Source organism: Nicotiana tabacum, chromosome 4 (assembly GCF_000715075.1).
Source record: "Nicotiana tabacum cultivar K326 chromosome 4, ASM71507v2, whole genome shotgun sequence".
NCBI classification, from domain to species: Eukaryota; Viridiplantae; Streptophyta; class Magnoliopsida; order Solanales; family Solanaceae; genus Nicotiana; species Nicotiana tabacum.
The window spans coordinates 32,673,277-32,745,365 of record NC_134083.1 but is presented as its reverse complement, the minus strand read 5'-3'; the positions used below and the strand labels follow the sequence as shown (position 1 = coordinate 32,745,365).

Sequence of the window (72,089 nt, the reverse complement as noted above, 5' to 3'; positions counted from 1 at the left end):
TATCTTAAGAGTGATAACAAAGACTGCAAGCTTATAGCAGTTGCAATCGCTTCTTCTCTGTGCATTATCATGCTTGCTACTGCAAAGGCTTATACTCGAGGAGCAAACAAGTTCAGTAAATACGTCAAGACTGTCCTATTCTATGGTATAGCTGCAAGTATGGCCTCAGGTGTTGGTTATGTAGCAGGCCATTTCGTTAAGAGGCTCATGGATAAATTAGGTTGGTTTGAGAAAATCCAACCTGGTCATTCTATTGACATCTTTTGCAGTGATACCTACCTATTGTAAAATCTTCTTATGTTCGCACCCATGTTTTGTAAGTTTTGAGAACCTATAAGAATGAGTGTGTTTTCTTGTAAATTTCAACTGAGAAATGAGCTTTTTCTGCACCAAAACTCTTTAGTCCCTGCAGTGTGATGTTACGATGATAGTTGTAGCCCTGTTTCTGTGAATCATACATATATTGGCCTAAAGAAACCTCAACTTTTCTTGCTTTTATAAGCGAGGATGAGTCGTTCTTATTGACATTTACGTAGTTTTGTTGTCTGTAAATCCTGTAGGCCTCACCTCACTGAGAGCTTAAAGTGTGCAGCTCCACCAAACCTCTTATGTCCACAACCTAAGATAAGAAAGTACTCACCCTAATACCCAATCCAGATAAATTAATATGGAACCACAATGAATATGTCTTTTCATTCAATGTTTTCAACAGATAAATTACTGTGCAGGTTCTTTTACAGAGAGATTATTGCATGGTTCATAACTACTATCTAAGTTTTCCAAGAATTGATGAGTCATTAACATGGAACCTCTTATTATTGCACAAAAGGAATGGTATCACAAACTTCTGCTATCTCTACCTGTGTTTTTCCTTTCTTTGTTCTCTTTTTTGTCCTTTTTTTTTCTTTCTCCCTCTTTTTGTAGTTCTTCTCTAGACTCTTGAATCATGAAATTGAATCAATAGGATTCTAATCTCAGGAGAGATAGCAATAATTGGCTTTTGAATTAATATATAGGTAGCTCGATCTGCAGGACACTTGCATGAAAAAATGGACTTAACAAGTACTATGCACCAATACATAGAGAGTAAAATAAGGATATTTAGTTAATATTTTGAAGTATTCAATCACAGTTAATATAACTGTCAATCCATGAGTAGGGTTGAGAATCCCAAATTCTAAGAAAACTTGCAAGAGAGCTGTATTATCAGTATAAGGAAACAGAGAAGTTTTAAATAATTCAAACATTCATTTTGAGGGGGGAAAACTTTGTAACATGTCAAAGTACGAAGGTACATTATAAATTTCAATTGAACACAAAAGTGATTTTATGTCGTAATGCTATGTGTTTTCTGATGAAATTACCATAATGAGATTCTTACAAATAAAAAACTACTACTAATTAAACCTCGAAAGCAAAATAGGCTATAATTTAAGATGTTCGCGCTCGCGGTTGATCAGATGCTTAGCTAGCATGATGATTATCTGGTGATGAAGAGAAAATTAAAAGAGATTGCAAAACATGAATTTGCAGCTTTAATTGCATAATGTAATTAGCAGTTTGAAGAAGCAGTTGATGAGAAGGTAGTTGTCTAGCGCCTGGGATTAGCCTTTGCAGCTTCACCACCTTGTCTTGCTGCTGTTGAAGATCATCATTTAAAACACAGCTCATTCTTGATCTTCTCCTCCCCCTAATTTTCATTGTTTTCTTTGTTGATTTCATGAGTACCCTTTCTACGCCTAGCCTTTTTCTGTAACCCATAATTTCTAGCTTGCTTTTGGTTCATACAAACTCAAAGGAACAGCTAGTGTATATATAGACACAAAAGTATTAATACAGAGTTGGCACAACATGTGTTTAATCTATGGCGCATGTAAACTCATGCATGTGAATATGTGATGGCTTTGGTGTGACACACAGGTCGACTCATATGCCTGGCCTACTTTAACAGCAACGTACTTAGCAACATAGTTTCATCTGTGGTTCTGTTTTCTTTTTACATATCTCATTGAGTTTAAGTTTGTATGGCCAACAGTGGGTCAATATAAAAAATTTTAAGTTACAATAACATGTAACTTTCTATAGTAAACATGATATGATAATTCAAAAATTAAAGTAATTAATAATTGATCACATGGGTATCACTGATAGTATTAACATTATCAGTTTATATATAACTTAATCATATCCAGTTTAGCAATGTGAAGGCGAATCTTGGAGCAGTAATACTTGCATTATGATAGGTTGTCTACATCACACCCTTTTGAGTGTGGCCCTTTCTCGAACCCTACATGAGCGTGAGATGTCTTGTGGGTCGAGCTGGCCTTTTCTCATATTCAATTTAGCAATATATTTTGAACTTACGGGCAATTACTTGTCTACTCATGTCCCAGGACCGCAAGCCCAAATGGGCGGTGGGCCTAAACGGTCCTAACCGGATAGGACCGGGATCGTGGGGAGGTGGGCTGGGTAGTGAGCCGGTCCCATAGACGAGGTCCGTGAGATGGGGACCGGTTGAGAAGTGGGCCGGTTCAAGCGGTCCTAAACGGGCCTATCCGGGCCCAACGGCTAATGTTTTTTAAAAACAAAATCTGCCACATTATAGCCGTTATGGCATTTAAAATATGGCCGTTTTACCTGCCAAAATAGTCGTTGGCTATTTATAAAATAGCCTTTTAACCCCCCATCCCCCTCCCCCCAACTTTGTTTTAACCTCAATTTTTTTATAATTACACTTTTCCCTATTTTCAACTATAAATACCCCCTCATTCTTTCATTTTTCTCATAAAATCATCAATGGTTACTGTTATGTGCTTAGCCTATAGTTTTCCTTCTAACCCTCACTTTGTGCATTATATTAGAAAAGTTTATAATCCTACTTATAAAGGTTTTCCTCGCACAACCGTAAAGAGCGATATTTATAAATATAAACATGAATATGAACAATATTTGCGCTATTTATTTACTCATATAAATTGTCGTGTTGCTATTACAACTGATATTGGTAGAAGTGGTAATGACTGTGATTACCTTACTGTTACCAGTCATTGGATTGATGAGGATTGGATAATGCAAAAGCGCATTATTGCTTATAGAATAATTAATTCACGTCACACAGGGCAGTTTATTTCTAGCACGATTACGGATATTTGTAGATATTTTTGCATTAGTGATAAAATAATGTCAGTTTCAATGGATAATGCTACTAGTAACACAAATGTTGTAGCCTTGCTTACCACTACACCAAGTCCTGCATTTAGTAACATTTTTCATGTTAGATGTATTTGTCATATTTACCATTTAATCGTGGGTGATGGTATGCGAATTTTAAATGTTGAAATTGAAAAGGTTAAAATGGTTCTTAATTGACTTTTTTATTCAAACCGCAGAAGTAGACTTAGAGAATATTTTAAAAGATGCAATGAATTTGGCCTAAGAGAAAGAAAGGTTTCTAAACCTTGTCCAACTATATGGAATTACATGTATGAAAGTTTAGTTGTTGCATATGAATATAGAAACCCCATAAACTCAACGTTTAATGCTCATGTAAGTGATGATGATGAGCACCTTACAAATGCGGATTGGGCTAATGTTAAAATGCTTGTAGATTTTTTAGAAAAATTTTATATTGCTACAAATGAATTTTCTGGGCAATATTATCCTACTATTTCTAACTGTTTAGTTTATATTGCAGAACTTGCAAATTTGTTTGATCATTTTTCAGTGGGTGAGGAAATTTATCAACTTGCTATTGATTCTATGAGAAAAAAGTTTAAATTTTTTTTTTTCTATTCTCCCTATTTATGGTGTTGCTGCATTGTTAAATCCTCCTATGAAATTAGGAGGTCCTCAATTTTGGTATGAAACTGTTTATAATGGTTTAGCACTTGAAGATGAGGAGTTGTCTAAACTTCCGGACGCAATAGCCTCAATTAAAATAAACGTTCAAACTATTTATAATGCTTATCAAGTTGTATTAGATCATGCTAGACCAAATGTTCCAACTCCTTCTTCTTCTAGTTCTCAATCATCTAAAAGAACTGCAGGAGTAAGAGCACTTAGTGCTTGGGCGGGGTTCAGGGGTTCTCAAGGTTCTAGTACTAGTGATTTTTCACAACTAAATGAGCTTGAAGTTTATTTGTCACAGGGAATTGAGGAAGTGAATCCCAAAGGCTCCTTTAATATTTTGGAATGGTGGAAGGACAAAGAAAAACACTTTCCGATTCTTTCAAGGATGGCCCGAGACATTTTAACTATTCAAGCTTCAACAGTGGCATCAGAGAGCGCTTTCAGTCAAGCAAGACTTCAACTCGGTGATTATAGAACATCTATGAGGGAGAGCTTGGAAAAATTAGTACTTTTCAGAGATTGGATCCCTTCGGAAAGAAGAAATTTTAGACTTGCTGAATCACAACCAGAGGTAGACGAAGCTTACGAAGAAATGCTAGTTAAACTTGCGGAGGGTGTTGCTTCGCCCAGAAGCGGTGATGACCAAGCTTCTTTTCCGCCACCACCAACAGAAATTCCTCCGAACCTTGAAGGATTTATGAAATTTGTAAGAGATACCATGTAACTTATATGAACAAAAATTAATATGTAACTTGTATTTTGGCACATCTTGATTAGTTTCTTTTTCTTCTCAATGGTGGTATTAGCACATTGTTGTGCTCATTCCATAGGGGTAGGAAGACTAAGAAAGATATTGTCATATTTTTTTAATGCTATAATAAAATTATAACGCATTGCTTTGAATATCTCTTTAAAATATTTTTGTCTTTAAATTTGAATTAAAAAATTTAGGTCACAATTCTATAATATAAATTACAAGGAATTGACTTAGATATTGTTATTACCATTTTTTTTCTTCTAACTTCTATATATAAAAAAATTAAAAAATAAAAAGTATCCATTGGGCTCGCTTAGGCCCATTTGGGTCCACTTAGGCTCGGGACCGACCCACTTAATCCGGGACCGTTAATTCGTAGTCCCGGTCCCGAGCGGTTTCAACAAGAAGCCCGCGAAGTCCGGGACAACTTAGGACCGACCCACTTAGGACCGAGTCCACGAAACCTACTTAGGATCGGGTCCGGCCCACATACCACCCACAATCTACAAGTAAAAGAAGTGGATAATGAATAGTACATCTCCTGGGCTTTTCTCAAAAAGATGAATGTGATGTCATGTGAGAAACAGATAATGTGTGGAAATAAAATTGGAAGCAAAGATATGTGGTTTGTGGAGATCAAGTGCAAGTAGCATATATAGTGCTGTGGGAATTTTGCTGGCGGAGACGAGGCACATGGCTTGACAGCTCTCTCGAACTGAGGAACTCATGGCGACCACTAGATTTTGGTTTATTTTCAGCATCATAAATTACAACAACTAAAATAAATAAATAAAAAATAAATAAGAAAGTATTGACAACTTAAGTTTTGAATTAAACGGTTTACACAATTTTGAATTTAAAGTTGAAAACAATTTAAGTTTTAGTTGAAAAATAATACTTATTATTTGAAGTTAAAGTTGAAAAAAGGTTTCGTGAAAGCTCAATGTGTGTTCTGGAAATTATACTCCTAGCTTTGTTAGAAATTTTTTTGTGAAAAGTTAGACTTGTCTAGTAGAAGCTGAAGATTTGGAAATAAGATGAATTTCTCTTGTTTTCACTGCTTCTCTTTTCATTTTTCTTGAGATGAAAGTCTATACACACTACCATCTTCAGACCATACTTATGAAATTATACTGAATTTGTTTTTGTTATTGTTTTATGAAGTTCTATCGTTTAGACTCGAAAAGAAAAAGCAAAAATTTAGTGGGACGCAAAATGGAAATTTTCTGTGATGCTAATTTCTCTAATCTTTTCTTTATTCTTCCAAGAATTTTATTCTCCGTAAAGGAAAGGAAAATAGTTGCACTTTCATTCCCAAGCACAGGGAAAGGATTTTGATGAGGTCCATGTTGATTCAACACTTGAAGAAAATAAAATGTTGATGCGTGTTCTTAGAAAAACTGTCGAACAGGACGTAATTGAAACTTTTTATGGGTGAAATTCAAAAAAAAATTGTCGGATTTACAAGTGTTAATTGAAAAATAGTTACAGTTTTAAAAGTAATCGAAATTTAGCCATTTTTCATGTAAAGATAAATCTGAACGAAAACACTATTAAAAATCCAGAAAATATTCCAGCATAATATACTGGAGTTCGAATTTTTTACATGTGAACTTCCAGCATATTATACTAGACCAGTATATTATGCTGGAAGTTCGTACACGGGTGCTTCAATCTCCAGTATATTATGTTGGAACTTTCCGTGTGCTAGAGTTCCAGCATAATATATTGGAAATTCATACACAGGTGCATCAATCTCCAGTATATTATGCTGAAATTTTCCGTGTTGCAGCAAAATAATTGTTATTTTTCATTGATTTTGCAAACGCTGGTTATTTTTCAATTATCAGTCTAAAAACTGACTAGCCCGTACTATTTTGACACTTTTTATGGATCAACTGAGCCCAATAATAAGAGGCCAGAACACATGAAGAGAAGCAATAAACCAACACATCAATTTTGGGCTTTGAAATTTGATCCCATACAGATCATTAGGCCAGTAATGATCAAGTATTTGATTGGATGCCATCTAACCACGACCAATACTATGTATGGGCTGATAGTCTGATTTAATTATAGGGAACTTTTAACGCTAGTTATATACACTCCTATTATTTGTAAAATAACATACAAAACATATAATTTATAAAAAAATCACAGAAAAATCAATATCTCATGACACAAAATGAAGAACGAATACAAAAGATCTTTTAGTTTGTGACTGTCAATCTCTTCATTTCACCTAACAATATGATTTACTTTGTCTTCCTTCCGAGTTTCTTCCGAAAAATCGTCAATCATAATTATTTAAAGTCTTGCTTATCTTCATTTAGACACAGGGGCGGACCCACATGGTACCAACAGGTTCAGTTGAACTCGCTTCATTGAAAAATTATACTTTGTATATCAGTAAATTATATTTAAAACATAAAAATTACTACTATAAAAAATGATTTGAATCTACTTGGAACAAACATGTTCCTTGTGGCGGCGGTGGTAGCGGGTTCAAAATGGTTGACAGGTGCTGGGTTTGAATCTGTTTTGGGGCATGTCCCAATTAATATTTTAAGTCGTACTTGGAATAAAGTCCGTGCAACCGAAGGGCCAAGACAATATGTGTTCCAAATTAAACATCATGTCATTCAATTTTATTTTTTTTATTTTTTTCAAATTTATTACTCTCATGCCATTTCCTTTGTCATTTTACTATTTCACTTTACTTTTTTTTGTTCTCTTTTCTCTGCAAATAACAACTATTTTTTAATAACAAAAAAAATTCTAGATTTATTTAAATATCATAGAGTAGATAAATATTTGTTAACTTAGATTATTTGAGCTAAAATTTGTTAAATTAAATAGATAACTTTCTGAAAATATAGATAGATAATATTTTTAGCCTTCTTAAAAATATTTGTTTCTTTGTTAAAATTATAAAGTGCCAACTTTAAAATGACTTCATTTTGAGATTGTATTAAAAAGAAAAAAGGATAATAAAATGATCAAATCCTATTTATCATACCCGACACTACATATACTATTGGGCACGTTCGTTTTTTACTGAACCCGTTTATTCAGAATCATGGGTCCGCCACTGTTTAGGCATGTATCAATTCAATATTTGATAATTAAAAGATATTAAGCAATACGATAAAGTCTATATTTGTAAGCTATCCCCATGGGAATTTCGTCTATACAATGTTGTCACTAATTGGTTTGTTTGTTGATGTAGAAGCATAATAACTAATAAGAGTCACCATTTACGAGTCTCATTTACGGAATGTGGCCTAACTTTTCTTCATTTTAGCTGCCGAAAGAGTCTTATTGCACAAAATTGCAGCTAACCTCACTTTCTCTCCTTTAGGCTTTAGCACTTTTTTGTATTTCCATCAATGAATCCCTAACTTTTATCATTTTGCTTAATCTTTACTTTTGGCACCTCCCACCAACTTAAAACTGCTCAATAATTTTCCTTTGCCTAGACATCACCTTTTTTCTTAACCAAAAAGAGGATCAAACGATAATAATTAGTGCAGTGCTTGATTGGATGGATTAGAAAAAATAATCCCGACATAACTAGTGCAACAACTAGTTGATCGTATAAAATTAATCATTGTATAACTGATGCAATTTTGATTGACTGCATTAAATAATAAATTTATTAAGTTTTGTAAGAATTTAATTATTATTTTGTGTAAAAAAAAGAATGTGAAATAAGAATATTGTAAAGGTAATACGAGATAATGAGAATAAAAGTATGAGTAAAACCCAGTTTACCCCTTAATCTTTATAAGTTGGGAAAGATACCCCTTCACCTTTTGAATGGAAAAGGGTGTTGGGATATACTATTAATCATGTGGTTTAGTTACAGTATTGTATTTTACTCTCTTCGTTCCACTTTATGTGAACCTATTTCCTTTTTGGTCCGTTTCAAAAAGAATGACCCATTTCTAAATTTGGAAATAATTTTACTTAAATTTACAATCTTACCCTTAATGGGAAGCTTTTATAACCACACAAATACTCTGGGTCCATTTTTGACTTGTTTAGGACCACCACAAATTCCAAAAGTCTTCATTTTTTCTTAAACTCCGTGTCCAGTCAAACAGTTTCACATAAATTGAAACGGAGGGAGTATTATTTATGGAACAATTATTTATTTGATTTATTCAATTCAATAAAGTATTATTTTAAATAGATCATTTGTTAAATGTGTGTCCTTTAGTTATGTAGTAGACAATTTAGTGTATGAGTCTTAGCTCATGCACATAAGATTAAATTATCACTTCTCATAATTAATAAACTACGTTCACAACCGAAGATATTGTTGGGCAAAATATCTTGATGATTGTAGCACAAGATTAAAGTATAATTTATCTTAATTTTGGGAATGGTTTTACTCCAACTTCTTGTGCTAGTATACTTAGTGTATATTGAACGGACCAAGTAGAGAAAAGATGTTTTTGTATTGAATATATATAAAATATTTTCTTTAATTCATTAAATGAGCTTATACTCCTAATCTTGATATAGTTATTATGATCAACGAGATTTATTTATTGTTTTGAGTTATCAAAAGGTACAACTCCGAGTTAGTGTATGCCTAATAGATTGGACAATAACAAATAGCAATAATTAGTTGATAGAATCCGTAACTCGATTTTGAGTTTGATGATACTCCTTTATGTAAGCTTATAAGTTTTCATGTGAAAACCGGCCGGTAAATTTTATATCCGTCACATGAAATGATTTAAGCGGGATTGTAAAGGATTTAATTAGTTGATTAAATTAAATTACTAGTGATTTAGTTTAATTAACTGGTATTGGTAATCTTAACATGGGGAGTTAAAAATAAGTATTAATAAATTTCAAAATTTATATTGAGGAGTTCAATTATAATTTTTAGTGGAATAAACTGCAATTAATTATAGTAGAATTTAATTCATCTGAATTTTAAATTAATACCAGTATTTTAAAAGGCGTGGGCGTAAGGCGATGCGTTTTACATATGTCTCAGCGAGGCGTAAGCCACATAGGTATTTAATTTTTAATATTCTCTCACACACACACACACACACACACACACACACACACACACACACACACACACACACACACACACACACACACACACACACACACACACACACACACACACACATATATATATATATATATATATATATATATATATATATATATATATATATATGTGTGTGTGTGTGCGCGCGCGCGCGCATGCTCCATCCTCACAAAAAAACTTAGTCAAAATAATCTATTATACGCTACTTACAAGCACAAGTAACTTGAGTCTAAAAAAATAAAATTTTCTACATGGAGGAACAAAAAGGATGACTAGCCTACAAATTGAAGTTTGACCTTGCTACTATGAAGGAAAATGGAGTTTTTTCTGTATTTGTAAAAAAATAAAATTGAATATTCGTTGCTTTTGGGAGATATTAGCATACTAGCGGACAAGATAAAGAATTGGGAAAGACCATGAATTAGGGCTTCAATCAATAAAAAGGTCTTGGCTTTTAAATTTAATACATTTCAGTTCCTTTTTAAAACTTTTGAGTAATTACCAAGCTGACTTTTGAGAATTTGGGTATTATATGAAGGACTTATTCAACAAATATTATTTTAATTTGAAAAAGTCTCTAGGGCTTACGCCTCACTAAAACAATGCGCCCCAAACGCCCGAGACCCGAATTGTTGGGTGTACGCCTCTTGAGAATTTCGCCTCACACCATCGCCTCGGGCGTTTTTGGTGCATCTCGCCCTAGGGCTCGCCCTGAAAACGCCTTTTAAAACACTGATTAATATTATAATTGATAGCCTCTTATTATTTCTATAGTCCCTGCTATACTTAGTAAAAATCTGGACAGACTTGGGTAAAAAGTAACATGGGAGAAAAGCCGTCCTTTTGAGTTAGAGTAGGATTCTACTTGCACTAGCAGAGTCCTACATGTTTTTGAGCCCCTATTGTGGCTTAATTTCGGGTCTATTAAAGAAAGACTGTTTTCACCCAATAACTCACTCTTTAGAGTTGTATTGTTTTGTTCACTCAAACAATTTCGTCCAAGGTCTTACAAGGAGCTTAGCAGAAGACTACAGCCCTGGATTCTTGCTCTGTGGAGGACTTGTGCAACGTTTATGAGAGCTTAGTATTTCTAATCTCCGTAATTATATCATTGTCCAGTTTACATGTTTGTGATACCTGGTGGTATGCTTGCTTCCGCTATGCATGTTCTAACATAGGGAACCTCCTTATGCATTCGTTTTTCGATTAGGCTTTCTTTTTCTTTTTTTTTTTGAAAAATACTGTTATCCATAAAAGTAAAAAGTCAAAACAATCCTTTTTTGAAGGGAATATATTTGGCACTAAGAAATATTTTTGGTGCTATATTCTGGTAAAAATTTTGGTACACTAATTTATTTTTTAGTGAAATCTTGGATTAGTAGCTTTGGCATCTGGGAAAAACCTAAACTCATCTCAATACCAGAAAAACTTTTCTGGGTGAGTTACTTTCTTTATTATTGAAGTAACAGGCCATGCCAGTGGAATTTTACCAATGTACAAATTTATATATATATATATATATATATATATATATATATATATATATATATATATATATATATATAACATTGTTTGCCAGATTTCATTTTTCAAAAGAAAAAAGTACAAATACTAAATATATTACAATATGAATAGAGTACATCTTCTTATCATTGAGAAACCATAGGTACTACTCAACAACAATGGGGTATTCCAATCTTCTTCAAAATCAACTTCTTGCTCAATATGAAGGATTCATGCACCTATCTCATGGATATTATACATCTTTCACTTTTTTATTTTTACTCTAAGAGTATTTTTATTATGTGTATTGGTTTTCAAGTGAGTAATTTTTCAACTTCCCAATCCTATGTCTTCTTCCTCTTTGTTAATCGTCATGGAGGAATTCATATCTTTTCAATCCAACCTCAAGAACTTTCCAATTCTATATCTTATTATATAGTACAATTTTTTGTTGCTGCATCTTTTGTGAGTGTCACTTTAATTTGTTGGCCTGAAGTTTTGATAAGCATTGGATTATCAGTTGTTGTTTAGGTATCTAATGACATTGTATTCTATGGTCCTTTGACCTACTTTTTCTTTTTTTAGTAAAGAATGGATGGAAATTAGCTTTCATCTAGAAGAAGCAACAACACAAAAGATTGTCCTATAGATTTTAGTCACACTTCAGTATTTAATCAAGGTTAGTTAATGTGTAAAAAAATCAGGAAGAAACAAGGAGTTGTTTTTTCAAAAAAAAAAAAAAAAAAGAAGAAAGCCTAATCGAAAAAAGAATACATAAGGGAGTTCCTTTCTCATTCAAAAGGTGAGGGGTATCCTTTCTCAACATATAAAGGTTAAGGGGGGTAAACTAGGTTTTACTCTAAAAGTATTTATAGACAAAAATATTCTCGAAGGAAGTAATTCTTACATTATATTCATAAACTATTATTTATTGCATAATAATTTCTTAATTATTAATTACCACATTAACAACTATATGTTATAATATATCCCTGCATTATTAGTATGTTAATTAACCAAATACTTCTTTATAGCACCCAAAGCATGATGCGTACAAGAATAAGTGATAGGACCAGCTAGTGGTGTACATGGACCGGGTTAGTTCGTTTTTTATCAAAACCAAACCAAACCAACTATATCAGTTTGGATTGGTTCGGTTTTATCGGGTTTTCGAGTTTTTTGTTACTTAAATATTATTTCAATCTTACTTTGTCAAATTTTTGATAAGTAAATATATGTTTAGTAAAAATATAAAAAATTGGCAAATATATGATTTATTAAAGTATTCTTATGGGAGAATTTTCTTAGTAACACATAATAGTTATTTTTTTAGTCGTCTGACAATAATTTTTTGTTGATGTACACTTTCAAGGTGAACCGAATTTAGTAATTAAACATAAAAATCAATATGATACCTAAATAATAACAATCACTTCACATTCGAAAAAGATATAAGAATTTAATAGATCTTAATGTTGGGACCAAACACACTCACGCAAGTATACGTGGTCATCAAGTAATAGAGTAGTGAATAAAGTATCGTTCCCACGAAGACTTATGATTAACTTTTGACTAATTCAAACTCAAATAGCTTATCGATTCAAGCGATTTCTTATAAAATAGATAATTATCTAATTTACTACCTAAAAACTATCAATTAATAAAATACTAGAAATCAACACAACACTTAAATAGTTTTAAATAACAATCAATGGGAGATAATATTCCAGGGTCACGGGTTATCTAACAATCATGTTGCATTCTTAGCTTAAAATAACTAATTGATTTATCTGGATTGTTGATTGACAGGGTTGATATTACTCTTAAGAATCTTTCGAGTCCTTACTCGCCTATTTAAGCTAACTTAATACCTATATGTCTATGGAATTAAGATTAACAAGAACGCATTTACAATTCCTGTATTACAACCGAGCAAGGCAATTAGGTATATGTCTATCTCAATTGCGAATCCGTTCCCCGATGCCCGGGTTTAAGAACTTGCTCTATTTAATTCTATATGCAATCTAGAGTTCCCACTTTCGAGTTCAACTCTAGATTCGTCGATAGTATTTCACTGTTAGCTACTCAGCAAAATAATTAAAAACAGAATTAAATAAACAACCCAATATGATAAAATCAACTTCGTCAAATTAAACTTCAAACATCAACATTCATGTATACCCATGACCCTAGAACAATAGGGTTCTTACCAATCATGTTCATGCAATCATCAAATAATTCACAAGAGTGCATAATAATCAATAAAAGAAGGAAAAATAAGAACTCAAGATGAATTTCGTGGTTCCCCAGCTTTGTCGTGGCTTTTTTCCCCTTCCCCATATGTTAGATGCCCTAAAAGAGGCGTTTTTGGCTTATATATTGCGTACAAAAGTCGTGGGCTAAAGTTCTCCTATTCCTAATCCGACTCAGCTTCAGGGATTGATGCTGGGGTGGATGCGTCGCATCCACCTCGTCCTCCACTTCTCAGCTTCGCATGCTAGGGTGGATGCTATTGGCCGACTTCACTACTAAGGGTGCACGAAATCTGATTTTTTTCTCTAGATTGGATGCGACGCATCCAACCCCTCTTCCTCTACCTAGAGCACCTTTTCTTCATATTTTTGCACTCCAAATACCCTAATTCATCACACACAACTCAATTAGTTATAAAACCAATAATTAAATCATGTTGGGCATTTTAAAGATCAAATAGCATAAAAAAGCGGTTAAAATATGGGTAAAGTAACATCAACACATATCGAAATATGCCCAACATCACCACCCCACACTTAAACCTGTGTTCGTCCTCGAACAAACCATCACTATAGTAGACGAAACAAAATTAAGCTCTTATCATTCAAAGCATACTACACCTATGACCATGGTCATTTGCAACAATTAGGCTCTAGAATATGCATCATATACACTTCCCTTTACTTGTGTCATTATTTAAAAATATTCAAACAAAGACAACATACTCACAACAATCATAACCTCAAAAACCGACTCAATGTCACAATGCACTTATGGCCTGAACACCCAACATCACAGAAAAGTCTAATAACGTTACCTATCCCTCGTGAAACCATGTGCCCTCACAACAAGAACAAGAGAGCGAGTTCAATCCACACATTCGAATCTCATGATCAAATATATTTTAATGACTCACATATATCAAAGAAAATCGCTCACTCTCACAAAGAAGTCACATGCATGCAATTGGTACCATAGGCTTGCCCTTAATGTAAATCTCTACTAATGTAAGCTCGCTCGATCTAAAATCAATTAGGACTTTTTCATGGTTGTAATGTGGGCTAAGGGAAGGGTAGGATATATTTTAGGAATAGTGACTCAACCTCCTAAGCACTTTAACACATGATCAAATAACTTAAGCGCAAATTCTTCAACACCACTTCAATTTCACAAATAATATCACCCCCAACAATATTTCCTCTTTCTTTAAGCACTACTTTAATTCATACCCACTAGCAAGAACAAGACAACAATTTATTCATCTATATTTTTCTTTCTTTCTTTCTTTCTTTCTTTCTTTCTTTTTTTTCCTGCTAGTAGTGTAGTATTTTATAAAACAAGTGCACCTTTCTTCCTTTCATTGGTTCTACTCAAAAGTCACCCAACACTTAGTCCCTTCTTACTTCTTTTAGCGCTCATCTAACAATTAAAGTGCTTTAAGAGGTAAAAGGATCAAAATAATGTCAATTAAAAATAAAAAGGGTATAGGCTTGTAATGTGGGTTCCAAATAAAAGTCAATAGGCTCAAAATGGTTAACTAGGGATAGATTTTATTTGTGATAAGCAATAAGCTCAAAAAGATCAAAGAAAGCCTAAAATCATTTTTCAAATCGAGCATCACCTCAAATTTCGCTTCAACTCACATACCGGGCAAGTTCTAGACACAAGTACAATACATGGACTACACAAAAACATCACCACACATGGTACATGACTCACTAAGGACGATCACATTCCGACTCTCGAACAATGCAAGTATTCACGGAGCCACGAGATATTAAGCATTAAACGCAAAGTGAACACAAGTCAAGAAAACGAGAAATAGTCATCACAAAACATGCTATCCAAGGCATCAAGATTAATATCAAAATATAGGGGAGATACTACACATGCCAAAGCATAAGTATGTTACTATGAAACAAGTCAAGGGCGCTTAGGTTCATCATTCTTCCTCCTTTTATTTCCTAAATTCCTAATCTATTCTAAAAATAAACAATTACTACTTGGTTCAAAATACATCCCATGAAAAAGAACCGAGGCACAAAGAAAAATCACAGGAGATTATTACTACCTAAAAAAAATTTACTAACTATTCAAGGCTACTACTCTATTTTTTTTTGTGCTTTTCTTTAGTTTTCTGTCAATCTCCTAATACTAACACTAATTTCAAAAATCAAATGAAAATCTTTTTTTTTTAAGGACCTTAATCCCTGAGAGAATTGTCCAGGTAGTCTGTCATCGGGAAAAGTCCTTTATTTTCTACGACTACACACAACAATGAATTGAGAGTTACTCCATATAGATGAATTTACTAACTATTACAGGCCATTAATCCAGTGAATATTACAGCCCTTTAATAGTATCAAAATCAACAAAAATTGTAACAGTTAAGTACATTCATCCACAAGAATAAGGATAACCCCCACCCCACATTTAAAACCGTGCTTTGCCCCCAATGCACACAAATAACGTAAAGTAGGATGAGAAGAAACTCCCCTCAAGTCAAGGTGGAAGGCCCATCCGCAGTCTGTGGAAGAGCATCAGCATCCATGGCATTCATTAAGACCCCCTCCGGCCTGGCGATAGCATCCTCACGAATATGGAAAGGTGTCACAATCCTATCATCACCAACTGGAGCTGAGTCTGTAGTAGGTGGTACATCAGCCTCAGCAGGCATGGTGTGTGGAGCCTCAGGGACTACAGGAGAAGCAGAAGTGGATGGTCCAGCAGTGGACGATGCAAGCAGCTATGAGATGTCTATATCTGCACGTTGAACCAGAGCACGGAGGAGTAATGATACCTCCCTCATCATCGTGGCCTGCTCAGTCTGGACTCGGCTTAGATCCGCATGAGTCTGACTCAACTCATCCCTGGTGGCACTCAACTCTACACGAGTCGCTATCAACTCAACCTTGTTCTCTTGCATATCAGCTTGCATCTGCTCAAACAACTGTTGAATGGTGAGCTTAGAAGACCTTCCCTTGTTCGGCTCTAGTACATGAGTAACATCATATGGTCCTGGAGCTTTAGCCTCAATGTCGTCATTCTCCTTGTCCCATAGTACTCCCATCTCTGTCAAGAAAGCCGATAGGGTATTTGCAAAGAACAACCTCCACTTGTAATTCATCCTAGTGCGCTGCATTTGATCATGCATTATGGCTCCTAAGTTGAGCAGTATCCCCTCTAATAAAGCATACAATACTAGTGCGCGGTGACGAGGGACATCAGTTTTGTGTTGGCATGGCATCAGGCGGTTGCATATGAAATTTAGAGCCACACGTGCTAACGCACTCATGAATTCCTTGGACAGAGAATAGTACTCTATACTCCCATGCTTCCAATTTGCATCCTTCCTGGTAGGGCATAGGACCGACCGAATGTGTGCATAATCCGGTGCTTTGCATATGGAGTCAAACCTATCTGTTAGTGTGTGGCACCCCTAAGAAATTATTCATAGCTTCAGCTGAGACATTAATATCCACCCCTCGTACTCTCACAATGTTGCCCCTGGAATGACGCCAATTGGCGTAAAGCTCTTTGACGGTAGTGAGGTTGGCCTTTCCGTGACCCTTCAAGATAGGTCCCCATTGTTGCACCTCCCCATGGTTGGTACTTTTTCTTAAGTGTTCCGATGTTGATTGGCTTTTCTGGAATGTACTTCTTTGAACCCAGTATCTTATTATAAGCTCGGAATGCCTTTTCATTAACAAAGTTCTTCTCCCAAGCATCTCGGTCTATTGGTTCACCCTCATCTTTGTCACTCATGTCGACATGTAGAAGCTCATTATCCGAATCAGACTCGGACTCAGATTCTGCAGTAATCTTCTGCTTTCCTTTATCATTCGGGTCACTCTGTTTGGAGGCTTTACTCTGGTTCGGCACAGGTTATCTTATCTCTATCCCTTTGCTTGGCGGATTTAATGAGGTTGTTGTAATACCCTTCTTCACTGTCCTCCTTACTAATGGTTCCTCCTCTTCTTGCTCTGATTCATCAATTAACTGCCTAGTCTGCAGTTCCTTCTCTTTGTCAGTCTGTTTCTTTTTTTCTGTGGATTTGGAGCACCTGTTGCCTTTCCGGTAGGCTTTTTGGGCGGTTGCTTGTTATTATCTTTGTCTTGTTGCTTGGATTGTTTGCTCGTTACTGCCATTTCCCAGCCTCAGTACCTACAATGCGAAGAAATCAACAATGAGCGTATTGAACAGTGAAGTTCAGCTATAAAGCAGTTGCAACATCTAGCACTTCCAATCATTTGCATAGTCATGTCATTTATGACTTAATGAAACTATAGCCCATGGCTTTCAGCAGGGATGTGATAACTCTTTTCAAGTTTACAAATAAGCATTTCACTATATAGATATCATTATGCACAATATGAGGTTTATCCGAGCGACGCTCACTAACCATGTTTAATTACACATAGCAGCTCACTCGACCCCACACTTATTCTCACGACATATCATTACGCATAGAGCTCACACAATTCAAATCGAGTAACACTTTACAATTCAAGACGTCTAGCATGTGTCGGATGTTCAATTCCCTTAGACAATCTTTCATAGGCTCAAAACATTCCGACAATCAAGACAAATGACCCTACACTTATTCACTAGCATATACCAGTGTTGCTCGGTTACTCAGACTTCACCGGCGCCTAAATTTACCTCACGGGCAATTCATCGAGCAGGTAATATGCAACAGTTGTGCCTAGTTTCTTATATCAGTGGGGTAATTCGACTACCCTCCCAAAATTAACGAGATGAAGGGAATTATAGTTTATCATCTCGCAACCATTACAACTAACAGGAATGACATCCCCAAACCTCAAACTTTTTGAATCACATGTGTGACATTTAAATTGGTAAAACTTATCCTAGGGGAATTTGGGGCATGGGGTCTGTTGCTACCAGCGAGAGAGAGAAGAGAGGAGAGTGAGGAGAGTAAAGAAAAAGAAAGAATGAGGGCGAAGATATATACCTATCGCGAGAGAAGAGAGAAGATGTGTTTGATCGCAAGTGAGATGAGAGGGGAGGGTTTGGGCAGAGGGAAATTTCGTGTTTCATTGTGTTTGGCATGTTGGGCATATGATGTGTTAAAATATGACACTTACCTGTGCGTGCGAGATTGGACGCGACGCGTCCCCACTGCTTTCTCTGAAATTGTTTGGACGCGGCTGTGGACGCGATAGGCAGACTTCACTGCCTTGAGCAATTGGTCCGTCAAATTTTTTTTTTTATATATACTGAGGGGGATGCGACGCATCCATCCTGTTTTCCTAAAAAAAACTAAAATATAAGAACTAATTCCTAAAAATTGAACTAACTATGAAAACAAAAAAAAACAGGACTTGGGTGGCCTCCCAAGAAGCGCATGATTTAACGTCGCGGCACGACGCAACATGTTCTTCACGCCTCCACCAAATCCATCGAGGTCTTGTGACGTGAAATGTCACCACCCCAATAGTGTTTTACTCTCTGACCATTTACCAAGAATGTCGCATTGGAACTCGTATCACGTAATTCCACCGCCCCATGAGGTTTCACACTAACCACTTCAAACAGACCCGACCATCGAGATTTAAGATTTCCGGAAAAAAGCTTTAGCCTCGAATTAAACAATAGAACTTCTTGACCTAGCTCAAACTCACGATGTTGGATGTGCTTATCATGCCACCTCTTTGTCTTTTCTTTATACAATTTGGCATTTTCATATGCATGCAATCGAAATTCATCAAGCTCGTTGAGTTGTAGCAATCTCTTCTCACCGGCCAAGTCCATCTCCATATTTAGCTTTTTAATCGCCTAATAGGCTTTGTGTTCAAGCTTAACGGGCAAGTGGCACGCTTTTCCATAAACCAACCTGTACGGAGAAGTACCTATGGGGGTCTTGTAGGCAGTGTGATATGCCCATAATGCATCATCCAGCTTTCCGGCCCAGTCCTTTCTATTCCCACTTACTGTTTTCTCCAAAATCTTCTTTACCTCTCTGTTGGAAACTTCTACTTGACCACTCGTTTGGGGATAATAGGCAGTGGAAACTTTATGCTTAACTTCATACTTTGCAAGAATATTATTCAGCAATTTGTTACAAAAGTGAGTTCCCTCATCGCTTATCAACACTCTTGGAGTCCCAAAACGTGTGAAGATGTGCTTCTTTACAAAGCTTACCACTACCTTTGCGTCATTAGTAGGAAGAGCAATGGCCTCCACCCACTTAAAAACATAGTCGACCGCCACCAAGATGTACCTGTGCCCATTAGAATATGGAAACGATCCCATAAAATCAATCCCCCAAACATCAAAAAGCTCTACTGCTAAAATATTTTGCAAGGGCATCTCGTGCTTCCTTGTGATAGTTCCGGTTCTTTGGCATCTGTCACAATTTTTAACAAAGGCATGTGCATCCTTAAATAATTTTGGCCAATAGAAACCTGATTATAGCACTTTTTGGGCGGTTCTATCCCCGCCGTGATGACCTCCATATGGCGACGCATGGCAGTCATGCAGTATAGCATTCATCTCTTCCTCAAGAACACACCTTCGAACCAACTGATCTGCGCACTGCCTATATAAGAATGGCTCATCCCACATGTAGAGTCTCACATCATGTAAGAATCTTCTTCTATTGTCAGGTGTCAATTCTAGTGGCGTCACCCCACTTGCAATAAAATTCACATAATCTGCATACCATGGGGCTTCACCTTAGGTGACAGCTAATAACTGCTCATCAGGAAATGTTTCTTTGATTGACCCTCCTTCAGCTACATGGTTCCGACTTTCTAATCTGGACAAGTGATCAGCCACTTGATTTTCTGTCCCTTTTCGATCTCGAATCTCTAAGTCAAATTCTTGCAAGAGGAGGACCCAATGAATCAGCCTCGGCTTGGCGTCTTTCTTTTCAAACAAGTATCTGATAGCTGAATGACCTGTGTAAATGATGACTTTGGTTCCCACTAGATAGGATCTGAACTTGTCAAACGCCCACACCACTGCAAGCAACTCCTTTTCAGTAACTGTATAATTCATCTGAGCTGGATTCATAGTTTTGCTCGCATAATAAATGGAGTGAAAGATTTTATCCCTCATTTGCCCCAAAACAGCTCCGATTGCTATGTCACTTGCATCGCACATCAACTCAAATGATTGCGCCCAATATGGGCCAATGATAATTGATGTAGTCACCAACCTTCCCTTCAGCTCCTCAAATGCTCTTAGACAGGCATCATCAAACTTGAAGGGCATATCTTTCTCAAGAAGCCTGCACAAAGGAGAAGAAATTTTCAAAAAATCTTTTATGAAACGACGATAAAAACCTGCATGACCCAAGAAACTGCGAATGCCTTTGACGGATGTCGGTGGGGGTAATTTTTCAATCGCCTCCACCTTCGATTTGTCCACCTGCAAACCACTTTTGGACACCTTGTGCCCCAAAACTATACCTTCACGTACCATGAAATGGCACTTTTCCCAGTTTAGCACCAAGTTCGTCTCTTCACACCTAGCAAGCACTTTATCAAGGTTCATTAAACAATTATCAAAAGAATATCCAAACACAGAAAAATCATCCATGAACACTTCTACAAATCTTTCAACCATGTCAGTAAAAATAGCCATCATACACCTTTGAAAAGTCGCAGGTGCATTACAAAGACCAAAGGGCATTCTCTTGAACGTATACGTGCCATAAGGACACGTAAATATAGTTTTATCTTGGTCCTCTGGGGCTATAGCAATCTGATTATACCCCGAATAACCATCCAGGAAACAGTAATATTCCTGGCCAGCTAACCTATCAAGCATTTGGTCAATAAAGGGGAGGGGAAAGTGGTCTTTCCGGGTGGCATTGTTCAATTTTCTATAATCTATGCAAATTCTCCATCCAGTGACAGTTCTTGTAGGAATTAAGTCATTATTTTCATTAACTACTACAGTCATCCCCCCTTTCTTCGGCACACATTGAACGGGGCTTACCCATTTGCTATCAGAGATTGGAAATACAATACCTGCATCAAGCCACTTAATCACTTCTTTTCTTACCACCTCTTTCATGATTGGATTTAGTCGGCATTGTTGCTCTACACTTGGCTTGTGTCCGTCCTCCATGAGGATTTTATGCATGCAGAAAGCTGGACTAATGCCTTTAATGTCAAACATTGTCCACCCAATTGCTCGCTTGTGCTCACGTAGCACCCTCAATAGCTTTTCTTCCTGCAATTTAGACAAGTGAGAAGAAACAATAACAGGTAAAGTGTCAGAACTATCCAAATAAGCATATTGAAGGTGAGGGGGTAGGGGTTTAAGCTCCAATTTTGGAGCTTCTTCAATTAACGGCTTTGGAGGGGGGCCAGTTGACCTATTCATGGGCTCAAACGGGTGTATTCCTTGCATGTAAGCACATGATGCATCTAGGATATGCATCATCTCCTCAACCTCATCATCATTCATCAAGCTATCAAACAACATGATTGCTTTTTCTAGAGAGTCGTCTAGATATACACTCGTGTCAAGAAGTTGCTCATCCACCTCCACAACAGATATCATAAAGAGCTCCTCATAGTGGCGGGGAAGTTGGATTGCTTTGTAGACATTGAAGACTGCTTCCTCATTGTCCACCCTCATAATCATTTTCCCTTCTCTCACTTTAATTATTGCATCACCAGTAGCCAAGAAAGGTCGTCCCAATATGATTGGAACTTGTTCATCAGCCTCAAAATCTAGAATAATGAAGTCAGCTGGGAAGATAAATTTCCCAATTTGCAGCAGCACATCTTCAATCACTCCTTCAGGGTAGGCTATGGACCTATCAGCTAATTGCAACATCACAGTGGTTGGTCTTGGAGCTCCCAGACCCAATTGCTTAAACAAGGACAATGGCATCAGATTTATGCTCGCACCCAAATCACAAAGAGCACGACCCACATCAATATTACCGATTCACACTGGAATGGTGAAGCTGCCAGGATCCTTAAGCTTTTGAGGAAGCTTGTTTTGGACCCTTGAAGTGCACTCCTCAGTAAGTGAAACTATCTCGAACTCAGTCAATTTCCTCTTGTGAGCCACTATATCTTTTATGTACTTAGCATACTTTGGAATTTCACGAAGTACATGCACTAATGGAATATTTAATTGAACCTGACTCAACATAGAGAGAAATTTGTTGAACATGCGATCGTCATTCTTTTTCTGCAATCTCTGGGGGGAAAGGTGGTGGTGGCATTGCAGCCTCCATTCGCTCTGAACTTGCATCATTTTTCTTTGATTCGTGTATTGCCTTAGGGGTCAGCTCCCCCTCAGGTATAGGTTTGTCCTTTCTCTTCTTTGGCACTTCCTCTAGTTCCCTCCCGTTTCTGAGTGTAACTGCATTAACTTAAGGGTTCTTCTCTGTATTACTGGGAAGAGAGCCTGTAGGTCTAGTATTTTGATTTGCTGTCAACTGCCCCATTTGCCTCTCAAGATTTCTGAAATCGGTCCTGAGCTGGTAATAATTTTTTTAGCAAGTCATTCGTACTCTCTTCTGTTTGTTGGGGTGGCTTCTGAGGCTGATTTAAATTTCCTTGAGGCCTATACTGATTCTGATTCTGTTGATTTCCGACCCATGAGAAGTTTGGATGATTCCTCCAATTTGGATTGTAAGTGTTCCCATATTGTGCATGCTGATTCATCAGACCTCTGTTTTGTTGCCCCACATAGTATATAGATTCAGGATTCGTGGGGCACATGTCACTCATATGACTGTCACCACATAGTTCGCAGCAAATAGACATTTGCTGTACATGTTGCATCTGTTGTGTTTGTTGTATTGTCATTCTGTTCATCTGATTTGCCAACTTTGCAATATCTGCTCTCATGGCTGAGAAGTCATCAAGCTCAATCACCCCAGCTGCCTTCTGTTTAATTGCTCTTCTTACGTCCCCATCTCCTTGCCAATTATGGTCATTAGCAGTGAAGTTATTTAGCAAGAGTTGTATTTCACTATACGGCCTTGCCATATAACTACCCCCACAAGTTGAATCAAGATTCATCTTTGATGCCTCGTCTAGCCCATCAACAAAAGTGTGACCCAATACCTCATCAGTCTGACAATGATGTGGGCAGTGTCTGAGTAGCTTCTTGTATCTTTCCCAAGCTTGACGAAGTGTCTCTCCATCCCGTTGTTGGAACCCAACAATTTGGCTCCTCAGCGATTTTGTGTTCTTAGTGGAGAAAAACTTGATTAGGAATTTCCTTGCTAAATCATCCCAAGTGTGGATTGAGCTCGCGGGCTCCTTTTGCAACCATTCCTTAGCTTCCCCCAACAATGAAAAGGAAAATAGTGTCAGCCTGACATAGTCCTTGGAAACGTTCGGATAATTGTAAGTGTCCGTAATTTCCAAGAAGTTCTGAATGTGCCTCTGCGGGTCTTCATGAGATAGACCCACATATTACCCTGTGGACTGAATCAGCTGTACCATGTACTGTTTGAGTTCAAAATGCCCCGTGATATCAGGCTTCACGATAGCCTGAGTCATATTAGCAAGATTGGGCCTTGCGGCTTCTATCACCGGACGCTCCTCATTACCTGCCATCTCTATTAGCTGTGGTTGAACTACGATGTCCAACTCTCTTTCTATTCTCGTTCTAGCTTCGATTTTCTTCCTCACTCTATGAAGTGTTCGTTCAATTTCTGGATCAAAAGGAAGGAGGTTGTTTGCACTTCTACTCCTCCGCATTCAAGAGAAGATCCTGTGTTAACACAAACAAGGCAAACTGAAAATTAAAACTTGAATAAATAAGTAATAAAAGCTTAACTCAGTCAAGTAGCTAATTTCTAAGTCCCCGGCAACGGCGCCAAAAACTTGTTGGGACAAAACACACTCACGCAAATATACGTGGTCGTCAAGTAATAGAGTAGTGAATACAGTATCGTTTCCACGAGGACTTATGATTAACTTTTGACTAATTCAAACTCAAATAGCTTATCGATTCAAGCGATTTCTTATAAAATAGATAATTGTCTAATTTACTACCTAAAAACTATCAATTAATGAAATACTAAAAATCAACACAACACTTAAATAGTTTTAAATAACAATCAATGAGAGATAATATTCCAGGGTCACGGGTTATCTAACAATCATGTTGCATTCTTAGCTTAAAATAACTAATTGATTTATCTGGATTGTTGATTGACAGGGTTGATATTACTCATAAGATTCTTTCGAGTTCTTACTCGCCTATTTAAGCTAACTTAATACCTATATGTCTATGGAATTAAGATTAACAAGAACGCATTTACAATTTCTGTATTGCAACCGAGCAAGGCAATTAGGTATATGTATATCCCAATTGCGAATCCGTTCCTCGATGCCCGGGTTTAAGAACTTGCTCTATTTAATTCTATATACAGTCTAGAGTTCCCACTTTCGAGTTCAACTCTAGATTCGTAGATAGTATTTCACTGTTAGCTACTCAGCAAAATAATTAAAAACAGAATTAAATAAACAACCCAATATGATAAAATCAACTTCGTCAAATTAAACTTCAAACATCAACATTCATGTATACCCATGACCCTAGAATAATAGGGTTCTTAGCCACTCATGTTCATGCAATCATCAAATAATTCACAAGAGTGCATAATAATCAATAAAAGAAGGAAAAATAAGAACTCAAGATGAATTCCGTGGTTCTCCAGCTTTGTCGTGGCTTTTTCCCCCTTCCCCATATGTTAGATGCCCTAAAGGAGGCGTTTTTGGCTTATATATTGCGTACAAAAGTCGTGGGCTAAAGTTCTCTTATTCCGAATCCGACTCAGCTTCAGGGATTGATGCTGGGGTGGATGCGTCGCATCCACCTCGTCCTTCACTTCTCAGCTTCGCATGCTAGGGTGGATGCTATGGGCCGACTTCACTGCTAAGGGTGCACGAAATCTGATTTTTTTCTCTAGATTGGATGCGACGCATCCAACCCCTCTTCCTCTACCTAGAGCACATTTTCTTCATATTTTTGCACTCCAAACACCCTAATTCATCACACACAACTCAATTAGTCATAAAACTAATAATTAAACCATATTGGACATTTTAAAGACCAAATAGCATCAAAAAGCGGTTAAAATATGGGTAAAGTAACATCAACACGTATCGAAATATGCCCAACATCACTTAACATATGATATGAATATGGAAGAACAAAGAGATTGACGCATTTCATTAACACTTGAAGAGAAAGTGATCATACAACCCATTATTTAAGGTTAATAAATATGGAGCACTTCATATACTATTAAATATTATATCCCGCAAGATAATTTCAAATATTTCTAGATATTTTTTTAAAGAAAATTCTATATAAAATCTTAAAAGTATATATAAAAATTATATATTTATATGTCGGTTTGGTTTGGATTTTTTACTCAATACCAAATCGAATCAAACCAAACCTAGTCGGGTTTTTTAATCGGTTTGGTTTGACTTTTCGGTTTGGTGCGATTTTCCGGTTCAATTTGTACACCCCTAGGACCAGCTCACTACTAGAAAATGGCTAATTTCCGACCGTAGAGCTAGCTTCCACTCGTCTCGTCTTAATGCAAACTTACTACTAGTAAACTTGATAAACCATTTTTTCTTATGCAAAATATATTCTTCCTTATTTTCAAATGAATCTTTCTATGATTGTTTGGATACAAAACGGATCATGTATAAGTCAAGTCGATCGGTGACAAAAATATCAAAATTTTGAAACGGGCATTGATGGTGGAAGTGGTCCTAAATAGATGAGCAATTTTCCCGAAACATTCTACAGAGCTTAGAGTTTGAAACTATAAATAATAATCATAGTGGTCCTATATAGACAAAGAATGAGACTACTCATGCACCAGAAACCTGTGACACTTCACCGCAATATGCATGTGCTCTTCTTTGTTTTTGTGTAAATATGTACCAGCCATTTCTTCGTTTTTTGCTTACGGATTTTGCATTCACGTGTTCTTTGTTCCTTGCTCTCTTATATTTCACGAGTCTCTCTCTCTCTTTGTCTCTCCACGTTTCGTCTTTTTTTCCTTTTTGGGTCATGAATGGAAAGATTGTAAAGATTGTCCTTTCTAATTTACACATTTGCCTATACAAGTTGAACAGAAGAATATACTAAAGATTGTCAGAATTATATACTACTGTATATAATATGGTGGTTAGGATAGTGATGAAAGATGAAGGAACCAGAGGAGGGGGACAAGAATAGGGACAGATGAGAAGAAAAATAAAAACAATATATATATGACATTTCTTTTTATTTTTATGTTCTAAAATATAAACGTTTTTCAATCTTTATCCGAGTTCAAGTCAAAGTGGACTGAGTTATTGGGCTAAAATGGACCAAATAAACTCTTAACCTGGTGTGATATTATTCGTTTTGGATCAAGTCCGTACGGTTTTCCCCAAAATGCATCACATCATTAAGATTATTCAACTCCTTATAAGTAGAATCTTTTTCCTTTTTTACTTTCCATGTAGTACTTTGTTCACACACCCAACAATTTTTCCCTTGAACTAAATTCCACATGACCCTCACCATTTATGGGCTAATTCGGAGATTAACTGTGTGCAACCCACATGATCTGAGTATTTATGGCCACCGAAACCCAAAGGTTGTGTATGCGTTTTCAAAGCTACATGTAAAGGTTGTAAACCACGTAGACGGGCAAAGATACTAAGCCCAACCCCCATGCCATACTCCGCCATCTCCATAGTCCTGCCAAATCATTGGCTCTGATACTAGTTATTGGGCTAAAATGGCCCAAATACACTCTTAACATGATGTAATATTGTCCGCTTTGGGCCAAGCCCACACGATTTTTCCCTAAAGGCCTCACCATTAAGATTATACAACTCCTTATGAGTAGAATCTTTTTTCTTTCTACTTTTCATGTGAGACTTTGTTCACACACCCAACACTGATAAATTACAGCCATGTCAGAATGTTAGATCCAATTAAATTAGCTGAAATAGGTACTCAAAGTAAAAACTCCATAAATTCAAGATAGTCTTTAGAGCGGCAGTAAAATTGAAGAGAGCAACTATTTTGCTATAAAGGCACCAACTCTCTTTTATTAATTGATATCAAATAAGATAATGGAATTGTCAGTCTCATTAGTATTCATTTATCTCAACTACTCAAATTATGATTGCTATATTGGCTATGAATTTATGGCAATAAAAAAGCTAGTGGAGTCTAACTACCAAACTCACTTTAAATACCCTTTGAACTCAAAAACATTGTTCTTTTTAGCTTTAGTAGTTGCTTGGAAGCTAACATCATCTTATATGATATATAGAAAAATTAATATCCTTTCTTGGATTCAAAAAATGCGTGAACAAATAGTCCTAAATCATTATTCATTTAGCATTAATGGTTATGTAAAATGTTATGTTTCTGCTTTCCCATTTTTTTGCAATAAATTATATTGTACTCGATAGTATTTTCTTTTATCATGTAAACCCGATATTATAATACTCTAACCAACCATTTTAAGCAAGAGATTTACAATAATAGTGCAAATTTTTTACACTATTTATGTAATTTTACTTATCCCAATATATTGCTTTACTATTTTTGTAGGTTACCGAAACATACTTGCTATCAAAGTTGTTTATTACTATTGTACCAAACGACTCCTAAATGATATAATACAAATTTTTATGTATGTTCGGTGTGTCCAAATTAATACACGATTTTTTTATTTAAAAAAATGACTTCTAGAGAATTGGTTTTCGAATTATTTTTTGAAATATCAAATTGTGCTAATATTTAAGAATAAAAATAAAAATAGTAAAATTATTTCAATCATAAAGCAGCAATATGGTTTTGTCAATGGCTTATCCCGGGCATATAGTTTAATTTGTTCAACAAAACGAAGACCCACATCTCATCTGTCACAACTCACAGGATCCATTTTTTACTTAATCCACTCTGAGGAGGAGACCCTTTTATTGTTGGAAAGCTATTAATTCCAAGCTATCTCCACACCCTCTCCCCAAACAAGAAAATTATTAAATGTAAAACGTACTACTAGACCCCCAGTTACATACATAAACACACATCATCTGCAGAATTTTGGTATGCAATTTTACGTAGTAAGTAATAATACCAAAAATCAAGATCCAGTCTTTTTATATTTTCCAAGAAGATTGAATCAATAAAAAGGTGACAGCTTTGCTACAGAGTACAGAGCCAGTAAATTGAGTAGGAATCATGTGATCTTTACTCACTGTCTCACCTCTCTCCTTTCACTAAGCAATAGGCATAATACCTTTCCAATTTCACCCACTACTCACTGCTGTAGTATTTGCTAGTCTTTTTCTTGGGTAAAAATATTCTTTCTTCTTAATTTTGTTGCTGCAGCTTTCTTGAGGTATTTTTTTTTTTATGTTCAATGGCCTCAAGTGCTTCAAGATTCATCAAATGTGTCACGGTTGGTGATGGTGCCGTTGGAAAGACTTGTATGCTTATTTGCTATACCAGTAACAAGTTCCCCACTGTAAGTGTTTTACTACTTACTTCTTATATCTTTTCCCCAAAAGATCCATGTGGGTTTCTTGGTATGTCCCTCATTTCTTGTGTTTGATGCCTAGATAAGCTGAATGTTGGTTTTTTATATGTGGGTTTTGCAGCTTTTTTCCTTCTTTTTTCTCTTTTGTTTGTTCTGATTTTATTACTTTAGAATATGCTCTTTTTTTGCCTATCTGTTTTTATTTTGTTGCTTTATTTAACTTATTTTTCTTGGTATGCTCCATTCTTGGCCTCAACCAGGTCACAATATTGGTTTTTGGAGGAGGGGGGGGGGGGGGTGAAGAGAAAAATCCCAGTAAGAGAAAATGTAATGGTAACCTAATGAACCAGAAAGAACAGAATGCTATGGCTAACTTGTGTTATTCAGGAGTATTTCTTCAGTTTCTTTCCTGAACTTAAACTTCAATTTTCTGAGTCTTCTTCGTATATTTGTTCGAACCAGGATTATGTTCCCACAGTGTTTGACAACTTCAGTGCCAATGTGGTTGTCGAAGGGACCACAGTAAATTTAGGTCTTTGGGATACTGCAGGTAAAAATATGTCTACTAATTACAACTGAATGGTTCCAAGATGATGTCCTATTCCCCCTCCTCCAAATCAAGTACTAACATCCTGTAATTAGCATTTCCTAATCGCTTAAGGAGGCAAAGGAATTCTGATTTCTCGACCTCTGATCATTTTATAGGCCAAGAAGATTATAACAGATTAAGGCCACTGAGCTACCGAGGAGCAGATGTTTTTGTCCTAGCGTTCTCCTTGGTTAGTCGCGCAAGCTACGAGAACATACTTAAAAAGGTACATTCTGTTTAAAACTGTGAACTTTGTCAGTTTATGTCAAATGTCTTTTTTTTTTCTTTTTCTGAAAGCCCCCTTTTGGTCAGTGGATTCCTGAACTTCAGCATTATGCTCCTGGAATACCGGTGGTATTAGCTGGCACCAAACTTGGTAAGTTTTAGCATATTTCCTGAATTAGCAATTACAACAGATGCTGAATCCTGAATGTAAGTGCTTTTAGGTTTAATGTCACTTTGTTCTATGATGTGCTTGCTGGAATGCTAATACTGTATTTTGTAGCATAAACTTAAGGGGGCTGGAGGATGGAGGTTAGAAAACGTGAATGTTGAGTCAAGACAACAAAGTGGGCTGGAGTTAATAACAGAGGCAGATGAGTGAAATATTGTACAGTTGCAGGCCTAGGAGTGAGTACTTGAAATTGTCATGGAGATGAGATGGATCTATTTAAAAAAAATTGCAAGCAATAAATGTTAATAACCCCTCAAGTACTAAGCATCTATGCTAATCATGAGTCTATTGCTCTAATCCATTTTGTGTGACACTCTTTCCTTTTTAGTTTGTTCTAGAAAAGAATTGACACTATTTTATATTAGAAACTATTTAATTTTAAATATCCTATTTATCATTAATGACATGATTTTATAGCCGCGGAAATATAATGGCATGTTTAAGACCACAAGGTCCAAAAGTCTCTCTTTCTTTCCTGAACATCGTTTCTAGTCAAACACCTTCACATAAGATGAAAAGGAGAGTGTGTTCCTAACTCACCATACAGGCCTTGCTCTGTCCATCAAAGCGGTTATTATAACTTGGTACGACCAAAAAAAATTGCAGCTACATTGACTTTTCTAACTCAAGTGTTCTGAAGTACAGCAGTAAAGTGGCAACTAGATGGAAAGTCACCTAATTAATAATTTTGCTGTTTTAACATTTGTATATAATAAACCTTCTTCAAAATGCATAAGCTACATATTTTCGCAAGATTGTACTTGCTGCTCCAGATGGGGCACCATATGCTTTGCTAAATTTCAATCTCAAACCCAAAAGCAAAAGCCTACGATGAAGATAGAGCATATTTAGTACATTGGGGAATGAGGAGATATAGATTGCCGCCCTGGCGGCAAAATTTAAAGAATGTACATGGCTACCTTAGGAATGTTGCAGTGGAGACTTAGGTTAACTTCCATTTAGTTTTGCAGTATAGCTTGATAAGTAAGATGTCTACTTCTCTTCAGGGGCCAAACATTTAAAAGCGAATTGCTAATGTTGCCCTTATCTTTTTGATAAAATATTAGATGCTGTAATGGATAGTATTACGGAACAATATTTTCTCCTAAACTTGTATTTAATTTTCCTAGGTTTATTCCTTAAAAACTTCTGGTTGCTCTCTGGTATTTTGTTAAGAGTCTCTGTTCCAACTTGATTGTCCTGAGCCATTAACCTTCTCGCCCTCTAGCTGAAACATAATCTTTCTATCAAGGATGATATTTCGGATACCAAGAGTATTTAGTGCTGAATTATTCTTAATGGTTTAGTCCTTGTAACAACTGACTTTGTGTCCCCTTGATGGAGCAGAATTTAAGATTACATAGTAGAATGGATTTAATTTCTTGTGTAACAATCATTGTTTATTTTCATTGAGTATATTTATGGAACCGATAAACATGAAATATACTGAATGCTGTCAGTAATGGTATAGTCACTAGATGACTTTGCTATAGTCACGTGTGTCTTATTCGCTGTCTACTTGTGAAATTGGCAAGCTCTGCTCATGGTGTGCAATGTTACTTGATTCTAAGTTATGCCTTAAATCTTGTTTTGTCTGGATGATGCTACAGATCTTCGTGAGGATAAGCACTTCTTGGCTGATCATCCTGGATTAGTTCCTGTCACCACCGCGCAGGTCTGCCTCCAATCTGTCACTTGTATCTTGCTCCTTTACATGGCTTTGAATAAATGGGAGGCATAATGATCTCTATATATTCAGGGAGAGGAGCTACGGAAACAAATTGGTGCTGCCTATTACATCGAATGTAGCTCTAAAACACAACAGGTTGGTCAAAGTAGTATCTTTTCTATACAAGTGTTATACATGGTGTTTAACGTTTTCCATGAATTAAAGATTGTAGCTCGTTACAAAAAGGCTGAAAAAAGGTTCAAGATATTTTTAATTTTGAAAAAAGAATTTCAGACCAAACTAATAGTGTTTGTTTTGAATTTTTTTCCTCAAAAAACTGAAAATTATAAAAAAAATTAAAATACTTTTTAGAAACAAATACCACCATGCTACAATGTTGGTCTTGTGTTATTTGTCTTTGCTGCTTCATGGCCGGTACTCTTATATCAAATACTATGGATGTGGATCGATTATCTCTATCTTGTTCGTCCTTAGATAAAGTAGGGTAGATACCCCTTTAAAGGATAGTATTTCCTTCTAGTTGTAGTACTTAAGTGCCCTCAACTTCTTTTTTTTGATGAAGTAATTGGTTTCATTGCTGGCATCAAGAAGATGCATAAATTACAAAAGAGTGTAGCAATTGTTAGCTCCTTACAAATGTTTATACTAGTACTAGGAAGCTAACAAAATTCAAAAAAAAGTGTCAGGGGAGTCTATAGGGGATAGATAAGCCCATCTATACAAATACATGAGGCGTCTAGCCTTGAGTTTGTGGGGAGAAGTTGATACTCCTTCAAAACACCTGATGTTTCTCTCATTCCAAATGCTCCAAAAAATAGCTGTAGGTATCATCTTTCATACTTTCCTGATGGTGCTATCAACTTTCCAGTAACTCCAAGACTCAAAAGCATCACTGATATTATGTGGCATGACTCATCTAAGTCTAAAGAATGATATAAACATACTCCATAAATCTGCTGCAACAGACTATTGAAGAAAAAGATGGTTGTGAGTTTCTGCCTCCCTCTGGCACATGTAGCATCTATTTACAATCTGAAAATTCCTCTTGGCTAAGTTGTTGTGTCAGACAAGCCTCATAAAGTGCAGTTCAGTTGAAGCAGATGACGTTGGGTGGCAACTTGATTTTCCATATTAACTTCCAAGGCCAATGGTTAGTTATTACATTGTGAGTTCCTGCTAACTTGTAGCCCCAGTTCTTCGTAATCAACTCCAGATTTCTTGGTAATTCTTCTCTTCGATTAACCACACAGATACGGGCCCCAAAAAAGTGGACTATATGTTTAGTGTCATCGTCAATATCGACGAAGCCACCACACTTGTCTCCGATGAACTTGAAAGTGTCCGCCGTCCATGCGTGGATAGGAATTCCAAAAGCTTTCACCCATCGATGTTCCGATTTTGCAGATTTCATATCTGCTCTGACCACCGGAGACCACCATTTCAAGGTCAATTCTCTTCCATTCCAGAACCAATCACCAGCTTTGACTCTGTTTGCTTCGTATCTGGAAGGGAACTCAAAAAGGAACTGGTTGTGCTCGATGGGAGTGATCTTGAGACCCGCTGTGACTTGCCATCTGCTTGTGAACCATTTCTGAATCACTTCTGCCTTTGGGCTCAAGCTAAATGAGTCATTGAACTGACCTATGAGACATTTCGAAAGGAAGTTTTCATTTCCCAGCTCTTCCTGGAGTGCACCATGCCCAACATTGGCATTAGTTGTAGTTGGCCAATGTGATATATTAGCAGCTTCCTTGTAAGACCTTGATTGATCAACATAGAGATAAAATATTGGGTCTACATATATTCCCAGATAACCTTGTATCATCCCTGCTATGTCGCCCCATCCTTTATTGTAATTGCCTTCCGGGATAATGATTGCAGATCTGTTCGCCCCTATGATAGCTTCAATTCTAACGAACCGACCATAACTGTTAAAATTTTGGACCACCCGAAAAGTGTATGTTTGTACCTTCCTGCCCCATCTTTTGCAGTTGTTGCCGGTCTGAAGAGAAGCTTGGATCAAAACTTCGCACACCCATCAGAGGTTGCTGTCATCTATTTTAATCTTGCTTGAAAATCTTCTGCTACATTCTGTAAAAATATACCATCCCATAGCTTCCTCGTTGATACTAATTAACTCAAAAGTTTTGCCACTAGAATTGAAAGTGAGCCCTCGATCCATAGCTAGGCAAATTTAGGAAAGACATCGTCGGAGTTTAGAGATGAGGGTGGGAGAGAGAAAGTGATTCTGGCACATTCCCCAATAGAGAGCATTTTTGATGCTGTATCACATCTCTTTCTTTATTGGAATAGTTGGAAATTTTCTTTTTTTAACGATTGCAACACTCTTGTCAACTTCTTTAAGTAGGTGAATGACTATAGTAGGCGAATGTATTATGTATATTAATGAAAATATTTGTCAAACCTCTACTATTTGTGGTATCGTTTTTAATCAACTGACTGAAAATGTCAGCATATGCTTTCCCTAGCCAAAGTTCTCAAGTTCCACCCCTATTAACATCGGCCATATGCAACCTAATTTACATTGGTAGGCTGACGATTCAGCGGATTCACTATGAGGTTGCCAAAATAAGTGTTTCTAGTGTCTAGTCTGCTTTGAGTCTTTTGGAGTTTAAAATAGTGGTAGCACAGACATTGCTGTAGTTAGTGGCAATTTAAAAACAATCCTGTACTTTTGTAAGAAACATTTTGCTATCCCTATTTATCAAAATGAAACTTCATTCAGCGACTGAGTTTTTTTCATTTTCTGGAGGTCTCTGGTTTATTCATTTGCGTCAATCTTCAAATATCATCCAGGCTTGTGTTATAACATCCTTTGACTGAATATCAACCTGATTTCCAATTGAAGTGGAGAAAAGAATGATTAGAATAGATTATGAATCTTTAACTTGCAAAGCATGGCCATACATTTTTTGACTTCCTCTTTTCTTCTTCCTTGCTCTGCTGGCTATGTGTGTGTGCGTGGTTGTTTGAGAATTTCTTGACATAGTAAGACAACATCACCAATGAAGCTATTCATGTAAAAAGCAGGCCCGGTTGGCCAACCTTATTTTGAAAATTAGTTCAAGACCTTAAGCTTCCAATTCAAACTTGTACCAATTAGGACCAGTTTAAGTATTGAACATTCCAGATATTGATCTCTCTTTCTAACTTTACTATTCCTAAGAATCCTCCTTCCACCTGGTATGACTCCTGATTTTTTCCTTCCACATTTTCTTTACTGAAGATGCAAAGGCTCTTCTGTTTGTTGCTTGATGGTTGTCTACTTTTGTTTTTGTTGCTAGACTATTTGTTACTGATCTTACATTGCCTATTTAATTTAAAGAATGTGAAAGCTGTCTTTGATGCTGCAATCAAGGTCGTCATCAAGCCACCGCAGAAGCAAAAGGAGAAGAAGAAACAACGTCGAGGATGTCTCATGTTAGTAACTCTCGTAACCTTCTCTGTTAAAATCAGTTTTTGATCTTTGTATTATATGGAAATGTGCTACATGATGTTTACTGAATTAATGGTGCGCGGTTCTCCATTGACATATTAAGTTGACATACAAAAACAATAGTTGTGCTACTTTGTCGAACCTCTATGCTTTGCTGAAGGGTCTCCTAGTGACTAAATAATTCCTTTTTTTATAAGAAAAAGAAACAAGGAATAATTGTTCTTATGTGTGGCCCAACTTTTTGTTTGACTGACAACTCAAAACATTTTCAATATAGGGTAAAGTCCTTAGAACATGCAAGTCTAATGATACTATTGTATATGTAGAGGTACCCTGACTTCATACCACGTACAATGTATGAAGACCAACTGAGAGACTCATCATTTGTTTTATTTATTCATCTCATACAAGAATATGTATTTATTATCCTGCATTGACTTCTAATCTACGAGTTTAAACTATAAATACAAAACAACTCCAATTTTGAATTCTTGCTGTCCTGCCTGGTTAACATCAATTGAACCAGAAGACAAAGTTCTCTGTTCTAGAGATAGCTGTGTCTGCAAAATTAACAGATTGCTTTACCCCAGAATTATGGTTTTATAAACAGTTTGCGCCAATGAAAAATCTGATGAAAATAACAGTAATCTTTTCACGCGAGAACTATTTTATTCAGAGGAGGAATAACTACAAAGCACTCTGTTCTCTTTCCTTTTTTCCTTCCTCTCCACTCTTTAGTGTTTCTTGTGCTTTTCACATGTGGAATTTTTTTAGCGCCTCTAATATTGATTTGAAATAAGAAATTCAGCAGATAAATTCAACAAGTGTTGATTTGCAGCTGCCTAAATGCCGTTGTGAAATGATTTGTATAGATACTTGAGAGAATTCACGTAAAGTCGTGCATGCGAATGCGTACTTTTTTGGGTAAGGGTGTTTGTGTGATATGAATAAAGTTCCAGTGAGGCTGCGGCCTATCATTACAGTTGTTGCGGTTAAAGTGACTGCACTAGCAAGTAGCAACAATTTTTGGTTTATATTCCATTTCTATGTTATCTTTATTAGCTAGCCTACAAAAGTTTGATCTATGCAGTGCTAGCTTAGGGAAGAGTATGGATACAGTCAACTCTTCAGACCAAGGCTTCTTCTAACAAAAGTTTTTAAACAGAGACATAAGGATATGAAAGAGAGTAATAGGGCCCCTCTCGTCTCTAGTATCCAATCTGGCCTTCTGGAAAAAAAAAATCATTTGGATGACCTATTTGACAACAAGTAGACTATAGAAAGTGTGACAAACTTCTAAAGTCGAGACTTATGACCTGTTTTTGAGGGTTATGGCCGGTGTTGGCTTTCACTAAATCGTGAGATATCTAACTGGTCCTTGAAGCTTCTTGAAGATTGGACTCTTCTTGATAGATTTATCACGGTGTTCCTTCATATTGACTTGCCCCCATCGGAAGAGGAAGGGAAGTCTTCAACTAATCCTGAAACCCCAAAATATCCGGTTCCTGGGTCGTCGTCGTTGTTGTTGTATCCGGTTCCTTCTCCATAACTTAATATATTACACAAAGATTACTCTGAAGATCTCAGTTCAACTTAGGAGATTTGTGTCCACAGAACTTTGACCATTGCGTAATATCACTAGTGCCAAATGAACAAAAGATTACAGCCTCAGCTCAACACATCTATCCTCAATTTTATATGACTTCGTTTCAGTATTTGAGCTGATAACCTGGTGGCAATTATCAGCAGCCTCAAGTAGAATGGGGTTTAATAGTCACATGAAAGCTTTTGCCCGAATAAGTAAGGCAAATGAGGTAAACTTAAAGAACGTTTATTGCTACTTCTGGATCTTTGCCTTTTATTTTATTCCTGAGTACTATCTGATCTTGACATACTGATGGCGAGATGAACTGTCATTACCAAATAGCTTAAGTATTATCCTGTGGAAATCCTTGTCCAGTGGCGCTCGCCGATGCTGATTCCTTGCTACTCCCTCCGTTTCAATTTATGTGAACCTATTTTCTTTTTAGTTCGTGCCAAAAAGAACTCATTTCCATAGTTAGAAACAATTTACCTTTATTCCATGATTTATAGCTACACAAAATATATGTGTCTAATTTTACACAAGTTTAAAAGTCTTGTCTTTTTTCTTAAATTTTGTGCTCAGTCAAATAGGTTCACATAAATTGAAACGGAGGGAGTACTATTTAAACATCCTACTTCTAACACTACCCGATGAAAGAATTATAAACATCTGGTTCGAGAACTGTATCTAATTTGCAACAAAATACAAAAGAAGATATTCTGCGTTTAATTTGTGGTTTAATATTCACTAATGATCCCTTGACATAATTGAGACTTTGATTGCTGAGACGTTGTCATTGACTTTTCAGTTTTGTCTGTGTTCTGAAATGGAATTCCTTGCAACATAGCATACTTTTGAGTTTTGCTCCTGCTGTTAAGACATCCAAGTTTTGTGTTTTTGCTAAGGATGTTAGTCTTCGCAATGTTTCCTTGCAAAATAGCATTGTTAGTCTTCGCAATGTTTGTTTACCGCTCTCCTGTAATACTAACTTATCTCACCTGGTACTGCAGGAATGTGATGTGCGGAAGGAAGCTCGTTTGTTTGAAGTGACATTTCAATGTACATATTTCCCATCTGTTCGGCCTCTAACATGATTTATATCCATGGCTTTAGCGTGCTGCCTATAAAACTTACATTTCTATCAGAACTTTTGTGACGAGCATAATGTATTTGTTTTTCCATAACCCAACTTACTGCTGGACGGCCTTGATTTGTCTGTAAAATACGTTACTTGCTAGGTTTATATTTCAAGTACATGTATTAATTCTATTAAACCAATCACTCGCTGTTTACCAGAAGCTACGCAAGGGGCTGCAGTAAGTAGATTAGGGAGTAATGTGTGCTAGCGTTTTTCTTGAATATAGCAAGAGAAAGAATACTGGAGATGTACAAAATAAACTACACTGTCATACCTGTGGAGTCCATCTTTCATGGTAGTAGGTTTCATACCAAGTTCGTGAGCTAATATATGAGTTTCTTGAGCAATGGATACACGGTTATTAACCACAACCCCAATACCTTTGTACGAGAGCTAACAAGACAACAAGATTGCATTTAAAGGAGAGAGTAACACAATAATATTGCATCACAAGCTTGCAATCGGACTTCACATTCTAAATTGTGGAACCATGTGAAAACTCCCAATACAGCCAATCGGAGCAATTGCACAACTCATACTTGGAAAAAAGCAAATGAGAACTCTCTTGGGTTATAGGAGCAATGGAAAAGGGAAGATGAAACAAAAAATGAGCTGCGAATCATCACAGCAGACAGAAATAAACAATGGTCCCACTCCATACTTGTGGTTTCTGTGATTAATTACCTGCACAGAAGCATATCAGGTTACACCCAAACCAGACCGCAATCTCTGCATTGTAGATTACTCTGCATTCACACTTGATGATATGCATACTCAGCTCACTTGATAATTAACATAGCATCAATATGAGGACCGGCCATTTAATTGTAGGTTACAGCTAAACAGTGATTATTGGAACAGCCATAACAACAAGACAACCCTAACCCATGCAAAAGCTCCACCCATTTAATTTCTCCAAATCAGAAAACAGAAGTTGTCTTTTCGTTGCTCACAAGACTGTTGGTTCAGATTAGTAGCTTGAAAGAAAAACAAGCACATCACCCCACCATCATTGAAAATATCATTAACAAGAGTTCTATCATCTGTGAATGAGACTACAAACTAACGTTAGAACGATTTAATTTATGGTACAATGGCAGCCACAACAACTAAAACATGCCTGATGAAAGCATTAGTACCAAAATTTGGTGTCAACCCTGTATACATATGTAATGGGCAAAGGAGGACAGAGAAAAGCCAAGAACACGGGAAGCAATGAAAGATGATTAACAGCAAAGCACAAAGAAAAGCTTTCCGTTTGATTCAGTCTCGAAATTGGACCTCCATTGTCAATAATTTGGACAGGATAACATTGATTTATCCCCAGTCCCTGGGCATCAAAGATTTCAAGCTTTCCAACAGTTAAATATCTACAGAGGGAAAACTCATCTGCATCCACCCAGAGAATATAGCTGACCAAAGTGCAGTGCTTGCAAACCATGGAAATCCCAACTACACTGATAAGCTGAAGAGGTGGTGGTCGGAGACTCTGAACACATCAAATTTGCTCACTTACCGCCCACCCACAGGAGCATGCCAGAAGCTGAGAGTTTGAGGAGTTAGCCAAGTCCATCCTCCAGTAGCTGCGTTAAAAGGAAAAAGAATAATAAAATGGGGTGTAAAAATGTCAGCCACACCAAAAATATAGGAAAAAATCTCCGAAAATAAACACAACTCAAAAAAGGAATGAAGGGGCATCAACAAGAAGGACAAGGAATATAGCTCTGAGATACTGGGGAAGAAAGTTTGATTTTCTTTTTCTCAAGCATTTTCTCTTCTTCGAAGGATGGGGATTTAACGACCTACTGGAAATAGATTTTCAGGAGGGAGAAGAAAGCAACTATAATATGTCTCGATAATAAGACAGAAGACCCAAGCATTTCCAACTTCAAAAATATTTTATTCTTTCAGAATATATCAAACTAGAAAAAGAAGAAAGCATGCTTCAGCAGAAACCTTTAAAATAATTGTGCACAAAGGTGCAAGCGAGCGTTTCATTGGTTGTATATCATAGTTTCTGCGCAGGAGTAACAGCTCAAATATATATGAATGCACAAGCTTACAGTTTGCGTTACGCAATCTTAATGCATGATGTCCTAGCGCTTCCCTACATAGAAGTTCCATTCAAATGCTTAAACAATGTAGGAGGTACAGGTCATACTTTGAAGTGTAAAGGCTAAAAAAGAATCTGCTGAGCTAACAATAAACGTACAAATAACACACGCCTCACCTTATAAAATCACCAGATTGCAGATCTTAGTGCCATGACTGCTTGAATCTGAAGTTCTCACTGTCCCACCCACCCTCAGGCTCCTTCCTCTTCAGAACACCCCCAGGTACAGCATACATTCTACCATGCTCGTCTGCTAATGCTTGTGAACCGGCAACAGAGAGTTGCCTTGCCGACAAAGAAACCGACTCTTCTCTCCCTTCCATGTCCACCACTCCAGGGCCTGCATTAAGATCCAGACCCTGCCTTCCCCATTTTCTATTGTGATCCATGGTACCGTTGCTGCTACTGTCAGGAAGTCCAACCATATAAGGCCTTGGATATTGAGATGACACAGCGCCAACGGGACCCAGCAACTGTGAATTTACAGGGGGCGTATAAAGCCGCCCACCAGAGGAAGAATCTACGAAAGAAGCTGATCCAACTGAAAATGTTGCAGAAGGAAGTGGGAAGCTCGTTCCGAAAGGAAATATAGGATACTGAAAAGGGGAGGATGGGTAAGGCACGGCAGGCGATGATGACAATACTGAACTCCGGTAAACATCCGCGGTGAAAGGAGAACCAGCAGCAGGAGGACCCAATATTCGTTGTGCACCAGGTGTGACCATTGGGAATGGCGGCTGCTCCACACGATCAGGCAAAATTGATGGAAGTGTCACAGTTGAATAAGTATTCCCAGGAGTAAACCAAGAAGAAAGATTCCCCATTTCTGGATTGTTCAGTCTGAGGCTAGAAGCAGGCAGTTGGGAACGCATGCTTCCCTGATGATTATCGTGGAATAAAAACTGTTCTGCGCTGGAATCATCAACACCAGGCCCATTATTTAAATCAAAGTCCCTCCTCACTTCCCCAGTTGGCAAGCCAATGGATGATGATGCTTTGGAAGGTAAAACTGCACCATCCAATCTACTACTGCTACTCACAGAGCACTGCCCTACATCACCAGGTTCATCAACTCTATTTAAATCAAGATCGAGTCCTCCAGAACAGCGAACAGCAGGAGAATCAATTACTTCATTCTTCAGTGCAGCACGATTAGTCATATGGTCCAATGGAGAGATCAACTCTAGAGCAGAATCTCGAGAATTTATTTCATCAAAAGTTCTTTCATCTGGTACATTCAGATCAATATCTAATTGTGGACGACTGTGCTTGCTGGTAGAAGCTTCAGGATGAGAGATATTTGTGGAACTTAATGGCATATCAAGAGATTTCCTGGGCTCAGCTGGGCGAAATGCACTTGTGGCAGCAGATCCTTTCCATCCAAATTCCCCTTTAACCCTCAATAGCTCCTCCGGTGGAACAAACGGACCTTTGGCGGCGGCAGCCACTGTAATGGAGGCAGGAAGACTACAGGAAACTGAGGATACCGCAAAAGGTAACGGGTTCATAATATGGACATTGGATAGAGATCCAGGTCCTGTAAAGTTGATTGTCTCCCCGTATTTTCCTTCATCAGAAATAAGACCTTCATTTAAGTCAAACTTCACCTTTGAAGCTGAATCTGGAACAGCAGCACAGACCGAAGAAGTCTCCAGAGTGGCGGATCCACAGTCCTTTGTTTTATCTTCTTCAACAGCAGAGAAATTTGATTCTCTAGATTCCCCATGTTTCAGCACTTCTGCATTTGAAAAACCAGGTCTCTCTTTCTGATTGAGTAACAAGCCAGAGTTCTGCACAGTGACATCCTTCCTTTCAACGGTAGTTTCACTTTTCTGATTTCTTGTAGTAAAATCAGTATCCACACAGGCTTTATCCTCAGCTGAAGCATCAACAGCTCCTTGATCAGATTTTGTCTTTTCAGACAGATGAACAAGACTTATATTTGCTTCATCAGACTGTCCACCTTTGTCTGTATTGGGATTTCCACTTGAACTAGTTGGTAGACGCTCTTCCTTGTCACTTGCCTCCATCTTTTCAGATTTTGCCACAAAAGATGGTTTCATCTCGATACTAGCATTGTTCAACACCCTATTCACACCATTCTTGCTCTCAATTTCAAATTTAGAAGTGCAGACTTCAACTGTTGGTTTCTGGTCTTCGAAGCTTACTACTGCATTACTGACCTTGTCTTCTAATACTGAAGTACAATTTCTACCTATTTTAGCATCTAGAGCACCAACAACCTTGACCTCACGGGACACCACCTTCTCCTCCTGGGATTGTTTGCTTATATCACAATCAATTACCTTCTCAGATAGACTATGAGGTGAAGAAGCAGCCTTTTCCATCTCACCTGACTTCTCAGTGATCTCCAACTTCACTCCAGCCGGCTGTGAATCAATGCAGGGAGAGTTGAACTGTTTGTTGTATCCTCCTGTCATTGTCTCTTCAGGAGGTAAAAAAGAGGCCTTTCTATCTCCAGAGAACTCTGTAGCAGCACCCTTGGATGGATGCAGTTTATTCTCCGACCATGAAGTACTAGCACTAACAACCAGTTTCTCTCTATCACCATCATCATCATTTCTACGGTCACCAGTGGAGATATCAGCCAGAGGTGACTTTGACTTGACATCATCACCTGTGCAAGCATCTTCAGCAGCAGGGGTATTTCTTTGCGGAGAAACAGAAGGTGAAACCATGTCAGACTTGGACATTTCTTCAGCAGCCACATTGGCAAGAAGATTCATTCCAATAGCATCAGCCAATAACATAGGCACGTTTGCTTCAGAATATTTTACACAACTCTCAATCAAAGCATTCATGGAGCTAAAAGAAGCTTCGTGCAGTTTTCCAGACTTCAGTTCGATCCCTGATGTACAAGCAGCTCTAGCTTCTGCTGATTTCCTGCCCTCATCAACAATCTTGCTTCGCTCTTCCTCCGGACCAGTAGCTGGTGATCCATCACCGTCTTCAGAACCGGTTAGTACATCTTTGAAATCATTGCTCTGCCACGATTCAGCTTTCGCATTTTCTTTTAATGTTCGGTCAAATTGATCATTCTTTTCAGAAAGCACAGGAGAAGAAGCTCGGCTGCTCATGTTCGTAGGGTCCTCATAGGATCCTGCACTGGCACTCTGTGCAGGACTGCGTCCCCTGTTAGATATCTTAACTATCAATTTGTGGTTGTGACCACTCCCCTCGAGAACTGGCACATCAACAGCTTTCTCACCACTCAATGCAGACTGCGGTAGCTTTTCTGAGGTAGGATTCCTATGTGAACTTCTGCCTGCAGCACTCTCCTTTTGGCTTCCAGATACTGATGATCCAGGATATCCATTAATTGACTTACGGTGACGAGAACCGCCCGTGGAGATCTTGATGCTGTTCATTGACACTGCGGTCGAACTTCTCCCGTCCTCCTTCCCCGAGAACGACTGACTGTGGTTGTGAGACTGGCTAGAACTGCTGCTCTTGTCTTCCCTTGCTAAAGGAACATCACAGGATCCACCAACTGAAACTCTGGGCTGACCCTCCTTTCCAGATGCAGGTGATGATGCTGGTTTTGTTGAGCCCGGGGACAAGGACGCAGACTTTGTAGTAGTTTCCCCTTGTGAAGGCTTTATCGAGGCCATTTTAGATGCAGAAAGCTGTGCAAGTGCACCCTTTGTCGCATCATTTGAACCACCAGGATTTTTGCCAACATTATGAGAAGCCTCGGGCAATCTTGATTTAGAAGGCCACGTGACAGCCTGATTTGAACCAGACTTGGCATCAATGATGTTCATCTCAGCTTCAACCCGTTTCTTCCACGTGTCAACTAAACTTCGCGCCTTCCTCTGTATTTCCGTGTTTTTATGCTGCCGCAAGTGATTAACAGACTTGCCAATATTGCACATCTGCAGCGCTTGAAGGTTCACAGGAAGCTTATCAAGAGCACGAAGCAAAATGAAGAGAAATTCTTCAACCGATTTGTCACTATCTTTTGTGTTGCTATATTCACCAATCCGCCCCTTATGAACATCTTGAAGCCACTCGTCTAACACAGGCAGACCTCTTAACTGTACAAACCTAGTAAGACAGTCAAAATTGTCAGTTGCCGCTACAACACTTGCAAGCATCGAACGACTGATCAAATCCATTTTCCTATCCATTCTATCCGGCTGCATGAGCTGAACTAGCTTCTCAACCCCTTCAGAGTTTACAAGCCCTCCTTTGTCTGTAATTTTAGAAATTTCAGATTTTAGTACACTTTCAGCTTTGATTTGACCAGAATCTATATCATCTGTCTTGATTGAACGTTCACGTTTAATTGACTCGGAGCCCTGATCTCCCCGCTCCCTCTTCTTTCCCTTGACGTGTGAAGGAAAAGAAGCTACACTGCTTTGTACATTATCTGAACCCGGCTTCAATTGTGATGTTGACATAGAACCATTCATTGGTTTCGGAGAGCGACCACCCGGTTGCACTGTTGCATGCATCTCTACTCGTGTCTTGTTTAATAGTTGGTCTACTTCTTCTTGTAGCTCCTGCACAGGAGCAGAAGGTATGAGTGAAAGATGAGAAAGCAATCAGAAAAATAAAGAATGAAAAGTGTGCAATTTCTGCTTTCTCCTAGCATCTCAGACGCCACCCTCGACCCAAAAAAAGAGCCCCAAAACACTTTTACTTCTTTTATGAAAAAAGATCCAAGGATTAAAAAAAAGAATCTCTCTTTTTGTTGAACCATCAGCCCTGACAGGACTTGTCTGCTCGAGGATAAATAATCTCCTACAATTTAACAGAAGGAATACAGAGCTATCAAGCGATAATAACCTACTTTGATGTAATCTTGGTCAGTTAACCACCATAAACACTTGTTTGAAATGTCATAAACACGCCGGCAGATAAATGAGGATATCCCTGTTGGAAGTTCAGCACCTTTAGAAAGGAATGCAACTTTACACGGATGCAGTAGTGATGCAGCAGGAATCTCATCCCTATGAAAGGAATAAAAGATTTCGTTGGGTGCGGCCTCCGGAAGGATGCCCTTGCTAAGCTTCAGCTCAGCAGGTCGATAAAGCCAATTAACACCTAACTGCAGGTTATTATCTTTACTCAATGTAAGCCTTCGGATTATTCCAATGAAAGGTGGGGAATCGTGTGGTGGTTTGAACAAAGCACAATCGCCCACAATAACTTTGCGACCATCCTGCAAAGAAAGGATAAATTTTCAACTTCACCGAGTAACGATGTTAAATCAATAAAGAAACACGCAATAAATTCACATAACTAGAAGCAAACCATGCAACGCTAATAAATGAACTCGTAAGCAAAAGAGAAAGACATAAATAGCTGAAAGCTCATCCACATCTTTCATGTTGTATAAAAACTTGCAGTCGAGTAGGCTACGTATCTTTAGGTTAATTGGCAATTTTATTTCCAAAAACTTCATTAAGTACAACCAACAGATGGCGATCCATGCAAAATCTTGTAGATGATCAAGTTTGAAGTGACTTTACAATTTAACTGCTTGCTTCATATAAGCATCAAACAAGACTCAATAAAAGTGCACGAGTTACAATGATGTAGTTAATCTAAGATATAAATTTTCCCCTACTTTGTAAAGCCGCTATCTGCATTGCTTCCTAAAGATTTATTTCTAGCAGCAAGAAATTTCTCCAAACACATAATATGCATGCTTCTACACTGTAACTTTGCTAGCTTAATTTTTATCTGGCGAGCTCCTCCTGAATCCCTTTCTTCCCTTACGCAAACAACGGAACCAGCAGAGTTTTATTGCCGAAGCTCCACTTGGGTACAATCTACTTTGTGACAGCATGGCAGAAGCGATGTAAGAGAGAATGTATTGGAGCATCTTTCATCATTTCAGTAATATTTTCACGGACAAGAATAGCAATAAGTTGTTGACTTCAGGTTGGGGCCAACATCTTTGGTGCATTGATAAAATTCTTTGGAAGAGCTATTTGCTAGAAAAGAAACAAGTATTTTTTGTAACTTTCTTGTACCCTCCGAATGAAAACTTGAAACCAGCAATGACAACCTTACCTTGCTGGAAATGTCAAAATTAAACAAATGCAGAAGCATAACAACATTATCATTTAACATGAGAAAGTAAGAAGCAAAACTAGTTCCACATGATCAAGTCCAGTTTCCACGCACAAAGTACCACATTATGGACCTCTCCGAAAACCGGAACAAGCTACTTTTGAATGCAAATAATGCACTATATCCAAATGCAACACCACGACAAGCTTCACTGACTTGAATGATAAGATCTTAAAACAACTTCCAGTCCATGATACAGAGTATGCCCATTTTTCACAAACTTGAGATGAAAAAAATATACTTAAAGAAAAAACCGGCAGAAGGACAGTTAGAGACACAAATCCCTTGATAAGTACTACTGGAGATCAGTCTGCAACCTGAACTGGGCTTGCAGTATACCTCAGATAAAAACAACAAAAGCAAAGTACCCAAAAACGGAAGAAATTTTTTAAGGCAAACGCAATCAAATGAATCGAAGCAATAGAAAAGAATAATAGGCAAAACGAGAAATTAAGGAAGACAAAAAGGAAAAACCCACCAAGGCAATACCTTGCAGAACGAATCAGAGGTAATAGAAGAAACAACAGAAGAATGAGCGGCGGCTACAGTGGTCGTGGTCGTCGCCGGCATGTGCTGACCACCAGTCGTCGAGCGTCGACAAACCTCACTTTCCCTTTGTCCCTTCCCATGCAGCATAATACAATTCGACTGGCATCTTCAGCACCTCCTATAACCAGCCCAGCCTCAAACATCAATTATCCTATCCAATCCAATCCAATCACCAGTCAATTGAGAGCAATATCAATTTACTTCACCAAAACCCTAGCAAAATCCCCAATTTCTCCAATCCCCTTGAAACCCTAGAAATCCCAATTTCTCCCTCGATCGCCTTAAAATCCTCAGAAACCCTAATTCCTTAATTCAATTCCAAGGACAACGCGTCAATTCTCCGATCTGCAACCCATCAAATGAAAGGTTAAAAACTCCAGATCCAATTAATTCGATTCATACTTGCACAAATACAAATCAATACTTACACAAATATACACATAAAGAGACATATATCGACATACAAAGAGAGAAAGAGCTAACCTCCGTATTTCTTACGACCTAGATGAGTGAGAGAAAATGTGTTTTAGAGAGAGAGAAAACTGTGGCTGAAGAGACGAAGAGATTATAATGTATAAATATATAATTTAGTTTAAATAAATAGAGCGATGTGTGTGTTTTGTACGTGCGTGTGTGTGAGAGAGAGAGGGGGAAAAAAAAGAAAATTAAACCTTAAAAAAAAAAAAGGTAAGAAATCAGAAAGAGAAAATGATGTCCCAGACGGCAAAGGGAAAGTTGTACTTACTTGTTACTTTAGGTTGTAGAGAGAGAAAAATAGAGAGAGAGAGAGAGAGAGAGCGCGGGCAGATCGGGCAGAAGGGGCAGGGCAATGATAACATCACCCACGTAGGAGTTAAAAGAAAAGGGAGAGATGTGGAATGTGACTGTGACTGTGACTAAACTAAACTAAGGTTTGTGTTAGGGTCGGATTGACTGATCTACGGCTATGTTGTAGCGTGAATCATTTGACTTTGTTTTCCTATGTCACGCCCTCTCTTTTTTCTTATCTGTGTCTCTTTTTCTGTGGGAATTTTTATTGGTGTTGGATTCATCACAATTCACATACCCAATTGTTTGTTCTGTTTTCGTACGCATGTGGTTGGGTGATTCAGAAGGGCAAATGTGAGAATTTATTGTTTGATGGAGGGTTGATTTGGAGTTTTAAGAAATTGGAGGGGGTTCTTTGGTTTTAAGTGATGTGGAAGTAAAGTGTAAAAGGGAATAATATGGGCATTAAGGTTGTCTTCAGATGTACCAACACTTCATGTAGTATGTTTTCTGAGCCACTCCTTCCTTACTCTGCTGCCCAAAATTGGGTGCAGAAAATTTTGCAAAAATAAAAATAAAAATAAAAATAAAAAAATGTGCTGTTCCATTCACTGAGGTTGCACTTTGTTGTGATCATTTAATTATAGTGTGAGCAAGAATATATCGCCTTATAAGTCAAGAAAAATATTTTCTTCTATAATAACTTTCAAAAAAATCACGCGACACATAATATTATGAATCTTATTGTAATATGTTAGTGATTGAATTTTGATAATAAGATTGATGTTTTTTTATCCTTTTAAAACTTGTAATTTCCCAAATCTTGTACTCCATAATTCTTCCTTGCTACTTCTTAATTCATTGTTTTTAACCCTTTCCCCTTGTTTTTATGGTCTTCCTGTGCCTTCATTATATTTTGTATTATCTATGGCACCTCATAATCCCCTAAATTCCCATATTTTGTTCTACATTTAAATAAATTTTCATGATGCTTTCTCCCTTTTAGAAATTTTAACACACATCTCATCAGCAAAAACTTCATGTTGCTATCATGTTTGAGGATGAGAAAGGAAAAAGAAAGAAACTAAAGGATCATTTGGTTGCCGGTTAGAGAGGAGTTATTTATATATTAAAATTGGCGTAACTTTATACATTGTTTGGTGACAAAAATTAAAAAAATAATCCCAACGTAGAATCTAACATAAGTTATACAATATTTGGTTGTTTTTTTTTTCATTTGTACATAAAACATAGCATAGCTAATACAATGTTTAGCTCCACATGACTAATATATGTATAAGTTATGAGAGAATCTATGTATTATTTTATGCAGGGTAGAAGATGGAATAACAATATGTGTATTAGTAATACTTAAATTAAAACATAAAATGGCAAGAATACTCTCTATTAAAAAAATTATATTTGTTTTGTTTAAAAGATATATTTAAATATAATAACAATTTTAATTATAATATTTAATACCCACATTATATTTATGTATTACTAATCACTATATAGCTAATCATGTATAACAACTTCACATAATTAATTCTCGCGTAACTAAATCTTGCATAACTAATGTCTACATTACTAATGCCCTTAACTGTTTAACAGAGATTTAGTTTTGGATATTATTTTTTGAATGTGTGAAATGTGATATTCAATGAGTATATTGATACTTGCCAACTTTTATTAACGAGTGCTTTACTCTTAGTTAGAGAACAAGTTCTTTATTTCTTTCCTATATACGGCGATTTTTGTAATATTTCTACAACAAACTAAATAAGATAATAAATTCAACATGAGATTAGGTTGAGGTAGTAATTACACTTTCTATATTTTTAGAAATGTTTAAATTGAAGATGAACATAACTTGACAAACATGTGACGCACATTTATAATTATTACTAAACTAAAATATACACAAACTAAAACCATGAAATATTTGCCATAAAATGTTCCTTTAAGTCGGAGAGCAAATTAATTAATTGAATTTCCAAGGTTTGAATTTAAGCACTGGATCTCATGTATAAGAAGAGAAAATTCTACAAAATCTATGAACACAAAGTAGAAAGCCTTAGCAACACTGAAAATTTTGCCACGTTAGCTAGTGTATCTAGTTTAAACTTGGAAACAAAAATGTTTGTTATTCTAAAATTTAGTTTGAAAATACTTAATTTTGGCTTGAAAAGCTGTGATCCTAATTAAAAGTGAAATTAACCATGACAATACAATATTTCCAAAACATACAGAAATCTTAGAAAATCATGACAATACAATAAACGTACTATCGTTTATGACTGCATGTATTAATAGATCAGTAAACATATAATCTATTCCTTAATCATGTTTTTATTGCTTTTAACGCATAGTTCAATGAAATAAAAAGTACATTATGGAGGCAGAAGATCTACTAATTATTGATTTAGTTGCGAACCTCAGTTTGCATTTCATAATTGTTTGACAAAATTGAGTATTTGTATTTAATAAGCATTGCGCTTATGAATTATGATTACATCCCAAAGTACGTTATTTTATTTTCTAGTTTGTCATTGATATAAACAAATTCTTTCTGTGATAAAAATTAGATGGCAACAAGAATATGTATAAGATTTGGGATTTGTACAAATTTGGATTAATCTTAAAAAAGCTGAATGGAAATATACATTGTAAAAATACTTAAAATTACTATACATGGTAAATGTGAAATGTAATGTACGTAATGTGATAAAATTGTACTTTCTTAATGTCAAATTGACTTCCCCGTTTCTTTCTTATAGTTCGCCAAATGTATGCTTTATTTAAAATTAAATTTTTTAAAATATATTCTTTCATGTTCTCCCTCAACAAATACAAATTTGTTATAAAATAAAGACAGTAAAGTAAAGAAACTGAAGACAAGTATAGAGAGAAACTGATATATTATTCAACTTCAAATTCATGTATATAATGAACTGAAAACTCCTATATTTATAGAAGAAAGGAAGCAGCTGCGAGACTTTTCAGAAAGCAGCTGCAAGGCTTTTCTTTAGTTGCTTGTAAGCTGTCTGCATGAGCTGCTTGCAACCTGCCTGTTTAATAAGAAGCTGCTGCAAATCATTTCATTGAGCTGCTTGCAACCTGCCTGCATCAGCTGCTTGTAGATAAACTTCAACAGAGTTCTAAATGGATAATCTTCTTCAGGAAGATTATCTATAGCGGAGTAATAAATGAACATCCATAATATAATTATTTTCATAACACTCCCCCTTGGATGTTTATTAAAAGATAATGTGCCTCATTAAAACCTTACTAGGAAAAAAACCCTGTGGGAAAAAATCCTAGTGAAGGAAAAAGAGTACACATATTTAGTAATACGCATTGCTAGCTGCCTCATTAAAAACCTTATAAGAAAAACCTTGTGGGAAAAAATCTTAGTAAGAAAAAAAGAGTACATCGCGTATTTTACTCCCCCTGATGAAAACCTTGTTTCAAATATTTAAGTTTTTGCATTCCAATCTTGAATACTACCTTCTCAAAAGTTGAAGTTGGTAAAGATTTAGTGAATAAATCTGCCGGATTGTCACTTGAACGGATTTGTTGCACATCAATGTCACCATTTTTCTGAAGATCGTGTGTGTAGAATAATTTTGGTGAAATGTGCTTCGTTCTATCTCCTTTTATAAATTCTCCTTTCAATTGGGCTATGCATGCAGCATTGTCTTCATATAAAATTGTGGGTCTTTTATCACATTCCAACCCATATTTTTCTCGAATAAAATGAATCATTGATCTCAACCATATGCATTCCCTACTTGCTTTATGAATAGCTATTATCTCAGCATGATTTGAAGAAGTAGCAGCAATAGATTGCTTTGTGAAGCGCCACGATATGACAATACCTCCACATGTAAATACATACTCGATTTGAGATCGAACTTTATGGGGATCGGATAAATAACTTGCATCTGCATAACCAACAAGATCTGCACTACCTTTGTTAGCATAAAACAAACTCATATCAAGAGTTCCCTTTAAATATCGCAATATATGCTTAATCCCATTCCAATGTCTCCGTGTAGGATAAGAGCTATATCTTGCTAGTAAATTAACAGAAAATGCTATGTCAGGCCTTGTAGCATTAACAAGATACATAAATGCATCAATTGCACTGAGATAGAGTATTTCAGGACCAAGGAGTTCCTCATCCTCTTCTGGAGGTCAGAACGGATCCTTATTCACTTCAAGTGATCGAACACCCAATTGGTGTACTTAATGGGTGCGCTTTGTCCATGTAAAAGCGTTTTAAGACCTTTTCTGTATAGACAGATTGATGAATAAAGATCTCGTCTGCTAAATATTCAATTTGTAGACTAAGACAAAGTTTTTCTCTTTGGAGCTCTTCTGGAGTTCCTATGATATTTATGCCATTAACATAAACAACAAGTATAACAAACTATGATGTTGTTTTCTTTGTAAAAATGCATGGACAAATGCCTTCATTTACATAATCTTCATTCATCAATTCAGTGAGGCGATTATATCACATGCGCCCAGATTGGTTTAAACCGTACAAAGATCTTTGTACTTTGATTGAATGCATTTCACGATGCTTTGAACTATATGCTTTAGGAACTTTAAATTCTTCAGGGATCTTCATACAGACTTAATCAAATGAGTCATATAGGTTATGCCTTGCATTTAGATGGCATGACATCATCAGGTGTCTGGACTACATGTCCGATCCTCACAATCTTTTACAATATTGTGCACTATATTGCATCAAATATATCGTCGACGATCATTTCATATCGGTTCGCAAACGACATAACTTGTTGAGATCTCTTTATTTTCAGGTACCTGAACTTCTTCCGGAGTTTCATGAAATGTTATGTCGTGGGCTCTTCCAGAGCTTAGTTTCTCCTTATTATGATCATTTTGATCATTTGCTCCTATTCTTTTCAAGGATTATTACCTTTGGAAACGATTGGTCTACCACGCTTCATGCGTATAGTAAACTCTATCCTTCAGGGACTTAATTTTAATAGGAGCATTTGCAGCTGAAATATGATATTTAATTTTGGATCAGCAAATGCTTCTGGCATTTGACTTGAATTATCTTCTAAGCGAGGATAATATTAATGATAATTCGATTCATATAGCATATTTTTCAACTGTTTTATTCCATCTCCCAAATGTTAAAAACTAACATATATCCAAATCTTTTTTGGAAAACATATCTTTGTGTATTGTGGTAGAGAAATTAATCATATACCACACATCAAAAGTTATTAGATAGTAAAAATATTTGGTTCCTGATCCTAAACCAATTGTGAGGGGATGACTTATCATATTTTGTTGGTCTGATGCATACAAGTGCTGTTGTATGCAATTTAGAAAATCTTAGACCAACACATGAGGCTTTGTTCTCATAAGTAATAGTTTAGCCATTAATAGGAGGTATTCAATGCTAAACTAGCTTGGATATAAACCAGCATCATCAAGATGAATTATCTTGATTTCATAATCTAAAAATTATGCTATTAATTGAGAAAGACAATTTCAAATGTCAAACTGCAGGTTGACAATAAACATACATGTAACCATCTTATATATGCATCTATAAGTGGTTCACATGATAGGTGAATGGGCTCATATTCACCTTTTATATATTTCAGAATTCGGGGATTTTAGTCCCAACTTTAGTTGGTATAATCAAGTTATTATGAGAACAAGCAACACAAGAGAATTCTTGAAGAATCTTCTAGTTATTCAGTATATGCTTATCTGAATTCTCAAATAGCTCATTTAAAAATGGCAAATGAAAACTTCAAGTTTATCATAGCATGTGCTATCTCTAAGTAAACTTCTGGTTTACTATGGCATAATCTTTTGCATCAGTAAACTATTGATTTACTGTGGCTACTTTTGTATCTGTAAATTTCTGATTTACTATAGCTACTTTTGCCTCAGTAAAACTTCTGATTTACTGTGACTGCTTTTGCATTAGTAAACTTCTGGTTTACTGTGATACATTATATAGTACAACTTGAAGAATAAGGCGGGTAACTTCTCACATACATATTATTTTACCCCATATGATTGTGGATACATGGAGATTTTCAGTCTTCCAATCATTTGTGGTCTTAATATAATAGCCATTTGTATCAGTAAACTTCGGGTTTACTACAACATATGTTTTGATCATAATCATATAATATGAATGACATATTTGTATATAAGCTCTTCGAGAGCCTTTCTTTATTATCCACAATCTAATATTTACCAGACACTACTGGTGTCATGTGTCTTCTAGACAACAATTAGCTCTTCAGGAGTTGTTGATACATTTTGTACTATCAAATATTGCTCAGACACTTCTGGTATCATGAGAGAAAATCATAATCAAATAAACAATATAAAGACAATTCTAAATTAATAAATGTAAGAAATCAAGAATTTCAATATTTCTACCACCAACTTTGTTTCTCCTTCAGGGAGAAACGCCATTAACATATGAATATTTTATATCAAAGCGGCAACCACATAGTCATTACATCCTTCAGGAAAATATACATGAGTTGTTATTTTCTTCGGGGTAGTTAATAACAACTAACCATAATATATCAATGTAGTTGTAGTAGAAAGCATTCTACAAGAATGATTTTGCCTTAGAATGATACTTAATAAAATTATCCAAGATGTTTTACGTACAACAAGTACGTGCGACAATGATCTTTATGCCACAAAAATAATATTTATATCATCTGTTATTCTAGTTCTTCCGGAGGTGAGTTATGGTATTTCTTCATTCACTACACGGAATGAAAATGTGCTTCAAAACTAACTTTGAATATCTCAATATTTTGTTTAAGCACAAAAAGTCACTGCTTCAAAATATTTTCCTGCTTCGGGAGAAAATTTCAATTGTGTTACTTCTTCAGGAGCAAATTGAAATATGAAAAATTGAGTATATATTCTCTCAATCATATTACCTCTTCTGGAGGTGAATTGTAATATATTTACATCAAGGGCATATTCATATTTACGACTTTATTAATATTATCACATTCACTTCAGGGAATGGATTAATATTTATCAGAAATTCTCATCCTTCAGGAAATCGAATATAATTATCTGAACGCGCATTAATCACATTAATTGTGATGCTTCAACCTCTTTTAAAATATTTACTATTTCAGGAGCAAATTGATGTGTGCATATAATATAGAGAATATTTCTCTAGCTTATCTTTAATTGTAACCATAGAAAGCCTAAATTATCACTTCTGGTGGTCATAGGCATATTCCACTTCTGGTGGTTAACAAAATTTAGTTACAATAAGATATACGAAACATAACCACTTCTGGTGGTTGTATAGTTATTGCAAACTTTGCTGGAGTTTAAGTGGATCTAACAATGTTATCCACTTTGTAATCCTTTATTAAGATAATTAGGATGAAAACAAATACCAAAATAGGTACTATATACGTAACATATAACCAAGCAAGCGATGATAATGATATTAAAATATAAGCAAAAGGCTCAAATTAAATTATGCAATTTTGGCCATACCAGATGTAAGTGATATATATATCACTACTGCCAAGAAGAAAAACTCACCACCTCAAGGATATAATCTGTCTTATGATGCTCGTTATGAATAAGATCTAACCACGGACATAAGAGTATCGCCTTACATCGGAGACGAACATGATATAGAAATTACATTCGAAGTAAGTGCTCAAAATGACAGAGTCTCGTGCTGATAACGTATTATAAAATAAAGACAGTAAAGTAAAGAAACTGAAGACAAGTATAGAGAGAAGCTGATATATTATTCAACTTCAAATTCATGTATATAATGAACTAAAAACTCCTCTATTTATAGAAGAAAGGAAGCAGTTGCGAGGCTTTTCAGAAAGCAGTTGCGAGGCTTTTCAGAAAGCAGCTGCAAGGCTTTTCTTTAGCTGCTTGTAAGCTGTCTGCATGAGCTGCTTGCAACCTGCCTGTTTAATAAGAAGCTGCTGCAAATCATTTCATTGAGCTGCTTGCAACCTGCCTGCATCAGCTGCTTGTAGATAAACTTCAACAGAGTACTAAATGAATAATCTTCTTCAGGAAGATTATCTATAGCGGAGTAATAAATGAACATCCATAATATAATTATTTTCATAACAAAATTCAAAATTTGGACGCATATGTTAATACAAATCAAAAATATTTTTTAAAACAAATGAAATACTACTATGCATGACGGACAGCCTTTTTAGGAGGAAACAAATTGTTAATCAAGTAACTATTTTCGCCTGTTAATATTGATAGGAGTTTGTATTTTTCAACTTTTCTCAAATGAAGTTTACAAAATCGAACAATTTGCTCATAATAAACCTGGTTAATGTGAAGTAATCCGGAGGTCGGTGGATTAACATAAAGATTAGCACTATTGCATGAATCTCATAAAAACCAAGATATAGAATTAAGTGAACGTTTAGTTTACGTTCTTGCTAAGTACTTATGTCTTTGAGTAATTAATGAACTTGTAGTTCTAACAGCATACACATTTTTACAACTCTTGCTGCAAGTTAAAAGTAAAACAAAAGGTATGTTCAAATTATGAAAGTAAAACTGTTATAAATTAAAGGAAGTCGCCCACTATTCTCTTTCAGATTAAAGATCAACTTTGAAGTGTATTGCCTTATTAGTTGCCTATTTTACTGGCGATTCATGACAATTGTTATTTTTGGAAAAATATTTGGTAAAAAGTAAATGTAAACACTTTGAAATGGTAAACGATAGTAATTATTAACATGAAAAAGGAGTGTGTACAATATAGAGTAATAAAGAACCTACTTAGACTGTTAGATTCATTGCAAAAGACTCGCACAAAATTGGCAGCTCACCTATCTTTCAACATACTACTTAAATTTGCCGTCATTATTCAACTTCCTCCCTCTATAATCAGGGTTTAATCAATACCGTCTGCTATGTTAACGATAGAGTTGTCTATGACCCTTTTGGATAAAAACTATGCAAACTCCAATCATTAAATTATATAGTAGCTGGTAACTGCAAAACTAATCCTATTGTTTAGGGGATTAATATTATTAATATCGTTTAGGGAAAAATATTTAAGCATAAGTAGATGCTGGGCCTATGAGATAAACCAAAGCTAGGATTTAGAGGTCCCAAGATCCTAAGTTACTATACAACTAGGTGCTTTGGCGCTATATCCACACATTAAAAGGCTTCTTAAATTTGAGCGACAACGTTGACAGAGTTGTAACCTAGCAGCCTATTATTGAGCGTGTACAATGAAAATTTCGATTTAAAATTATGATTAATTGTAGCACGAAACAAGTTTTCTAAAGGCGGTATCAACCAAATCATGTATTTGTCAAAAAGAGATAACTGACAATACAACATAGGTCAAAATTCAAACCTCGCATTTCAAAATACTGCGTATGCCAATAGCTAATTCAGGGGGGAAGGAGAGTTTAATCTACGGGTTCAGACAAAACTAGTTTGTATTAGAAAATCCATTAAATATGTATACATACTTAAGTAAGAACCCAATAACTAACAAGCTATGAGTTTGATTGCAAATTCAGAACCCATAAACTTTAAATCCTGACTATGTCTCTGGATAATTGATTTAATATATATCGATATGCTTGCTTTATTTATAATTTCATATGTATACGTTGACATCAATTTAAAGCAGTAGATTACGTGCCTAGAGATAGTCAGGGGATCAATGAGTCTCACGTTAATCGAACATGAAGGCAACTTATCGCCGATAATAACAAATACTAATATGCATTCATAACTTAAAATAAAGGGTAAAGAAATAAACTTTCTTATGCCGTCTTCATCCTCTTCCCTCCACACTTCCCATTTTTAGGAAGCTTACAACGACGGCCACAGTAAAGAACGTCAGGAGTGGGTGATTGCAATGCATATATATATATATATATGTGTGTGTGTGTGTGTGTGTGTGTGTGTGTGTGTGTGTGTGTGTGTGTGTGTGTATGTGTTTATTGGCAATAAATGAAGGCACCAGAGCGATCTGTGGAGCTGCTGAAGGTGTAGTAAATGCAAAAAAATCGCAGCAACGTGGGATGTGCAATGGATGAAGTAAATATCAGTCAGAGCGGCTCCCGAAGCGTGTCTTCCCCACCCTTTTATTACAGCAATAACTTTTTCACTTGTACCTTACCAAACTAAATAAGGTACCTCTGTTAACTAGAGTCGCAGTAAAACTCACAAGCATGTATCAACTGACCAACACACACATGCGCGCGCACATACAGAGATTTTGGCCTTTCTCTATTTTCGGCACTTCAAATCTTTTAAACAAAATTGCCATCTCCATCACATCCTAGTGAACTAGTTCACAGAGTTTGGCATCATGGATGTCCAGACAATTGTGTAGACCGACTGAAATATGTCTGTTTATGAACTAAACACAAACTAATGACTTTCCTACATGTGGCGCTAATTGAAGAGAAGAGATCCAAATACCCGTTATGAAGGCATATCAACACTACTACCAATGAGTGTATGGAACTTATAGAGCATTTATCATCCTCTTCATCTCAGTGGACCTCCTTGGATCTGCTTCATCAATTGCTCTCTCAGTAAGCACATGCTTGATTCGGCACATCGACTTCCTTACCTGAATATCAATCATTTGTCACAAATATGTTAAAGAGAACTCCATGCATCAGCAATATTCTAATAGCTCAGTGTCTCAAGGGTTCACGTGTAGAATTTTCAATTGTCTATTGATGAAATATACAGTAAACCAAGAAAAAAAATCAAAATCCAATTTGTTTACTAGTCTTAAAAGAATAAAAAAGTTAAACTCAAATGAGTTTGATTGCTTACCAAAAAATAGTAAAAAAAATATACTGCTTTGACTATTAGAGTTTGCTTTTACTACTTTGAGTAAATCTAAAAGGTGATATACATGCAATTCAGTTGTTGCTTCATGCTAATTATTGTTTTTTGGATATGGTAATAGTTGTTGCTATATAAGACTGCAGGATGCAATATGGATGAACCGGGTCATCCACAATGCCAGGGTACGAGGGTCAAGTATTGTGAACACGATCTTAGCTTCATGCCGATCAATATGCTTCTTCTACTACTACGTCTGTCTTTTCCTAATAACATGTTAATAGGCCCCTAAGGCATCAAGTTGCCTAATTTTTATATTCTAACGCAAGCCTTGCCTAAATTTTGATGCATGGTTTGGTTGGATTTTTAATAGTTATTACAACACAATTCTGAATGTTGATTATCTAATACGGAAAAGGGTTGGATATACCCCTTTACTATCGAATATTGTTCAATCCCATCTCCCGTTATACTTATTGGCTATTTGTCCCTGCTGTCCATCAAAGTTCTTAGCTGTTGCCGACCCTTACACCATAAAAGAAGACCGGAAATGACACGTGGCACACTCTGAATGAAAGACCCAACAAACCACTTAAAAAACCCCATACCCGCCCAACCCGTTTCCCTTTCTTTAATTTTTACTCTTGTTTCTTCCCTCAATAGAGTCCAAAAGGTGCAGCCAGGAATGGACTGCCACAACTTTCTTTTGTCTGCCTGCACCTTCCACATGTACCAGCAGTTGAAGGCTTAAACCACTAGGAGGTGACCCAAATAGATTTAAGAACAAGTTCCGAAGTTCCTTAGCGACATTGCAAAGTAGAAATAGGTGTCTGACTTCGCATTCTGCCATATATATGTCTGGAGCAAATATTCTTTTACACTTGTTTATTTCTACTTGGATTTTGTGACAATAAGATTTAGCAAAGTGAATAACTACTGTTTAAAGATATCTGGGTATTTTTCTAACATTATTTCAAAAGAATCATCTCATAATGTGCACGACATGAAAGTTTACAAGTGTTCCACATTGAGCTTCTAAACAATCAATCCAACTGTATACAAAAGTGGGAAAGAAACAAGGGGTTTTACAAGGTGTTTGGACTCTATAGAGGGAAAGAAACAAGAGGTTTTTATATCCATTCATGGAAAATAACTGAATCGACATTCCAATTACCAAGAAAAATACAAGTTGTTGAAATACAAGGCTGCAGGCGTGGGGGTTATCAGAAAATATGAAAACTAATATATGATTTTGTACCACCAGGAAGATAGAAGTGCATAGACGAGATGAGGAAGGAGGAGAAACTGGGAATGGCTAAGAGGGGTTTGGGTAAAAATTAAAGAAAGGGAAACGGGTGGGGCGGGTATGAGGCTTTTTTAAGTGGTGGGTTGGGTCTTTCATCCAGAGTGTGCCACGTGTCATTTCCGTTATGGCTATTTATATAACGAGGTATAGGATTGAACAATATGCAATAGTAGAGGGGTATATCCGACCCTTTACCATATCTAATATTACAGAAATTTTGAACTGTTAAAAAGATCTGCTCTACGCTTCAGTACTTCACTGAGATGTAATCTTCAACTTTTCTTGAACTATATGTTCCAGACTTCCTCTGCGGATATATAGGTTTGTTGATTCTTGATTCTCGAAATTCAAACCACCAATAAATTTACAAGATTACAGAGGAAAGCTTGCGTTCTCAGAAAAAAAACAATAGAGTACAGCAGAGAATATGTGGATAATTAATTAATTTGAGAGAACAAACAGTCACAAAAAGCTTTGGCATTCCCAAAAAAGCAATTCTATCATATGCTTACGCTGGATATTTTCCGTATCTAGAGGACTATATGTTTACTGAGGACCGCGGATCAAAGAAATGTGCCACCTAGAAATTTGCCCCACATTGTAGAACACAGACAATCTCGAGCACATGTTATGTTCTGGAAATCTAGAAACAATTCTACCTATATTGCATATAACTTCTACTTCTACCTGGCCATTAGAGTATTGTCTTAACAAGCAAATCCAATTAAGGGATCACTTTTATTTATATGAAAAGTTCCGAGATTTACTTCAGATAGGAGAAGAGTCTAGTTGATACATCCTATTTTAGAAGAAGTAAGCGGTAAGTAAATGTTTGACAGTTGAGAACTAAATCAAAACTATGCAAGGAGCTTATTAAAGAAACTGACTTACCTTGGAAATACGCTCTGGATTAGGAAATCGCAGGTTCTGAGCATTAAGCATCTGGCGTTGAGTCATCAACATGTTTTTCTCCTTCATAAGAACATACCATAGCTTCTGAAGATCATCCCAAGACTTCAGACGCAGTTCAGAAGCCTTCCAACCGCGACCTGGTTATAATTTTAGAACTTCAGAGTTTATCCCACTAGATAGATATAGATCAATGGCACAAGCATAAACTTAGGGGTTGTTTGGTTACTGGGATTATAATACTGGAATAAAATTTGGAATTGTATTTATCTCATGTTTGGTTATTGGTATTAGCTAATACTAGTACAAATTTTATACCAAAATGGTGGTATTAGCTATCCAACATTGGATGTGGGATAACAATCCCAGGATTAATCCCTGGATATCCCGCTTTGCAACCAAACGATCCCTTATTTAACCAGCATGTCACTCAGCATACAGAACCTCAATCTCTGGTGTGCGTTTAACTAGAATGCCTAAACATTTGAGGCACGAATCCACTGAAACCACATAGGAGAGTGAGCTTCAACCTCTCCTCTACATTGAGGATAACTATTTGGGTAACATAATCATTTTTTTATCAGAACTATTTGGCTACTTTATCCTAACTTGGAATGCAACTAAATCATAAGCTGATAAGCAGGCATGCAAATTTGTAAATAACCAACTACTGCAATGGAGAAACAACCTTCATCAGTAATTGTTTTTTGATAGGTAAATTTTCAACGATAAAATAGCCACTACTGATTAAACGCAATGAAAGATCCCTAATCTTGACAGAGAATTGAGGAGTTTTTAACTCAAAACATCCCTAATGTTTGCTCATAATGTTAAGTATGTGTTTAAAAAATAAACAATTTTTGTCCAAGTGTTGACAACCGTTCCAATACTAACGGAAACCAACTTGTCACATGCTGAAGCCTCTTCCTTGTAACAAGCATGGTTCCATTTCTTCCTCAATTTGTAAAAACAAGCCTCAATTACACCACAATATAATCTGCTTTCATGTGAGTATTTCCGAATCTCATGTACTTGTTTCTCTCAGCCTCCGCTCTTAGGCTTTCTTAACTATTGCATCCTAATTTCTTTCCCAAACTGGTTTTAATAGGGGAGCAATCCCATAGAGCAATTAGAGATGCAGACTGAGACAAAAGAAAAAACCCAAGCTCTCTTCCATGGCGGCCTCCAAACTCCAGACCCTCTGGAATCACCCATATACCTTAAAACCATTTGTTCTGGCCACCGACCTTCAAGTGTGGCATTAGCTAGCTTATACACAAAGGAGGAGCTAGCAGAAGCACCATAAGAATGATAACGGAAATTAATAACCTCTAACATTATATTGAATCTCGCAAACCCAAATTGTAGTATATCTCGCTCATTCAAGCTCTCAAGTGGGTCTAATTATTTCTTTTTCTTTCTATAAGTCAACTTGGATCATTGAATTTAATCAAGTTACTCTGTGATGCATCAATAATACAGAGCCGTTGGTGCGTTGCAACTGAGAAAATGCTCATGATGTGATTAGATTATATTTTTTGAAAAGAAATTGACATTAGCATCCTTTTTAAAATAACCGAGTGAGCAAACACTGTGCAAGAAGAAAAAATGGCAAAAAAGGAGCATGTCTTGTTTGATTTCTTTCTCTGGGTTTTTAGGATTAGATGCTTTGTTGGTATGTCATTTTTGAAGGAGTGAGCAATCAATGTACCAGTAGGAAAAAAATGCTCTAACGTTGCAGAGAATTGAACTGCAACTCAAGCATGGACTCATAGAAAACCTTTAACAATAGAAGCAGAGAACCATTAGAGTGCATTGACAATTATGTAAACAATCATCTTATTAACAACACAAGACCAAACTTTAAATATATTCCAGAAGAAAGGCAAAAAATAAGCAAGACTATTTAAAAGCACCATCATGGAGAAGGAAGAGAAATGCAGTAAATGCTGCAAAGACAGTAAAAAACTGTTGGTTTTTGGACGTCTGTTAACAAGGACACATTAAGGATGTGTTTAAAGTTATGAGCAAACATTGGGGATGTTTTGAGTTAAAAACTCGAGAATTGAGCTATAAAGGTTTATGTAAAAGGACAGCTTTTCCATAAATTACCAAATAAAAAAGAGGAGGTAGAATGAAAGAAACGATTAAAAAAATAGTGGATACAATTTGGAAAAATGCTATAGGATTCACAATTATGCATGTTTACACATTATTCATTTGATACTCCAGAAAGAACATAAAATTAGACTCAAAGAAAGAACACCACTTTGTTATTGAGACACTATACATTGATGCTCAGGATGAGGACTTTTTTGTATCTAAAACAGAGATGGCAAAACGAGTGTGCCATAATGTGGTAATGTACAAGTACAATCTAAGATCACAAGCCAATTCATCACTTCTTAATACAAAAACATATTCAACGCCCTGATAATTTTTGAGAAAGTTCAAAGCCCTGAAAATTTTTGCACTAACTTATTAGCTACTTACCTTTTGGGCACCTCTAACCCTAGAAGTGGAGCAAATATTCTTATTAGGGCTGTTGTGCTTCCCTTGAGTCAAAATAGTGTTCATTTTCCCAACAACACAAAAATACATTGCTCGTACACAACTTACGTCACCGAGTGAGTACCTTTTACTTTGATTTGAAACCAGAATTTGCTTTTTTCTTTTTAAAGAGCTGGCATGCTATAATCTCAAATCTTCGCAACCAGACTTTCACTTTCTGGACTAGCTTACTTCAGGTTGTGTAGCTTCTTTAAAGCATCTGAAAGTGGTATTCGTGATGCATGGTTTCAATTCTCAAAACATAGTTCATTTGCAGATGTCATCTCAGTGAATTTTGGCCAAGAGGTAAGTATCTCGAGATCATCTATCAGCAACAAAAAACAAAAGTTGCAGACGCTCTTCCACTACATTGCAGCAATTTAGTGTTTAGCACTTGTAGAACAACTAATCCATTCAGTTAACACATTTATTTTTGCAGTTGCTTTCCCCCGTCCAAAGAACTAACAAAACATATGTCACGGGATAGTGGAGAGAAAACGAAAAAGGAATCAACTAGGCTGGACCTATGGGTAGCCCATCCATTTGATATGCTATACTTAACTCATTTCACTTTTGCATACCAGCAGAACAAATAACCCCTTTTTAAAGACCAATAAATGTACTTTGATTTTACATGTGTAACAGAAGCAGAAAGTAATACTAATCATTTTAAAGGGGTATAACCAATTATGCCATCAAGCAATTTCAGAGGAGAAAATGTAAGGGATTTTACCATAGACAACAGGCTTATCGTCCTCTGGGGTTCTATCAACTTCAAAGAACTGCTCGAGTGGATTAAGGGTTCTAGAAGTAGCAGAAGAAGCAGCAGCTGCAGCGGCTGAACTCTCTGATTTTGCCGCCGCCAAGAATGTTCTCCCGAAAAGTCTAGCGGCGAGCATGACTGAGACTAGATTGCAAAAAAGACAAGGCCGCTCTAGGGTAAGGCAAGTGAAGCTCTTGCTTTGGCCCCCAAAATATTTAAGGCCCTCAAATACTATTATATCATTCCATAATTTATATTTATATAATTATTAATAAAATATTTTAAATTTTAATATTTTTTAAAAGTATTGTAGAGGTAGAATTGAATGAGTTAATAGGATAAAACTTTTCTCTCACTAAATTAAATAATAAATTTACCTGCTCATAAATTCTATTTTTCTTTCTTTCTTTTTTAATATTTTTCATTATTACTTTCTAATTTCAACTCAAATTCCCTAAATTAGCTATTCCTTTTTGTGATTGATCTGTGCATCAGAAAGCAAGTTCTTTTGTGTTTCTTTTTTTTTTTTAACTAAAAAATTCACGAGACAAGTGTCGTAAGGTTTCAAACATGATGGATACTAGGCTCTAGCCCTTAGACCATTTTCACTTAATGCTATATTTTTTGTATAGGAGGAGTTCAATATCATATGACGTGTGCCTAACCCTCGCATTATACGTTGCTCTCCCACCGTTAGATCAAAGCCATGTAGACTTTTTTATCTCAATATTATATGGATTTTATGAAAGAAATTTCAGGGTCTTTTAATATATTTTAGTTTTAAGACACCAGTTCCGTTGAGCAACCTCGGTAAATGTTCAACAATTATTTATATATTATTGCCCCATGAACGTGTTGTTCAACCAGCTTCATTCACGTTTGGTAACTAAATAACACATAGGTCGTGATGGCGCCCAACATCGTCGTTAGGCAAGCCAACACTTAATTATTCATTTTATCAATTTTAAATCATAAATCTTTCTTGGATAACGAGGTTAGTGCGTTAAAATAAATTGTAGTTACGTACAGTTTCGTTAAAATAATAAGTGAAAGTGAATCAGTGTAAAACAATCCATAACAAATTCTATAACGCCCCCAAACCTCGGTGTCACAAGTGCATGAGCATTTACTAAGGAGTACAATAATAATACAATCTATCTCCGGAATGTAAATAAGACAGGATAAAGTAAATGGTACGATGAAGATTTTGTGGGCTGCGATACGTAGCCTAGAATACAGCTCACCGTAAAGTCTCCTCAATAGCTGCACCTACGCGCTAAAATGACCACCAATTGAACCTGTCAAATCCTACACATTTAGTGCAGAAATGTAGCATGAGTACGTAAATCAACGTGTACCCAATAAGTATCTAGCCTAACTCCGGGGAAGTAGTGACGAGAGGTCGATATCGACACTTACTAGAGGTCCAACAAAGCAATATAATAAATCATAAGCAGATATGAAGAACACAATAATAATGGGGTAAATTTGTAAGTTACTTAATATTCCAAATATTTCTTTTAAAGTATGAATTTATGAGGCTTGTATTCTACCTCAACAGCTCAGATGTATCAAGTACCAGTAACAAACGGATAAGAAGTATTATATACAACGTCGGGCATAATCTTGTGAATGTTCGGACTGCTAGCGATATAACGCACGATTATGTCGAGGTCGTTCGGCCTGATCCAGAATAATATGTACACTACTGAGGGTCGAGCGGCATGAACCATAGATGTATCTATTATACTGCCAAGGCGTTCGGCCTGCTCCACAAGAAAGGAAGGAAGTTACCGAATTACGAGACACATGCTTACAAATACAGTACACTAGCACAAAATGAATATAATTCTTACTGTTTCTCAAATAACTTGCCAGCAACTCAAGGTGATAAGGCTCGGTTTAGTATACATATATTTATTTCTAAATTAATTTCAATTATGAATTCAATTAATTAAGCCAGCAGAATGAGTTCAAATAATTCAAATATTGCATGATAAGGTCCTAAGTCTACCTGGATATAAATATGCTTTAGCTACGTACGGACTCTCGTCACCTCGTGTGTATGTAATACCCACAACTAGTATCACATAATAATTTCATCACCTAAGGGGGTAGTTTCTCCCTCACAAGGTTAGACAGGAGACTTACCTCGCTTGAAGTTCCATAACCGGCTCCAACGCCCCTCTAACTCTTCAATTCAAAGCCAAACGACCTGAAACTAGTCAAACAATGTACAACTCAATCAAAATATACTCCAATGCGTATAAGTTAACAATTTATAATGATTCTTAACTCTGTTCGAAAAGTTAATAAAGTCGACCCTCGAGCCCACGTGCCCGAATTCTGAATATTTTCAAAAATAAACTTTACCCATGACGCCACAGACTCAAATATATGATTTATTTCAAATTTCATGTCCAATTTCGTTGTCAAAATTCAAAAATATCAATTTCTAAGTTTTCTACCAAAATTCCAAAATTTTACTAATTTCCATGTTTAAATCCTTATAGAATCCATGTATTTAACTTACAATAGGTGGGAATAACTCACCTCGCAATAGATGATGAAGTTCTCCCCTCTAATAGCTAAAAATATCGCCCAACCAAATAAAAATGTGAGAGAAATGGGCTAAGTCTCGGATTAAAAATACCATACTGCCCAGCGACTTTCGCACCTGCGGACGATTTGACGCACCTACGATCTCGCTTCTGCGAAGTGCACGGCCCAGATGTTCCATCGCACATGTGGCATAATGTCCGCTTCTGCGCAAACGCAGGTGCGAGACACCATTGCGCTTCTGCGCTCCTTCAGCCCAAGGCCCTTCTCGCTTATTTGACCAACAACCCGCACATGCGAGCTCGCAGGTGCGGAAATTCCCTCGCACTTGCGCAAACACAGCCTCTCACCCAACACCGCTTCTGTGACCCCTTCTCCACATCTGTGACTTTGCAGGTGTCACGCCCCTTTCTTTCTCGTGAAATCGGGCTTCGATATGTGACAACTTCTTTTAAAGGAAGGGGTCTTAAAATAGAAAGTCGTCACCTAACGGATTTAAGGTGCGTTAGGGCACCTGTTTGCAAAAAACTCTGGTTTAACCAGTTGCGTCACCAAAGATCGGGTAAGGGCTCAAATTACCTTGAGAAAAAGGTGTTAGGCACTCCTCGAGGTCCACAGCGGTGGGTCCCGGCCGAACTCGAATTATATGAATTAGTCTAAGCAAGGAGAAGAGACAAAATCGGGCAAATAAAATAGAATGATTGACTTTAAAACAAAGGTGGGGGTCCTAAGTTTTTTTTAGCCTAAAGGATCACCACGTGCAACATAAATAATACTTTGTAACTTCCTCAAGATGGGGTGTTACTCATATTATTCAGCGGGCACACATTATCATCTCCTGCTACTCGATTACTATCTTTAAGTTGTTTACCTAAAGCGCACTAGTCAATTCTAGTCGTACGCTATGCGTGCACTACCCGTCACATGCCTATGGTTTATGAGGCATTTGGACCTCTATTTCATGGTGGTTCTAAACTTTAAATTAGGTTGCTCAAAAGAGAAAATACTAGGCGACAAGCAAAATATTTAGGACTTTCATGTATAGGCAAACAAGGGCTCAAGTTGGCCTCCGCACTTAGGCAACAAATGCACGCGAACTAACTAACATTGACGGTTGCAGATTTTAATAAGTTAAGGTCGCAGAACCCTATAGGCAGGATCTCTATGTGATTCTGGATTTTATAAGCGGGCAACTTCATGTGTAAAAGCCTTTCTTTTAATACAATTTTCAAAGCATATATAGTTGCCTACTGATTATAAGCATAAGAGATTAAACCTATAGGCATGATTTCTAGGTGATTCGCACAGTAACTAACAATAGTAATCACAAGAATATGTTCAGAATTGCTTAATCGAGTTCTATAGGCATGATTTCTAATAATGGTTAAAAGAAACGAGCAGGACAATAATCAAGACTGATTTAGACCCTATAGGCATGATTTCTATAATTAAAACTAGTTTTTTTAGATCCTATAGGCATGGCATCTAATTTGTAGATTAAGCCATATGTAAACAGAATCTTATGCGCACATTGAGATATTAATCATTCAATACCCTATAGGCATGGTTTCTAACAGGTAAAAGTAGAACACATTTGGACCAAATAGAGAACCTATAGGCAAGATTTCTAACACACATTTGAGCAAGATAGGATACTTATAGGCAATATTTCTATAATAACTGTAAAGTAACACATTTTGAGAAAAATAGAATACCTATAGGCATGATCTCTAACACATGGCAGCGGAACATGTTTGAACATAATAACACATTTGAGCTAAGTGATGAACCTATAGGCAGGATTTCTACCCATCTCAATGCAAGTGTAAGATAAATCCCCTTTTCCAATTTTAATAATACCCCAAAATATTATTACAATAATTATTACAAACCCATAATGAATAACATGAATTACATATGAGAAAACTATAAGGAGCCTACAGCATGCCCAAAATACACCTGGACAGGCTTGGCCTTTACAGCAGTCTCCAAGTTACACACTCACAGACATACATCAGTTAGGAATTGAATGATTCACCTAGTGAGCACAAGATAGAGTTTAGCATATAGAACCAAGGCCCTAGTGTGTCAGAGTTCCCAAGAGTTTCAAGAACCCAGGGCAATGATCACACTAGGGTGGTTAACAAGAATAGTTCAGAGGAGGGATTAAGGACCAAATCCTAGTGTGTCAGAGTTCACAAGGGTCTCAATTGGACCCTGAGCAGTGCTCACACTAGGGAGGTCAAAGGACAGAACCTAAGTAGACTTGGCTTTCAGCCGGCTAAGAATAAGAACTCAAAGAGACCAAGTAGTAAAGGAATAGACTGAGGTTAGGGGACAACACTGAGGGATACAAACAGATTCAAGTTGAGCACATAAAAACAGTAATAGAACATGCTTGGGTTTTAAGAACATACTTTAGCAAAGTTTAAAAAGAACAAATTCAACACATAATACATATGTTACCAAGACAGGTTTGCAGGATTGATGTGCACAGACTTATGGTAAAAAGTTCAGATTATGCTAAATGTAGAATGCTAGTATCACAAGAAGGAATCGTATCAAGCAGAACTTAACAGGATAATGGCAATTACTGGGGAAGTCAAGACATAGTGAAAACAGGATCAAAACAGGCTGCATGTCATCACAGCAAATTCAGGAACAGACTTGTGCTATATACTTATATACTCATACTTAGTCAACTAATCCATAGAAAGGGGGTATTGGAGCATGTTCAAATAGCAAATTTAAACAGTAAAGAGATGGCTATCAGTAACGCATAGGCTAGGCAGACTTTAAAAAAGAAATTAATCAACTTAAAGCAGGTCTAAACATGTCTCAAACTACAAGCGTAATGGCATTTTAGATTAGAAAGGCCTAGAATTGAAGTAAAACAGTCAGAATTGCATACGAGAACAACCCATAAATATATTGAACAACAATTTTCATAAGTGAAAACACATGATAATGACAGGTAAGTAGAAATGAAATGACAAAGGTTTGGTAACTCACCAGTTAAGCAAAAACAAGAAAGAACGGAAGTCCATAGTGTTATGAATATCAACAAAAGAACAAGAACTTAGAATTTTTGGCCTTGGCTTTAAGCCAGCCAGGAATCAAAGTGCAGAATAAGATTATTAAAGAGCAAAGAGCACACAACTTTTATTTTTTTAGTAATTTTTCTTAATGATTCCGGACTGTCTCAAAAGGGGAGTGGGGAAGGGTTTATATAGCAGTAGAAATCAAACACCCAAACAAGGAAAATTATTAGTCAAACACTAGAAAGGAAAGCAATCGAAAGTAAGGAAAAGAGAAAATTTCAAAACCCTAATTTTAGGTAAAGTACACAAATCGGCAGAAATCTAAAATAAATAAAAGGTAAAAATCACATGCTACATAGAATAAGATGAACATAGATAGAAATACCTTTTAAAATCAAATAATCGAACCAGATTTGGTTCGATTTAAAAGAATCTGAAACCCTAATTGTAGGGTGAGTAGGAATCACAGAGATTCATACCATAAAAGAACAAGAATGAACATAGACGAAAAAGGTCAAGGAACTAAACCAGCTTTGGTTCGAAGTTGATGAGATCCGTTTGCCATGTTTAGGCAAGCGGTATAGAGAAAGGCTCCAGTACCAAGGGGGAGTCGAATATGGCAAGAAGTAACCGTATAATCCCATGTCCGATGGGATTATGAGAGAAATTTAGGGGGAGACGACTAGGGTTTGGGCAGAGAGAAGGGGAGGTTTGAGAGCATTCAAAGGCGGTGAGTGGTGAAGAGTGGTTAGGGTTAGGGGATTATTAGTTTAATTAAAATGGACGGGGTAATATGGGCCGTTGATCTCGGAGATCAACGACCATGATTAATTGGGGTTTTTGGGTCGGGTTAGTTAATTGGTTGGGTTGAGGGTTATTTGGTTTGGGCTGGGAGGTTATTGGGCTGGGATTGGGTAGTTTAGGTCCGAAATTAAGGTAAATTTGGGGCCAGATTTTAAATACCTAATGTTTAATAAATAATAATTTATAAAAGTAATTAATAAATATCAAAAATATTATTTGTGCACTAAGATGATTAAAAATAATTACTTAATATTATAAAAATATTAAAAAGTCATTTTCTGCACAAGTAAGGTAATTATACATGCATATGGGCTATTATTGCAAAATATGTAATGTAGCCTTAAAAATGCAAATGTAATTATAAGAAATGCACTGAAAATATTTAAAACCCCATATTGGTATAAATGATAAGTTTAGATGATTAAATTATCATAAAAAATAATTTGAAGGATAATTATTAGATGTTTATATAATAAAAAATGCAGAAATAAATTGATTTAAAGCCTTAAAAAATTATGAAAGAAGAAAAAAACAATTATGAAAAATGCTTGTATATGCTTATAAACTAAATGATGATGCATACGTACTATTTTGAAAGTATATATATATATATATATATATATATATATATATATATATATATATATATATATATATATATTTGAAAATTTGAGGGAAAAATCGGGTATCAACAGCAGGTGCGGAATTTTTCTCGCACCTGCGCCCCCAGACTTTCTTCACGAAAATCGCACATGCGACGACCCCCTACGCACCTACGTGACCGCACCTACGACCACTCCTTTCGCAAGTGCGATTTCATCAGTCTTCAGTAGCAACAACATCTCCTCAAATCCGAATTCCAATTCGTTTTCAATTCGTTTCAAACCCGAGGCCCTCGGGACCCTATCCAAACGTACCAGCACATTCTAAAATATAATACATACTTAGTCAAAGCCTTAAATCATATCAAACAACATCAAATTACGAATCAATGGCCAAAAACCTTTTTTCCAACTTTCAAACCTTCAAACTTTGCCGAACGCGTCCGAGTTATACTTTAACATTCCGGAATGACGCCAAATTTTACGCACAAGTCACAAATAACGATGCGAACCTATTCCAAGGCTCGGAACTCCAAACGGGTATCGATAATATCAAAATACACTTCAAACCAAATTTATGAAATCCTAGAACTTCCAAAATGCCAACTTTTCATAATAGGCGCCGAAATGCTTCCGGACCACCTGATATCAACCCGAACATATGTCCAAGTCTGAAATCATCATACGAACCTATTGGAACCTTCAAATCTCAGTTCCGATGTCGTTTACTTAAAAGGCAAATCTTAGCCAACCCTTCCAACTTAAAACTTACGAATTTAGAATTTTCTTTCCAAATCAATTCCGAATTTCCCGGAATTCAAATCCGACCACACGTACAAGCTACTTAAGGCTTCAAACCGTAGATCGACGCGCTAGTGCTCAAAACGACCGATCAGGTCGTTACATTCTCCCCCACTTAAGCATACGTTCGTCCTCGAACGTGCCAACAACTGCTCAGGAGTTGTCCAAAATCATTTTTTAACACCTTGCGCACCTACCCGTGCCACCACAACCCATGTGAGCACGTTAGCTCGAGCAAGACTGAAGATCCTTCCTATAACCTTAGCTAAAAAGCTTTTAGAACAAGATTCCAACATCCGGAAATCTTCACGGGACCCAATTCTAACATACGAACACCGCATCAATCACCACACACTGTATCAACATGATCATGCTCCTCCGTCGAAATCACGCCATGCACCGCATAAGTCGTTTGACCATAATAGCATCCTCCGGTCATAATAGCTGAAATTTCACAAAT

The 72,089-nt window shown here is 36.5% G+C and overlaps 4 protein-coding genes across 23 annotated transcripts in view; 2 read left to right on the top strand and 2 right to left on the bottom strand.

The window, feature by feature from the left end:
• LOC107817848 (membrane protein of ER body-like protein) overlaps positions 1-488 on the top strand; it is a 1,893-nt gene extending 1,405 nt beyond the window's left edge. For 4 of the 9 annotated variants that reach the window (XM_075251143.1, XM_075251144.1, XM_075251139.1 and 1 more), the window contains one exon: positions 1-487. This exon is cut by the window's left edge and continues 171 nt beyond it. In XM_075251143.1, the coding sequence (XP_075107244.1) occupies positions 1-288 (288 nt within the window). In that variant the 3' untranslated portion in view covers positions 289-487. The other 5 variants (XM_075251140.1, XM_075251141.1, XM_016643738.2 and 2 more) reach the window with 2 other exon arrangements.
• Positions 489-28,336: 27,848 nt separating this feature from the next.
• LOC107810713 (rac-like GTP-binding protein 3) lies at positions 28,337-38,018 on the top strand. Of its 7 annotated transcripts, none has more exons than XM_016635520.2 (9): positions 28,337-28,532; positions 28,818-28,953; positions 29,428-29,515; positions 29,671-29,780; positions 29,867-29,930; positions 31,619-31,683; positions 31,768-31,833; positions 35,045-35,139; positions 37,751-38,018. In XM_016635520.2, the coding sequence occupies exons 2-9, from the start codon at positions 28,849-28,851 to the stop codon at positions 37,788-37,790; spliced, it is 633 nt and encodes a 210-aa protein (XP_016491006.1). In that variant the 5' UTR covers positions 28,337-28,532; positions 28,818-28,848; the 3' UTR covers positions 37,791-38,018.
• Positions 38,019-38,766: 748 nt separating this feature from the next.
• Positions 38,767-47,363, bottom strand: LOC107810712 (uncharacterized). Of its 6 annotated transcripts, none has more exons than XR_001653711.2 (6): positions 47,129-47,268; positions 46,586-46,990; positions 44,808-45,179; positions 40,109-44,517; positions 39,942-39,985; positions 38,767-39,461 (listed from the first exon to the last, which is right to left on the bottom strand). XR_001653711.2 is itself a non-coding variant. In XM_075251644.1 (5 exons), exon 4 carries the CDS (start codon positions 44,467-44,469, stop codon positions 40,135-40,137), a length of 4,335 nt encoding a protein of 1,444 aa, XP_075107745.1. In that variant the 5' UTR covers positions 44,470-44,517; positions 44,808-45,179; positions 46,575-46,990; positions 47,129-47,363; the 3' UTR covers positions 38,767-39,461; positions 40,109-40,134. The 6 variants fall into 6 exon arrangements, 4 of the variants coding, with proteins under 4 accessions (XP_075107745.1, XP_016491000.2, XP_075107746.1 ...); XR_012708604.1 differs by having other exon boundaries at positions 38,857-39,461; positions 39,835-39,985; XM_075251644.1 differs by lacking the exon at positions 39,942-39,985 and having other exon boundaries at positions 46,575-46,990; positions 47,129-47,363.
• A 10,190-nt stretch (positions 47,364-57,553) lies between these two features.
• LOC107810715 (uncharacterized) lies at positions 57,554-64,040 on the bottom strand. Its single transcript, XM_016635522.2, has 3 exons — positions 63,793-64,040; positions 60,492-60,649; positions 57,554-58,070 (listed from the first exon to the last, which is right to left on the bottom strand). The coding sequence occupies exons 1-3, from the start codon at positions 63,956-63,958 to the stop codon at positions 57,963-57,965; spliced, it is 432 nt and encodes a 143-aa protein (XP_016491008.1). The 5' UTR covers positions 63,959-64,040; the 3' UTR covers positions 57,554-57,962.
• Between the last annotated feature and the right edge of the window lie 8,049 nt (positions 64,041-72,089).

Excerpts from the sequence above, each read along its gene's own strand:
- LOC107810715 (XM_016635522.2), bottom strand. The coding sequence starts at position 63,958 with ATGCTCGCCGCTAGACTTTTCGGGAGAACATTCTTGGCGGCGGCAAAA. Across the intron at positions 60,650-63,792 it reads CGATAAGCCTGTTGTCTATG|GTCGCGGTTGGAAGGCTTCT; the intron begins GTAAAATCCCTT and ends AATTATAACCAG. Across the intron at positions 58,071-60,491 it reads ATCCAGAGCGTATTTCCAAG|GTAAGGAAGTCGATGTGCCG; the intron begins GTAAGTCAGTTT and ends ATTGATATTCAG.
- LOC107810712 (XM_016635514.2), bottom strand. The coding sequence starts at position 46,732 with ATGCTGCATGGGAAGGGACAAAGGGAAAGTGAGGTTTGTCGACGCTCG. Across the intron at positions 45,180-46,585 it reads CCTCTGATTCGTTCTGCAAG|GATGGTCGCAAAGTTATTGT; the intron begins GTATTGCCTTGG and ends CTTTCTTTGCAG. Across the intron at positions 44,518-44,807 it reads CTGACCAAGATTACATCAAA|GAGCTACAAGAAGAAGTAGA; the intron begins GTAGGTTATTAT and ends GCTCCTGTGCAG.
- LOC107810713 (XM_016635520.2), top strand. The coding sequence starts at position 28,849 with ATGGCCTCAAGTGCTTCAAGATTCATCAAATGTGTCACGGTTGGTGAT. Across the intron at positions 31,684-31,767 it reads TTCCTGTCACCACCGCGCAG|GGAGAGGAGCTACGGAAACA; the intron begins GTCTGCCTCCAA and ends CTATATATTCAG. Across the intron at positions 35,140-37,750 it reads CAACGTCGAGGATGTCTCAT|GAATGTGATGTGCGGAAGGA; the intron begins GTTAGTAACTCT and ends CTGGTACTGCAG.